The following is a 72,089-nucleotide window of genomic DNA, read 5'->3' as shown; positions in this document are numbered from 1 at the left end:
GAAACGTGTGTCTATGCCAAACTGCATGCAGCTTCGTGCCTTGTGCCCACTGCGCTGGCAGCCTGCTTTGGACATCACAGTCTCACAGCTGGTAGAAAGAAGAGATTCCTATTCATCATCAGTCTGGGCTGGATTTGTACTCAGGTCCCAGAGGTATTGCTTCATTCCTCTTTACTACGTATGTCAGCCTTCAAGTGAACAGCTGTTCTTTACCCACGTGGATCATGTACATGATCCCAGGGTTTTATTCACATTAACTTTTCACATCATGCTAAATTCCACCCATATTAACTCTAATGAACCTGTTTTCAAGATCTGTGTTCGAGGTCAAGGGAACATCTGCTCTAGTTCACTTAAGTCAGCCGGGAGCTGGTTTGGCAAATTACGAATCATGAACCTTTGAGCAGTCTGTTATTTTATTGTCATGGTCAAACAACTCACTTCTGGACAGATGACTCCATCCCTGGAATCACAAGGAGAAATGTTAACATCACTCACTGGTTCAGGACGACCATGGGATCAACTGGATTGCCACTTTTACATCCTGTCCATAGAATGTGCTGGACAGTCGGATTGAAGGATCAACGCTGCATCGTTCCCAGTAATATTGCAGGTTAGATTAAAATAGCACAGAATGAGGCCACTTGGCCCATTGTGCCTGTGCTAGCCCATAGAAAGGTCCATTGGTCCCACTCCCTAGCTCTTCATTGGATTCTGGATCATTACAACCCACGATATATCCTTTAGTAGATTATGACTGCAAATCCTCTCTATATTTATTAACCTGGCTGTGCTTAACATTAATATTTTATGTTTGTCCAGTGCTTTGATCACCCATTGTTTATACAACAAAAAAGATGATCCTGAAATTCCATGGGATTTTCTAACTGAATGGCGGAGCAGACTTGATGGGCTGAATGGTCTAAATCTGCTCCTATATCTTATGGTCTTATGGTTTTCTCTGTAATTCTGGTGGAGGCCTCAGGGAAGTGGCTCTATGAGGTCTATTGGATAGCCCCTGAAATCAGCACCCGATGCCTGACCACCGAACACCCCTTCTAACTGGTGCAGCTGCCATCAGTTCCAGTGTGAAACCTGTTGCTGGGTCTGCACGCCTCAGCAAGGGGACCAGCGTTCGTGCAAGGCTAATGCCATTCATGGCTCAGCTGCACCACTTAAAGCCAGACTCCTCGTAAAAGCTGGGACTGAAACTGCAAGACTTGGAGACCAGGAGGAAGGAGCAGAAGTGGTGCAATCGGTCAGAGAGCCCTCGTTTCCGCCTGCCAGCCAGCCAGCCTAGGCTGTTGCTGCTCATGGTAAGGTAGTGCACTTCACAGCCTGGCTCTCAAATCAGGGAGCTATGTCATCTGTAGTCTTGTCCCAGTGGAAGTCAACAACCTTCGACCAGCCATGCTGCAACCACTGGGAGGCACTGCATCAGAATACTGAGTCAGCTAAAGGCAACAGAGGCACTAAGAGGATGACTAAGGGTCATTATTTGAATGTTGTGTGTAGTATTGGATCTATTGTTGGGTAAAGTTGTTCTGTGGTGTCTTTTATTTCAAGGTTTCGGTGAAGGTGACAATGTGGCGTCAGTAACTGAGGGATGGTAGGTGGGGAAGCATTGAACAGCAGGGGAACGAGAACCTGGTGACAGGCTCATGATGTGGAGATGCCGGCGTTGGACTGGGGTAAACACAGTAAGAAGTTTAACAACACCAGGTTAAAGTCCAACAGGTTTATTTGGTAGCAAAAGCCACACAAGCTTTCGAAGCTCTAAGCCCCTTCTTCAGGTGAGTGGGAATTCTGTTCACAAACAGAGCTTATAAAGACACAGACTCAATTTACATGAATAATGGTTGGAATGCGAATACTTACAACTAATCAAGTCTTTAAGAAACAAAACAATGGGAGTGGAGAGAGCATCAAGACAGGCTAAAAAGATGTGTATTGTCTCCAGACAAGACAGCCAGTGAAACTCTGCAGGTCCACGCAACTGTGGGAGTTACAAATAGTGTGACATGAACCCAATATCCCGGTTGAGGCCGTCCTCGTGTGTGCGGAACTTGGCTATCAGTTTCTGCTCAGCGACTCTGCGCTGTCGTGTGTCGCGAAGGCCGCCTTGGAGAACGCTTACCCGAATATCAGAGGCCGAATGCCCGTGACCGCTGAAGTGCTCCCCAACAGGAAGAGAACAGTCTTGCCTGGTGATTGTCGAGCGGTGTTCATTCATCCGTTGTCGCAGCGTCTGCATAGTTTCCCCAATGTACCATGCCTCGGGACATCCTTTCTTGCAGCGTATCAGGTAGACAACGTTGGCCGAGTTGCAAGAGTATGTACCGTGTACCTGGTGGATGGTGTTCTCACGTGAGACGACGGCATCCGTGTCGATGATCCGGCACGTCTTGCAGAGGTTGCTGTGGCAGGGTTATGTGGTGTCTTGGTCACTGTTCTCCTGAAGGCTGGGTAGTTTGCTGCGGACAATGGTCTGTTTGAGGTTGTGCGGTTGTTTGAAGGCAAGAAGTGGGGGTGTGGGGATGGCCTTGGCGAGATGTTCGTCTTCATCAATGACATGTTGAAGGCTCCGGAGGAGATGCCGTAGCTTCTCCGCTCCGGGTTCTCATGGAGGCTCATGGACAGCCCTTCTGCATTATGTTAGGTCCCTTCTTCTTTCCCCTCTTCCACTTACTCCCTCTCATCTTCCTCCGTCTATTGAGCTGCTCATTAAAACAAGGGTTGAAATGATGCCCAGTTTGAGAAGAATGCAACGGACCACCACAAATCAGAATGCCCTTTCCGGTGAGTGATGCTGGGCTCTTCCAGAGCGCTCCAGGCAGTTGGGATGTTGTCTCAATGCTTGGATGATCTGCTAAGTGATGTTCCTCGTGGCGGCGTGGCTCTCATTATTGGAGCACTGGTCAGGTGTGGTGGTGTCATTGGCCCAGATAACCCTCCTCACCGAACAATCACCCTGGGGTCCCACGTGGTGCCTATAAAATCACTGGAAAATTGAACAGGATGAAAGCATCATGACTGCTGCCAGGGATAGAGGGCATTCACCAGCATGAGTTGCTGTGTGTGGGTGTATGCCAGCCCCACACTGAGTGAGTGCTACCATTTGCATTTGCAGTATATTTCAGGATTGAGGTGTGGCACATGCTATGACTTTCTGCGCCATGGTGAAGCCCTCTATCCTGTCAAAGCCACATGCCCACTCCTCCTGTTCCTCCCTGTTTAGAAAGGCAGCAACAGAGTTCCCTCTCCTGATGATACTGGTCTTCTGTGGCCTCCCGGATGCAGTAACAGGTGACAAGCTGTGTCACTTATTTCAGGTTGCAAGGATTCACTGGCAGAATTTCAGGGCTGTAGTTAGCTTGACTGGCACTGGCAGTGCCATTGTTGCCCTGCTCTGAGGCTGAAGTTCTGGTTCCAAGAGGCGGCACTGCCTTTGAACATTGCCTTGGTTAGTTGCAGCTCCTGGTTTTGGTGCAGATAGAAATGCTCCCTGAGGGCCCAAGATCTCCTGCTGAGAGCCCTCCTCCCTTTTTGTAAGTGAGCAGCTTGCCTGTGTTTCAATACCACCTTCCATTTTGTCATTTCATCACCCTTACCTTCTACCCTATCACAGAAACCCGAAGACCTTTTATAAACACATCAATAGGAGTATTATCGACCTGACTTGGGAATGCAGGGCATAATGTCAACATTTCCAGAGAACAAAACTTGGAAGCGCTGAGCAGGGTAGCAGCAGACTTCAGGAAGACATGGAATCACTGGTTAAATGGGCAGATGAAATGTAACACAGAGAAGAAGCGCTGAGGGTAGTAAGGACACATAATATACTCTGGGTGGGGGACTTCATTGTACATCTCCAAGTATGGCTTGGTAGCACCAATACTGACAGAGCTCGCCGGGTCCTAAAGGACATATCTATGAGGCTGGGTCTACGGCAGGTGGTGAAGGGAAAAACCTACTTGACCTGTCCTCATCAATCTAGCTGATGCAGATTCATCTGTCCATCACTGTATCGGTAGGGATGACCACCACATGTGGAGATGAAGTCCAATCTTCACATTGACAGTACCCTCATGCCATCATGTTGTGTGGCATGACCATCATGCTGGATGGAATAGATTGAGAAATTGGGCAAACTGGGCATTCACGACACATTGCAGTCCATCAGGAACAGCAGATCCGTATATAACCACAATCTGTAACCTCTTGGCCTGGCATATCCCCCATTCTACTATTATCATCAGGCCAGGGGATCAACCCTGGTTCAATTAAGAGTGCAGGAGGGCATGCCAGGAGCAACACCAGGCATAACTAAAAATAGTGTATCAGCCTGGTGAATCTACAACACAGGACTACTTGCGGACCAAACAACATAAGCAGTATGTAATAGACAGCATGCCAATGGATCAGATCTAAGCTCTGCAGTCCTGCTACACCCAGACGTAAATGGTGGTGGACAATTAAACAACTCACTGGAGGAGGAAGCTCCACAAGTATCCCCATCATTAATGATGGAAGAGGCCAACACATCGGTGCAAGAGCTAAGGTTGCAGTATTTGTCGTCATCTTCAACCAGAACTGTATCGCCATTCATTCACTGATGCTGGGAAGTGCTCGGGCAGCACCCGGGTAGTACCGGGGGGTGGTGTCCAGGGAGTGCCGGAGGGTGAGTGTTCTAGGGTTAACTGATTTAGTTGCTGCTTTCTGGGGCAGCCTTTAAAAATGCCACCTGAGTTGCTGAAAGGACGGGTGAATCAGAGGCTGCCCTGCCAGCGATATCTCGTGGGACCCATTCCTTGAGGTTTTTTGTTCAAAGTGCTGCACTATACGGTGGAGAAAGCTGCCATTGGTGGCTTCAACATCCGCCTGCCATCGGACTTTGCTGATTTTCAGGAAATTCTCACCCATTGTGAAATTGGCTGTATAGATCAGAGAGGAACAGTTGTCACTCAAACACTGCTCAGGGGCATAAAGAGCACATGAAAAGGATGAAAAGAAAATCATAGAATCCCCACAGTGCAGAAGGAGGCCATTCAGCCCATCAAGTCTGCACCAACAACAAGCCCACCAGGCCCTATTCCCATAACCCCAAAATCAAAGTGCCCACATTCTCCACTTTGATTTTGGGGTTATGGGAATAGGGCCTGGGTGGAATTGTGGTCAATGCAGACACGATGGGCCAAATGGCCTCCTTCTGCACTGTCGAGATGCTATGATTCTATGATGACCTTTGGAACTCAACTTTTAAAACGACCCCTCATGAAGACTAGAGTTTGTGATCCCCTGGGTTGGGGGGTGGGGCGGGAGGGCGGGGGGGGGGGTGGGGGGGGGGGGATCACGACTGTTCAAAAACCTTGCCCAATGCCATACAAATTGAGAGGAGTAGAAAGCGGCTATCTCTACAATGGAGGCTGCCAGGTCGAGAGTGCTAGGTGTGAGCCTTTTAGAGGAAGCAACCCACACCCTGAAAAGGCACTTCAGGAAAAGATCCAGAACTGTAGAATCATAGAATCCTTCCAGTGCAGAAGGAAGCCATTAGGCCCATTGGGTCCACATTGACCCTTCGACAGAGCAGCTTACCCTGGTCGTCCCGCCCCCCCCCTCCCCCCCGCTACCCCCCTCAGTATTTATTCTGCCAATCCACCTAACCTAGACAGCTCGGGACATTGAGGGGCAATTTATCATGGCCAATCTGCCTAACCTGCACATCTTTGGAAGGTGGGACAAAACCGGAGCACCCGGAGGAAACCCACACAGACACTGGGAGAACGTGCAAACTCCACACAGACAGTCACTAAAGACTGGAATCGAATCCGTGTGCCTGGCACTGAGAGGCAGCAGTGCTAACCACTGTGCCACTGAGCTGCCCAGCGTCTGGATGCACCCTCCATTTTCAAAAAGCTTCTGAGTCATCCCGACTTGGTGAAAATGCAGCCCAGTGTCTGAAATGGTGGTGGAGGCAGATTCAGCAGTATTGGATAGATACTTGAAGGGAAATCATTACAGTGCAATGGGGAATGAGCAGGGGAGTGGAACTAATCAGATAGGTCAACAAAGAGCCAGCACGGATGCCATGTGCTGAATTGCCTCCTTCTTTGCCGTATCATTCTATGTAGCTCTTGTGTAACTCAGGGAACAGATCAAATGAGTATCTGATTGCAACAAGTGTCAAACATTCTCTGCCTCTGACTTACACTTTCTACTGCAACAAAATGTCTTTACTTATCTTGGAACAGTGCAACCTGATTGATGTGAGGAGCCCACTGCTTAGGAAAAACCTGTACCCTTCCATTTATTGGCATAGCATCGCTGTGCACCAACACATCAGGCTGCCTGCAAACAAACTTGTTCCTGATTTAGTCAAATTTCTCAACTAAGAAATAATAGTCTCAAATATATGTACAGGTTTGGACACAATCCACTGTCTTCTTTCAGCTGCCTGCATGTGTCTCTTATTGAATAGGAACATGTACCTTCACCACTCTCTCACCTCCAAGGTGGGTAGTGCCCGGGCAGTGTTCGGGCACTACCCACTAAGAAGTCTCACAACACCAGGTTAAAGTCCAACAGGTTTATTTGGTAGAAAAAGCCACTCGCTTTTGGAGCGTTGCTCCTTCGTCAGGTAAGTGGGAGTTCTGTTCACAAACAGGGCGTATAAAGACACATGTTCTCCAAGGCGGCCTTCACAATACATGACAACGCAGAGTCGCTGAGCAGAAAGTTCCGCACACATGAGGACGGCCTCAACCGGGATCTTGGGTTCATGTCACACTATCTGTAACCCCCACGACTTGCCTGGGCTTGCAAAATCTCACAAACTGTCCTGTCTGGAGATGATACACATCTCTTTAACCTGTGCTTAACGCCTTGGAGAACATGTGTCTTTATATGCCATGTTTGTGAACAGAACTCCCACTCACCTGACGAAGGAGCAGCGCTCCGAAAGCTAGTGGCTTTTGCTACCAAATAATCCTGTTGGACTTTAACCTGGTGTTGTGAGACTTCTTACTGTGTTTACCCCAGTCCAACGCCGGCATCTCCACATCATGACTACCCACTAACACATGCATTATGTGTTTTGGATAATCTAGGGCATTATGTCTTTCTAACGGCTCCACAATCAACTCAAGGGAGTCTGCCTTCCCCCACTGCTGTATTCTGTCAGGAGATGTGTTCAATCAGTTAGCATGGGACCAATGAACGTTCAGCTTCTTTGTCCACTGATTAATAAACAGATCTTTGAATAGAAGCGAAAAAGCAATAAAATAATGCAGAGTAAAGATAACAGCGCAGTTATTGTGTAATTTTATGTTTTGACCTTTTAAGCTCTCAATTGTCATTTCTCTTCCCTCAATACAAACCAAATGTGGTGATGTAATATCCTGTGCATTAAAAAAATCTAAAAACTAATGGAAACAATTTGTACAAGGTAAGATTCAGATGCTGAGAATACTGCCTGCAGTCAGAGTAGGCAGTAACTGGGTGGAATTTATCCAGACAGTAAATATTATTAAATGCATAATCTGGGCACAATGAATCGACAGAACAGGAATGTGCAGCCAGAAAAAAATCCACTTACAATAAATTCAAGCTCTGGAGATAGCAGATATTCAATTTTTCATTTCGAACATCAAACGGAGCCACTTAAAGCACAATGAGTGTAAACTAGCCCAGCAGTGGAACAGCAGCCGGATCAACACTGACATCAGGTTCTGTACATCTAAAGCACTTAGGCAATGATGTCAGGTTGTTTAACAAGACTTGACAGGTGCAGAGACATCTGCTGCAATATTTGGCATTTTTTCGGAAACATCAAATGATTGCGATACAGCAAACTGACCCTGCTTTTCTGGCCTGTTGCAGGCAGCAATTCCAAACAGACTGGGAAACGAGGAATTGCTGCAGGGCAAGCATATCTCTGATTGTCTACCTATCTTCTGATCTGTCTACCCATCTTTTCAATTTGTCTGTCTATCTGCCACTCTGTCGAGCAATCTGTCGCTTTTCTTTATAGCGTGTCTCTCCTTATATCTGTTCCAGCTTTCAAACTACTCAATCAGCTTTTTATACTTGTTGGTCCACAGCGTTGATCAATCTGATTACACCTTAGCGTTAACGTTCCTTCAGGCAGGTAAGGGTAAAAGTAAGTATGCATTGTGCTCAATTCCAGGAATAAACTGGGTGCAAAGCACACTAAGTAAGCTGTGCGGCAACCTTTCCCAAATCTGTACAAGCATTGGTCACTTGTTAAATGTAAGGAGGGCTATTTTTAGGTTTCCTGGGTGTTAGGCTCCTTAAATGTATAAATTAAGGAATAAGCGATGGCACAGTGGTTAGAGACCTGGGTTCAATTCCAGCCTTGGGTGACTGTCTGTGTGGAGTTTGCACATTCTCCCCATATCTACGTGGGCTTCCTCCAGATGTTCTGGTTTCCTCCAACAGTCCAAAGATGTGTGGGTTAGGTGGATTGACCATGTTAAATTGACCCTTCGTGTCAGGGGGAATTAACAGGGTAAATACATAGGGTTACCGGGATAGGGCCTGGTTGGGATTTTTTTTTGTTTATATCCAATTCAATCCAATCAAATCCAATCAAGTGAGACATTCCCGATCCAAGCTGACAAGCCAGGCCGGCCGCTTCCTGTCCTGGGCTTGATCTACATGATCCAAGCTGATTGGAGCAGGCATTGCACCTCCTCCAAGGCTTGATCTCATTTGCATCTTAGCCAAAAGGCCGAGATGCCGCTTAAAAAAATTGCTTCAAATGAAGCCTCGGTGTAACCTCATGACTTCAACCAAGTGCAGGATGCCAAAACTGCACTTGATCTTAACCAAAAGGCCAAGAAGCGATAGGACCTGGTTGGGATTTTTTTTGTTTATATCCAATTCAATCCAATCAAAATCCAATTCAAAGTCTCAGCAAGTGAGACATTCCCGATCCAAGCTGACAAGACAGGGCTCTCACCTCCTGTCTTGGACTTGATCTACATGATCCAATCTGATTGGAGTAGGCATAGCTCCTCCTGCAAGGCTTGATATCATTTGCATCTTAGCCAAAAGGCCAAGATGCCGCTTTTAAAAATTGCTTCAAATGAAGCTAAAATGTAACCTAATGACTTCAACCATTAAGATCAAGTGTCGATACTACACTTGATCTTAGCCAAAAGGCCTAGCCTGGTTGGGATTGTTGTTGGTGCAGGCTTGATGGGCTGAATGGCCTCTTTCTGCACTGTAGCGATTCAATGAAATGCCTGCTGAAGGACCCCCTTTTAGATTTGTGTTGTCAATGAGCTCGGTAGGTGTTGGGCCTGGCCTGAGCAGGGTGCTTCGGCAGTAGCGCAGAGTAAAGGGTTAACATCAGAAGCTTACAGTACATGATGCCGATGTGATAGTGATTTCAGATCACATGACTGAGAAGTCACAAAGATCTAGAAGAAGAAGTTCCAACCTCATGCAGAAATCCAAATGTGTAAATACTTGCTGTAAGTAAAGAGTAATGGTTAAAAAGACTACTGAACAGCATATTATGGGACAATGGACAATCCCACACGTACCTGTCTGGACCCCGACCCAACCTGGTTGGATACACTGAGGGAGAATTTAGCATGGACAATGCACCTAACCAGCACGTCTTTCAGACTGTGGGAGGAAACCAGAGCACCCAGACACGGTGGGTCTGCGTCCAACTTCTTAGAGGGACAAGTGGAGTACAGCCACACGAGATTGAGCATGGACAGTGACCCAAGCTGGGAATCGAACCCAGGTCCATGTCGCTGTGAGGCAGCAGTGCTAACCACTAATCCATCATAATGCTTTGATTCACTTTGATGGATGGCGCAGTTTTCTCTGTCAGGCAGTGAAACAACAGGTCTACCTCCTTCGGTTGCATTTGTCTTGTATCAGTGGCAGCTCAGCTGGTAGCACTCTCACCTCTGAGTCACAAGTTTGTGGGTACAAGTCCCACTCAAGGACATGAGCATGAAAACCTAGGCTGAAAATTCATTACAGTATTGAGGGAGTGCTACGTTGTTGGAGGTGCAATCTTTCAGGTGAACTGTGAAATCGAGGCTCTGTCTAGCCCCTCAAGTGGATGTAAAAGATTCCGTGGCAGTTTTTGAAGAAGAGTGGGAAGTTCTCCCCTGTGTCCTGTCCGATAATTATCCCTCAATCAACATCCCAAAGACAGATTGTCTGGCTGTTATCACATTGCTGTTTGCGGAGTTTACTGTGTGTAAATTGGCTGCCTCATTTCCTACACTAGTAATGAGTACACTGAAAAAAAACATCTTGACTGTGAAGTGCTTTGAGACATCTGGTGGTTGTGGCAATGTATAAGTTTTTATTTCTTCTGCATGCAACCATTTTCCTTATGAGAAGGTAATCTAGTTATGAAGGAATCTGAGCAGCAATTACATTTCTCTCCCCCTAAGCATTTGCATCTGTTCTATAATTGTAACAGGAGCAAGCCCCATAGCCTCTTTCCTTCAAAATGTATGAAGCCCTCCATCTGGAAGGTATTGTGAGTTCCCAGATTGGTCTTGAGTTAACATGATATATTATTGCTTCTGGAGGCTTACCTGCGAACAGGTCAATTGTATTGTCACTCAGATGATGGGCTACTAGGGATAAGGAGATGCAACATCTCGTTTTCATTTCTACAGCTGTGGTATGGGAAACAATGGGAGCTCGCATCTTGACCAACCTTGTAAAGTCATTGAACCTCTTTCTGCACTGAATGGCAGCTTGTGAAGGTTGTATTCATTGCCTCAGACCTCTCTTCACAAACCACTAACTTATTGGGATTCACATTCATAGACATCTTTCTTATTTCTTCAAGAAGGACATCAGCTGATCCAACAGGAAATCTGCGAGCTACTCCCACTGAGAGACACTTTCGCTTGCACATGTTGAAACATTCTTGCATCATGCTGTTGTTCCCTGTGAAAATAAACTGGACCATTTTAATCATGTGCTGTGTTTTAAGAGGTGGAGATGCCGGCGTTGGACTGGGGTAAACACAGTAAGAGTTTTAACAACACCAGGTTAAAGTCCAACAGGTTTATTTGGTAGCAAACGCCATTAGTTTTCGGAGCGCTGCTCCTTCGTCAGATGGAGTGGATATCTGCTCTCAAACAGGGCAGAGTCGCTGAGCAGAAACTGATAGCCAAGTTCCGCACACATGAGGACGGCCTAAACCGGGATCTTGGGTTTATGTCACACTATCAGTAACCCCCACAGCTTGCCTCCTGGACTTGCAGAATCTCACTGGCTGTCCTGTCTGGAGACAATACACATCTCTTTAACCTGTGCTTAAGGCTCCCTCCACTCACATTGTCTGTATCTTTAAGACCTGGTTGGCTGTAGAGATTTGCATTCTAATCAGTATTCTGTAACTTGATTTTGTGTCTCTGTATGCCCTGTTTGAGAGCAGATATCCACTCCATCTGCCGAAGGAGCAGTGCTCCGAAAGCTAATGGAGCTTTCTAATGCTGGCAAAGCAATAAGTGCCAATATAAAACTTTCCCACATACCCAATGGAATATTAGCCGGCTGCTGAGGGGTTCATGTGGACATACAAAGGACGTGCCCTGCCATGAACTCATTCTTCAAAGAAAAATTCACTCTCAAAAGCATCAATTGCCTGTTGCCAACTGGGAGATATATTTTGCACGTTGCCCTTCACCTGATGGACTTCCAGGAAAAAAGAATTGTTTCTGAGAGACAGAAGACTGTGGCTACATTCCTGACATCAAAGAACATAACCCTTAGGCGGAGCATACCAAGAAGCTGCTGAGGAGACACTCTGCATTAAAAAGGGATGGGAGATGGTGAGGCTGGTGAACTGCAAAGTTGGTGATACCTTGGCATGAATGTAAAACACCAGGTTCACTGAAAAATCTCCTCACACCCACTGGGTATTCTAAACATTTTCCTTATTGCATCCATGTAATTATTTTATTTGTGAGAAAATACTATTGATTTCAGCCTGTACACATTCTCTTGTTTGATATATTGTTATTAAGAGGTATGTTGTTCTTTATACAGCACAGGGAGCAGGTTTTTGAATTATTAGAGTTTAATCTATTTGCAGAAACATTCTTTCTCCCATGAGCACAGGTAAAGGTGGTGGGATCAAAACTAAATTGTCAACTCGGGATACTAAAAATGTTTCCAATAATTTCTTACTTCTCCAACAAATTCAAATTCTCCGCTAAGAGGAATGCTGAACACTTGTGTTACTGTAATAAGATTCCCATGTGTACTTAAATAAATCCAGCATTTATTTCGAATCAATAAATATTATCAGTGTTGTGTACTTTATTTATAGAATCTGATTCTGAAACATAGTCCTAGATGTTAACCGGGATTGTGAAGGAATTGAGTTTTGGATGGGAAAAATCCTGATTTCCCCATGTTTTGTGGAGTCTCAACTCCACCTTATATGTCTTTTCAGCCTGCCATGTTCCCCACCCGACAGACAGCCCGAAGAACAGGCTTGGCTGTCAGCCGGGATGGGAGAACTCCAGAGCAGGCTACAGGACCATGTAGGTCCCATCATGTCCTTAGGATGGGCTTTGATTCATGACCCTAAGGGCAGGGTCAGGTAGATAAATCATTGCGTATGGTTACACATATTGTCCAATATATATATGCAGCATGTGTTATTCATATTGAGAGCATCAGTAATAAAATGCAGTGTTAGATCGTGCCCACCCTACAGGTGATCCCACCACAATAAATAAACAAAGCAGAAAGGACAAACTTTACTTCATCAATGTTGCTAATTTGACAGTAAAATATCCCATTAGCTATTTATAACACTGTGTAGGCAATAATACTGCTTTCAGTAACTGCCCCAGCCCCTATTAACATCACTGCATAGTGTACCACAGTGACAGTAAGTTCATGTTCATTCTCCCAGTTGTTGTTGCTGCTTCTGCTGACCTTTGGGCAGCTTCATGGTTTTTTGGCAGACTTTTCAAGAACAATTGGAACCACCAAACTGCCTGAAGGTCAGCAGCAGCAGCAACTGACCTGAAAGACTGGCTTTAAAGAAATTGAAACTCTCAGTCTCATGGCTACAATGAAAGAAAAAGCCAGTCTTCCATGTCTGCAGCTCTGCCTCTGGCTGCGGGACAAGAAGAAACTGTTGACAACATCGAGGCCATCTCCCCCCCAGCCCTTGGTCCTGTTGCTTGGCACGGTCTGCACCCCCTTCTGCCAGGAAAGCCTGAGGGAAGGGTCAGATGGGAGGAAATCTGATCCATGGTCCTGACTTGGGTTGGTTTGAAGGTGGCACTTGTTGGGTGAGGCTTAGATGACTGGGGTGGGGATGGGGAGGCGTCGGAAGGAAGCCTTTCTGCTTCTAAGCAGTGCTGTGATGACACTCCCTGAAGCTGCTGGTTCTCCCAAGGCCCGGGAATCTGACTGTCCACCGTAAAAGCAGCAAAAGCTACCAACCTCATTAACATAATAAAATGCCCGTTAACCTCCTGGGAGAGCACACCCCTTGACCTGCTTCAGTAAAATTTGAAAACTGGTATGTTGAATCCAGATTCCCACACAGTCAAGATTTTGTCCTCAATTTTATCAAGCTGCAGCCACGTTACAATTCCCCTCATGCTGAGGGAGGAGAAGATTAAGCTTTTAAAGAGTTGTGAGAAGTGAGTTCAGAGACTCATGGAGAAAAGCAAGTGGACAGGCAAAAAAGGTAATGAGGAAGTTTCGGAAATGATACCAGACCATCCAATTTGGTAGCAAAAATAGGAAGGCAGATTATTACTTGAATGGGTGCAAATTGAGAGAGGTGGATACTCAATGACACCTGGGTGTCCTCGTGCATCAGTCACTGAAAGTAAACACCCAGGTACAGCAGGCAGTAAAGAAGGCAATTGGTATGTTAGCATATGTTGAAAGTGAGAGGGGGAATGTTTAAACGAGATGTAAGGGGCATGTTTTTCACACAGAGGATGGTGAATGCCTGGAACGTGCTGCCAGGTGAGGTGGTGTGAAGATGGGAATGGGTTAATGAACTTTGTAATACTTTGGGATTTGTGAGAGGCATTGTAGAACTTGTTTTCGTGTCTGTAGAGCTTGTTTTCGTGTATCCAAACAGATAAGAGAAGTAGTTGCTGTGTACAACCTCATGATTTTTCCCAGCTAATTGTGTTCAGGAATGTGGCTAACCCAGCTAGTAGAAGCTGGGCTAGAATCCATTTTGTGTTCTTTTATATTATGTACTTTGCTGTTTAACATGGTGGAGCTTACATGCATGCCTTTTGTGATCGTATAATGATAGATTCATATATATTCATTATATACTATTCATCCTTGCCGATATAAATTGTTATATAGGCCCCTGTATTTCAGTCTAACTTGTTTGTGCAAACTTATAATCTAAACAAACCACAGGTGTCCACATAGAGGCGACAAAACAGACAGCCTTGAGATGGCCACGATTACACGGACTACACGAAGGATGGAATAGCTGAGGCAGCAATAATCGTGAGAAAATGCGGACGTGACCAGGGGCGAAAATATATGTATAAATATTTGTTCTTAACCTGTATTCGGGGAGAAGTCTGGAGACCGTGTTAGGAATCGGACTTCTCCCACAAGCTTGTGAAAATAAACCACTGTACTTTGACTCACGACTAGTCTCAGAGGTATTATTTACCTACAACATGGTGGAAGCAGATTCTATAACAACGTTTAAGAGGCATCTGGATAGATACATGAATAGGCAGGGAATAGAGGAATATGGACCACGTAGAGGCAAGAAAATATTAGATTAGAGAGGCATCTGTGTCGACACAGACTTGGTAGGCCAAAGGGCCTATTCCTGTGCTGTACTATTCTTTGTTCTTTGTTCATAGTAACAGGATTTAAGTATAGGAATAGGAATGTTTTACTGCAATTGTACAAGGTGTTGGCAAGGCCACACCTGGAGTATTGTGTGCAGTTTTGGCGTCCTTATCTGTGGAAGGATGTCCTTGCTATAGAGGGAGTGCAGCGAACGTTTACCAGGCTGATTCCTGGGATGGCAGGTATGTCATATGAGGAGAGATAAGTCAATTAGGATTGTATTGTTTGGAGTTTAGAAGAGCGAGAGGGGATCTCATAGAAACATATAAAATTCTAACAGGATTAGACAAGGTAGATTAAGAAAGAATGTTCCCGATGGTGGGGGAATCCAGAACAAGGGGTCATAGTTTGAGGATAAGGGGTAAACCTTTTAGGACTGAGGTGAGGCAAAATTTCTTCACCCAGAGGGTGGTGAATGTGTGGAATTCACTACCACAGAAAGTAGTTGAGGCCAAAACATTTTGTGATTTCAAGAAGAAATTAGATATAACTCTTGGGGCTAAAGGGATCAAGGGATATGGGGGGATGGGGGGGGGTCAGAATATAGATTTTGATGATCAAAATGAATGGCGGAGAAGGCTCGAAGGGCTGAACGGCCTACTCCTGCTTCTATTTTCTATGTTTCTATTGTAGTTTAATTGATGCGATCAGAAATACCCAAAGGAGCTATGAGGGAAGAGATCTCAAGTTTGAGGCAGGACCTCATTCTGCTCAGTTTCCGCTCTATGCTAAGTGGGGAGACAATTCTAGCCCCTGATGCCCAAATGTTTAGGAAAGAGGCCAGCCTCATTTCCTCTGAGCTCAGTGCAAAGTACACCTACTTGATTCAGCCATATTTAGTCACCAGGATATCATCCTCATGGAAGAAGGACCCAGACTGCCAATTTCCGAATGACATTTGATTGAACATAGGCCCCTTTTATGCAAACTATCACATTCCCGGGATTTGGAATGGAGTTGAGGCTGGGAAGACTAGATGGCGGGAGGTTCCCTCCCACCTTCACTTCCCACCCTACTACACATACAGTGTTGGAGTGGGCCTCCAGGAACTTCAGGCCAAATATATTTATATTCAATGGATGGTTGAGTGGGGGTGGTAGAAGTTTACAAGCTACTCCCCTCACTGACAAGAGTATTGTTCTTTTCATTGGAAGTTTGTGGCTGAATAACTTCACACCTTGCATTATGAGTGATGAGCAATTACTGTCAACCTGGACTGTATTGATGTGCCATAGCTAACAGTGCCTACTGTTATTACCTCAAAATGACTCAATGTTGTTTTCCTAATAAGACATAAGATCTAACTCCTCTTCAAGCTCTCAGTAGGTATCTGATGCTGATGACTCAGTGCACACTGACAGTTACTTCAGGAAAGTCTCTTTTTTATAACAGACCTGAATCATTTACCTAGTCAAACTGGAACTTTCATTATGAGAAGGCTACATGGGTGTACACCGCATGTTTTGAAGAGATCAGCAAGACGGAGGGTTGAGTGACAAATTGCTCAATAATAAGACTACACAGTGAAGTTAATGAACTTCAGGAGTCATGAATATTGAATCTGCTGAAGATAATGAGAAGATTGTTCTCAAGTCTTGTTTCAGTTCCTGCCTCCTGTGACTCCTGAATTTTGACTGGTTGACATCATCATATTTAAAAGTAGGTTTTCCCATTTTCTTTTTTAGCCAAGCCATGTCAGACCTATTGCCCATTATCAAGAGGGCTTTAGATCCAGAATTATAAACGAGACACTCAGAGGATGGGTTTCATATAGATGCAGCCATTCCATGGCCAGTTCTTGATATGTATGGGCATTGGGATCACTGTTAAATTGCAGCAGTGCTTATTTCAATATGGAAATCAGTCTATTTTCCACCTAATTTCCTAAACTTGGTTAGATTGGCTCTAGTTGACACTGCCCAGGCTCCGAGTAATATTTACAGATCCGAACGCTAACCAGCATTCCCTAAAGGATGCTGCCCAAAATATAGGCCACTGAGAAATTATGTCTTGTGGAGTTAGAAGGAGAAGAGCAACTTCTGGACCATCGCTGGTTTACCCTCACCCTCATACCTTCCTCCCCATACCAGGTCTCTCCTTTCTTCAGGAGACTTACCTGTGTGCCTCGGCTGGTCAAAATTTGCTGGGCCTCAATTGGTGAGCTGCATGAGGGTATGTGATTCATGCCTGCAGCTCACCAGAATTATGATGCTGTGGCCTGAAGAGCAATCTAGGCCAGACTTGGATTTTTCTTCCGGCATCCCTTTACTCTGTGCCACTGGAATCAAAACTAGTTTTGAATCCTGTCCAATTTCTAAACTGCCTAGTCCTCCTTGATCCCTTAGATTAGTTGCACTGCGAGCACATTCGCTAGACTGCCTGACCAATGTATAGATATCTCTGATGCCCATAAACAATTGGTAATCCTTATAGGCCTAGGATTTCGAAACAGTTCTATTCATTTTCCCATTTGACAGGAGCTAAGTATGGGATTCAAATATGGACGTTGTATTGTTTAGTAATGGTGTCTCATCTCTGGATACGGCTAGCTAAGAAAGAATTTTACACATTGTGTGGGGTGGTGGGGGAGGAGCGGGAGGGGTGGGTTGGGTGGGGGGGGATGAAATGTACCCTCCTCATTGACCTGCCGCAACAGGTGGGGGGAACGTTAGCACGATTAAATCAGTAAACATTTTAAACTTGATTCTAAACTACCGCAAATGTGCCTATGTCCAGTTTAACTGCAGTGTGTTTGGAATCGGCCGTGTAGCCCACTCTGGACAGGCCAATGGTTATAGTATTTGTCACAGGCTCTGTGGCTTCTTGCTGTGGTTCAAATTTTTGGAGCAATTTAATTTTAGTGATTTATAACTGTAAGTCCCAGGCCTTGGGTAACCTAACATCAGAAAGGAGGCTAGAGCTGGCATATGAGTGCTTTTCTAGCACTGCTTAAAGGCCAGGAACAGTCAATATGCTTCCTTCAGTCCCCCTATCACATTATCTACTACAATCTTTCTTTCAATCTGGATGGCTGACTGCACATTCTGTGATCTTCAGACCCCCCCCCCCCCGGTGGTCTCTCCCTTCCCATGATCCAACCCTTCCCGCAACCTCTTCCTGCCCACAATCTCTCCCACTGTTGGGATCTCTCCATCCCTCCTCCTCTCTGTCAAACCTCCGAGCCCCCTCACTCTCACCAACACCTGGTCTTCACTGATTGCCAGGGAACTATCCCCAATGGCCTTGTACAGAGATTTTCCACCCGGCTGTCTCTATCTGGCCTGTCACTGCCGGAAAATGAAATTTTAAAAATTCTAATGAGGTAGAATCATAGAATTTCTACAGTGCAGAAGGAGGCCATTCGGCCCGTCGAGTCTGCACTGACCACAATTCCACCCAGGCCCTATCCCCGTAACACCATGCATTTACCCTAGCTAGTCTCCCTGACACTAAGGGGCAATTTATCATGGCCAATCCACCTAACTTGCACATCTTTGGACTGTGGGAGGAAACCGGAGCACCTGGAGGAAACCCACGCAGACACGGGGAGAATGTGCAAACTCCAAACAGACTGTGACCCAAGCCGGGAATCGAACCCGGGTCCCTGGCGCTGTGAGGCAGCAGTGCTAACCATCGTGCAAGTTGCCAGGATCATAGATCATGAGGACTTCTGTGTTCTTCATATTTCCAGGCTACCTCTACCCTCCCTCCCACCTCCCCGTAGTGTCTGTGAGCAGGTTATTAAACTGAATTTCTGCTGGGATGCAAGTACAATGTTCAAATGCATCAGGCAAGCTTGGAAGAATATCTCCCAGAAGTAACAGAGAATAGATTGCCATCAATAATAAAGATTGGGATGTTAATTAAAGAGAAGCTAGTTAAGTGAGCATCTGAATTGAAAGGGCAAACAGAAAATTACAGTAATCACACCGACTGCAGCACAAATTGGTTGAAATCTTTTGTGGAGATCACATTGTCCCATTATTTCAATGTCAAGTCCGATTACCAGTTAAGCTCATCACCACAGAACTGTGCGTCACTATTGAAAGATTAATATGAAGCCTGTCTGGTGTCATGGTCAATATTCACTCCTCCACCAGCAGATCAACAGGTCAGTCACACAGTTACCGTTTGTGGAATCCTGGTGTGTCTGAATTGACTATTGGGTTTCCTTATACATTAAACATACAATTTCAAACCAATTCATTGCACCTTAAACATTTCTCAGATGTAATGGGGGATAGGTAAATACCTTTCTTGCGATACACTTACTATACACGTTCTCTCTGTACGACCATATATAAAAATAGTTTCTTCATCATAAACCACAACTTTCAATACTTTGTGGTGCTCGAACAAAAAAGCATTCAACAGCTATTCAGCTGCTCTATTGAAGAAGTGCTTCTGGTAATATCATCGTGGCAAAATAAAAGAGGAAAGCAGAGAGATTTTCCAGGTAAAACGCTGGATTTGGATGATATGCGTGTGGTTCATCACACATTTTAAACTGAGGAGCTGGAGGACTGCATCTTCATCAAATTTACAGGATCACTTAGTTCCCAATCTAAACACTTTCCATCATTCAGCTGACTTCCATTTGAATTCTGCTTTTCAGGCCAACACTATTAAGGAAGGGGAGGTTAATTTCTGATTGTAATATCCATTGGAACAGGTTGAACCGTCTTTGGTGACTGCGCCTTTGGTGGTCGAGGCCATAAGCTCCAGAATTCACTCTTAAACTTCACATTTCCACTTTTCTTTCCTCCTTTAAGAGATTCCTTTATACCTACCTATTTGAGATAAATTGAGAAGCGTTTGTAACAATCTTCAGCCAGCAGTGCCCAGTGGATGATCCATCTCTGTTTCCTCCTGAGATCCCCACCATCAGAGATTTAGTCTTCAGCCAATTCAATTCACTCCATGTCAGATCAACAAATCAAGGCAATGGACACTGCAAAATCTATTGTGCCCGAAAACATTCTGGTAATGGTACAGAAGACTTGTGCTCCAGATCTAGGTTATCAAGCTGTTTCAGTACATCTACAATATTGGCATCTAGGGAAAATTTGCCAAGTTTATCTTATTCACAGAAGCAGGACAAATCTATCCTGGCCAATTTCATTCCATCTGTCCACTCTTGTTGGAAGGGTTGTCAATATTGTTATCAAGTGGCATTTACTTAGCGATAACCTGCGCACTGATGCTCAGTTTGAGTTCCGCCAGAGCAACTCAGCTCCAAACCTCATTGCAGCCTTGGTTCAAACATGGACAAAGAGTTGAGCTCCACAGATGAGGTATCAGAGTGACTGCCCTTGATATCAAGGCAGCATTTGACATAATGTGGCACCCAGGAGCCCTAGCAAACTGAATTCAATGGTAATCAAGGGTAAAACTCTCCATTGGTTGGAGTCATACCTGGCACAAAGGAAGATGGTTGCAGGACATCACTGCAGGAATCCCTCGGAATGGTGTCCTAGGCCCAACTATCTTCAGCTGCTTCATCAATGACCTTCATTCCATCATAAGGTCAGAAGCGGGGATGTTCACTGATGGCTGTGCAATATTCAGCACTATTTGCAACTCATTAGATACCAAAGCAGTTCATGTCCATATGCAGCAAGGCCCGGACAATATTCAGGCTTGGGCTCATAAGTGGCAAGTAACATTCATGTCACACAAGTCATAGAATCATAGAAACCCTACAGTACAGAAAGAGGCCATTCGGCCCATCGAGTCTGCACTGACCACAATCCCACCCAGGCCCTATCCCCATATCCCTACATATTAACCCGCTAATCCCTCTAACCTACACATCTCAGGACACTAAGGGCAATTTTTAGCATAGCCAATCAACCTAACCGCACATCTTGGGACTGTGGGAGGAAACCGGAGCACCCGGAGGAAACCCACGCAGACACGAGGAGAATGTGCAAACTCCACACAGACAGTGACCTGAGGCCGGAATTGAACCTGGGTCCCTGGAGCTGTGAAGCAGCAGTGCTAACCACTGTGCCACCGTGCCGCCCCGTGATAGGCAATGGCTATTTCCAGCAAAATAGAACCTAAACAGCTCATTGAATTGACATTCAATGGCATCACCATTCCTGAATCCCCCACTATCAACATGCTTGGTGTTACCATTGATCAGAAACAGAACCAGAGTAACCATACAAATACTGTGGCTACCAGAGCTGGTCAGACACTGGGAACTTTGTAGAGAGTAACTCATATGTTGACTCCTCGAAGCCTGCCACCATCGACAAGACACAAGGCAGAATGTGATGGAATACTCTCTACTTGGCTGGATCAGTGCAGCTCCAATAGCACTAAGGAAGATTGACACCATCTGGAACAAACCAGCCCACTTGATTAGCACCCCATTCACCACCTTGAACATTCATGTCCTTCTCCACTGACACAGAGTGGTAGCAATCTGTACTATCTACAAGATGTACTGCAGTAACATTCCAAAGATTCTTTGACAATACCATCCAAGCCCACAATGTCTACGACCTAGAAGAATAAGGGTAGCATATGCATGCAAATTGCACCACCTGTAAGTTTCCCTCCAAGCCACACAGCAACCTGACTTGGAACGATATTGCCATTCATTTAATTGACAAAAGTCGGCACACTGCTACAACAATTGGTGGAGCATTCACTAGAAGTATCATTTCGACAGATCTACTCACCATCCTGACTTCAAACTACATTGCAGTTCATTCACTGTCACTGGGTCAAAATTCTGGAACTCCCTTCCTAACAGCACTGTGGGTGCAACTTTGCCACATGGACTGCAGCGATTCAGGAAGGCAGCTCACCATCACCTTCTCAAGGGCAACTAGGGATGGGCAATAAATATTGGTCTAGCCAGTGACACCCATAATCCACGAACAAGTTAGTTTTTTAAATATTTCATTTGCTTGCTTTGATGTCCTTTTCTTTGGCTTGGCGCCCATTTTTGTATTTTTACACAACTTTGAAACACTGGTTTTACTATGTTAAATGTTCTACAAACATGCATATTGTTGTTGTAAGTTGACCTGAGTTGATCTTTCTCACATTAAGGAGACTCTTCCCACCATCTGTCACAATGAAGCGGTATGGCCCATCTCTATGTTTTCTGTGTTGCAGTCAGTTAGCTATCCAGTCTGCTATTTGCACACTCTATCTTTAGTCATTAGTCTAGCATGGTATCTTATTGAAGGCCTTTTGCAAACTAGATATATTCACTATGATCCCCTTATGTACTCTTTCACCTTTTTAAATAATTCAATCAGGTTGGAAAGTAAGAACTTTCCTCTTGAAATCCACTTTGAGTCTTCATTCATCCTTTGGATTCTAGAAGCTTTTCCATTTTCTCCTTTAGGTGTGATTCTGTTATTTTTCCTACATTAAGCTAACTGATCTACCATTCCCTGGACATGCTCCAGCTTTCACTGAAATAGCGGCATGATGTTCGCTATCCATCAAGGCCCTGTCACTACACCTTTATCTAATGAATTATTAAATATGTGTACCAGTGCCTCTGCCATCCTTTGCTTAGATTTTTTTTAAATGTGCAGCTGCAAACCATTTGTTTACTGTTTAAGCTTGATCAGTTAATTTATTATTTTAAATATATTTATGTCATTCCTAATTTCATCTTCCAATGCCATGTCCACCTGATAATTCTGTCTGATATTTAAGCAAAATGATTATTTATGGCTTCCACCATTTGGCTATTGCTGCCTGTGATTTTATCCCATCCATCCCTTTGTGACCCTTTCCCATCCTGACTTTCCCCTTGGTTGGGGAATCTAGAACCAGGAGGTACAATTTCAAAATACTTAGGACTGAGGTGAGGAGAAATTTCTTTAGACAGAGGGTTGTGAACCTTTGGAATTCTCTACCCCAGAGGGCTGTGGAAGCTCAGTGATTGAGTGTGTCTAAAGCAGAGATTGATAGATTTCTCATGAACAATAGCGTAAAGGATTATGGGGATAATGGGTGTAAAAGGCACAGAAATGTCTGATCAACCATGATCGTATTGAATGGTGGAGCAGGAACGATGGGCTGAATGGCCTACTCCTGTAAGTTATAATACTTACTATTTATGTGCTTGTAGAATATTTTATTATTTTGCTTTATGTTCATTGATGATTAATGCCATAGATCCTCATTGTCTTCCTCATTTTTATTTACTTCTCCCAATCTCTTCGTATTCAACCCTTGCAATGCTCTCATGAACAAAGAGTAGATCCTTTTCTTTAACATCAGTTTTGCCGACATGTCTTTATTCCGCCATTGTATCTCATTAGTATTTAATGTGATCTTTTGTTTCCTGAAATATATTTTTCTGGACATTTTTGGAGAGCATTTGAAAAGATTCTCACTGATGTTCAGTGTTATTGTTTCCAATAATGTTGCCCAGATTGTTGTTAATTAAGTGGTTGAAGTGAAAGGGTTAACAGGAACAGAGCAAGCACATGGGATTAGAACCACTGCCTCATGTGGGTGAATAACAACATGGCTGAATGGCCCAGTGCACTGTATAAAGCTGTGATCTTCCGTTAGAACTGCATTTGGTTTCCTATTGCTTTAATATATATAAGACATGAGAAATATACACTAGATGTCATTTAAAAATTGAATTGCTGAATTTATTCATAAGTGTCAGAGCTTAGGCTCATTGAAGCATGCATTCATTTAGTTGGTGAGAATTGACACACTGTCACAATAGTTGGTGGAGCATTCAGCAGAAGTACAGTTTTGACAGAGACACAGTAATAAGAGGGGACAGGGATCAGAAAGCGGTATCACAGGATTTAGTAGATAGATAAAAGCAGCAATCGTAATGGGGGAGAAGATGCCCCATTTTTATTTGTGATTTGGCTGAGAAGTCACAGTTATCACGTATAGACTATAGCAGGAATCTCACAGAATGTAAGCAACAACTGATATTAGAATAGCAACATCAGTTCACTTATGCAATTTATCTAATTAATTGTGCATTTAAAAAGTCACACTCAGCTGACAAATGCTTTTTTCAATGCCTGTCTTACGCTGGTTTTCACTTTCTCCCTGGTGGATATTACCACTTAATATTTTCCCTTTTTATAGGTCCCAACTGGTTTTCCCTCCACTAGCAGCAGAGTAAGTGAGCAATTCCGACTCACCTCTAGCTGAGTACCAATGCCTTGTGGTCTTGTGGTGTCTGGTCCCTTTAAGGCAAAATTGAAAATGGAGTTTAACCCTGATAAATGTGACGTGATTCATTTTGGTAGGACTAATTTAAATGTGGATTACAGGGTCAAAGGTAGGGTTCTGAAGACTGTGGAGGAACAGAGAGATCTTGGAGTTCATATCCACAGATCTCTAAAGGTTGCCACTCAAGTGGATAGAGCTGTGAAGAAGGTCTATAGTGTGTTAGCTTTTATTAACAGGGGGTTGGAGTTTAAGAGCCGTGGGGTTATGCTGCAACTGTACAGGACCTTGGTGAGATCACATTTGGAATATTGTGTGCAGTTCTGGTCACCTCAATATAAGAAGGATGTGGAAGCGCTGGAAAGAGTGCAGAGGAGATTTACCAGGATGCTGCCTGGTTTGGAGGATAGGTCTTATGAGGAAAGGTTGAGAGAGCCAGGGCTGTTCTCTCTGGAGCGGAGGAGGCTGAGGGGAGACTTAATAGAGGTTTATAAAATGATGAAGGGGATAGATAGAGTGAACGTTCAAAGACTATTTCCTCGGGTGGATGGAGCTATTACAAGGGGGCATAACTATAGGGTTCGTGGTGGGAGATATAGGAAGGATATCAGAGGTAGGTTCTTTACGCAGAGAGTGGTTGGGGTGTGGAATGGACTGCCTGCAGTGATAGTGGAGTCAGATACTTTAGGAACATTTAAGCGGTTATTGGATAGGCACATGGAGCACACCAGGATGATAGGGAGTGGGATAGCTTGATCTTGGTTTCAGATAAAGCTCGGCACAACATCGTGGGCCGAAGGGCCTGTTCTGTGCTGTACTGTTCTATGTTCTATATTTCTATAAAATATTTTGAAAGGGTCACATGACCTGGGCCGACCAATTGGGAACCAAGTTAGGGCTTCAGTCCAACTTTCCTGGGCTTGTTCCAGCAATTAGATCCCAGAGTCATGGGTGGAAGCATTGAATCTGCATTACTCTGTAAATCGTTGTTGTTCATTAATAAACATCTATAGTTTGTTCTGAACTGGTGAAGCCAAGTTACTACATTTGGCAATGAGGTAAAAGGCAGCAAGTGTGATTACAAAATCATCAGCACAGAACCTGGGCCCAGTCGAAGTCAAGCTTGCAAATTAGAACAGAGCTGCAGAGATGCCTGTATTTGGTAGAGTGGGCCCCTTCACGGAAGAATGGGTACAGAATGTTGAGCGATTAGAAAATTTCCTCAAAGCAAACAGAATAGAGGAAAAGAGGAAACCAATATTATTAAGCGCATGTAGGACCCAAACCTATAAGTTGATCCATAGTCTAACGTCTCCAAACACGCCCAACGCAAGTGTGGTGAACATCGTTGGTTCCCACTGGATAGTACTGAGCCAGGGCTGGCCAGTACTACAAGGATGTACATATGTTACTGTTGGATTGTTCTATTGTTGCTGTTGGGTTAGGGTGGGGTTGTTACACCTGTGTTTGTTACTGTTGTGGCACATCCCAGTCGGGCTCCGCCTCCTGGGAGAGGTATAAGAGTCCCTGCTCTGGCCGGGACCCCTTCAGTCTGGGATAGTGTACTTAAGTTCTGATAGCTTCATTAATAGTAAATAAAAGCCTTCATTTACTGAAGCCTCGAGCCTCGTGTCTAAATTGATGTGCATCAATTTTATTTACTATTATTAAACTCTCGACGGAAGAAAAAAAAGAAAGCAGAGTATGGAGCAAATTCTCAAGCCAGAACGTCTGACGCTAGATCCACGTGCGGTGGGCGCTTCTAACACCTTCGACCACTGGCTGAAGTGTTTCGAAGATTACCTAGCAGCCTCCGCAGCGGTCACTACAGATGATAACAGACTCCGGGTCCTCCATGCGAGGGTAAGCGACACAGTCTACCTCGCGATCCGTGCGGCCACTAATTACCCTAAGGCCCTCGAGCTTCTAAAGAAGCGCTATACAAAACCGCCTAACGAGATACACGCTCGTTACCTCCTCGCTACACGACGTCGGCAGTTGGGCGAAACCATGGAGGACTATGCCAATGAGCTCTTACAGCTAGCCAGGGGCTGTGACTGCAAAGCTGTGTCGGCTGAGCAGAGCATGTACGACCTCGCCCGAGATGCGTTTGTGGCCGGGGTCGGGTCATCATACATCCGTCTCAAACTGCTAGAAAAGGGTAATCTCAACCTTACCCAGGCCATCGAATTAGCTGAAATGCTCGAGTCGGCTTCAAAGAGCTTAGTCTTATATCCAGAGTACCACGTGGAGACAACGTGGCAGGAGCAGTCGCAAATCCCTCCTCGCCCCTCGGGCTCGAAGTGCTGTGTTATGGCGTGCTCCCATTTGGGCCAGACGACGGCTGCAGCCCCATGCGGCCCGCGGTGCTATTTCTGCGGAGGAGCAAAACATACCCGACAAAAGTGTCCCGCTAAAGCGGTAATCTGCACCGCATGCGGTAAAAAAGGTCATTATGCAAAGGTGTGCAGATCGAAACCCAGGAACGGCAGTGCGGCCTGCGATTCTTCGGAGCTTGGATCATCACCATCATCGTCGAAGTCGTCGCAGGGTTCGTCCACGTGCGAGTCCAGGACGACGCCATTACTGTCGACGGAGTCGGAGGAGTATGACCACCAGGGGTCGCTGAGTTTGGCGCCCTCACCCACGTGCGATTCATGGGGGCGGCCATGTTGGTCGACAATGACCACGAGCGACCAACAGGGGTCCTCAGCATCGACTTCAGCTGCCTGCAGTGGCGTTCATGAACCAACGGTGGCGTCGATCATCCTGGACCAGGCTAAGCCTCATAGGCTCGATCGTTCAATGATGGATATCCAGGTAAACCATCATGTGCTTTATTGTCTGTTTGACAGCGGGAGCACTGAGAGCTTTATCCATCCTAACACTGTGAAGAGGTGTGGACTCCAGATTCAACCTGCCAAACAGACAATATCTATGGCATCAAGGTCCTGGTCTGTTGCCGTGCTAGGGAGTTGCGTGGTAACCTTGAAAGTACAAGGCACAGTTTACGAGCGCTTCAAGCTCCTTGTGTTGCCGTATCTTTGCGCGCCAATACTTCTCGGACTAAACTTCATGGTCCACTTGAGGAGTGTAATCCTACAGTACGGTGGGCCACTCCCTTCGCTGGCAGTGGGAGAACAGCTGCAGTCTCCAAATTGCCCAACGTGCCCCGCCTGCAATCTCTCTACGTTAAAGATCACCACACCCTCTTTATTTCAGAATCTGGTACCAGGCTGCAAGCCCATCGCTACTAAAAGTAGGCGTTACAGCACTGAGGATCGGATCTTCATCAGATCTGAGGTTCAGCAACTCCTCAAAGAAGGGATCATACAGCCCAGTGTTAGTCCGTGGAGAGCACAGGTTGTGGTGGTCAAGAGCGGGAACAAACCCCGGATGGTCATTGATTACAGTCAGACCATTAACCAATATACACAGCTGGATGCGTATCCTGTCCCGCGCATATCTGATATGGTCAATCAGATTGCGCAGTACCAGGTGTTCTCCACCATAGACCTCAAGTCCGCCTACCACCAACTCCCCATTCGCCCAGAGGACCGACAATACACGGCTTTTGAGGCGGATGGTCGCTTGTATCATTTTCTTAGGGTTCCCTTTGGTGTCACCAATGGGGTCTCAGTCTTCCAGCGTGCTATGGACCGAATGGTGGACCAGAACAGGCTGCGGGCTACCTTCCCGTATCTGGATAATGTCACCATCTGCGGCCATGATCAGCAGGACCATGACACAAACCTCCAAAACTTCTTACGCACTGCATCTCGCCTGAACTTGACCTACAACAGGGAGAAGTGTGTGTTCCGTACATGCCGTTTAGCCATCCTGGGATACGTGGTGGAAAACGGGGTCATTGGCCCTGATCCAGACCGTATGCGCCCCCTTGCTGAACTTCCCTTGCCCGCTAGCGCAAAAGCACTGAGAAGATGCCTAGGCTTCTTCTCCTATTATGCGCAGTGGGTCCCCAACTACGCTGACAAAGCCCGTCCGCTTATTAAGTCCACGACTTTTCCCCTCACGCCAGAGGCCCAATTGGCCTTCAAGAAATTGAAAGACGACATCGCGAAAGCCACGATGCACGCGGTAGACGAATCCATCCCCTTTCAGGTGGAAAGCGATGCATCTGATTTCGCCCTGGCCGCCACACTTAACCAGGCGGGCAGGCCCGTCGCATTTTTTTCCCGCACCCTCCAAGGCCCCGAAATTCGGCATTCAGCGGTGGAAAAGGAGGCCCAGGCCATTGTGGAGGCCGTCAGACACTGGCGCCATTACCTGGCGGGAAAACGGTTCACCCTGATCACGGACCAGCGGTCCGTGGCATTCATGTTTAACAACACGCAGAGGGGCAAGATCAAGAATGACAAGATCTTGCGGTGGAGAATTGAACTCTCCACCTATAACTACGATATCATGTATCGTCCAGGGAAACTCAATGAGCCCTCGGATGACCTCTCGCGCGGAACATGCGCTAGTATTCAGGAGGATCGTTTGAACGCCCTCCATAATGATCTGTGCCATCCTGGGGTCACTCGGCTCTACCACTTTGTAAAAGCCCGCAACCTGCCTTACTCGGTGGAGGACGTCAGGTCGGTAACAAGGAGCTGTCGGATTTGCGCGGAATGCAAACCGCACTTTTACCGACCTGACCGGGCACATTTGGTCAAGGCCACTCGTCCCTTCGAGAGGCTGAGTGTTGATTTTAAGGGCCCCCTTCCCTCAACAGATCGGAACGTGTACTTTCTAAACATAATCGATGAATACTCCCGGTTCCCGTTTGTTGTCCCCTGCTCGGATACATCCGCTGCCACGGTGATCAAGGCATTCCGTGATCTTTTTACCCTGTTCGGGTACCCCAGCTATATCCATAGCGACAGGGGCTCGTCGTTCATGAGCGATGACTTGAGGCAATTCCTGCTCTCATACGGGATTGCCTCTAGTAGGACCACGAGTTACAACCCTAGGGGTAATGGACAGGTGGAACGAGAGAATGCTACAGTCTGGAAGGCTGTCCTACTGGCGTTGAAATCCAAAGGTCTTCCAGTCTCCTGTTGGCAGGAGGTCCTCCCTGATGCGCTTCACTCTATTCGCTCCCTCCTGTGTACGGCAACCAATGCTACTCCCCACGAGAGGATGTTCTCATTCCCTCGGAAGTCTTCCTCGGGGATATCTTTACCAGCTTGGTTGACGTACCCAGGACCCGTCCTCCTGCGGCGACATGTAAGGGCCCGCAAGTCCGACCCCTTGGTCGAACAGGTCCACCTCCTCCACGCCAACCCTCAGTATGCCTTTGTGGCATATCCTGACGGGCGAGAGGACACGGTCTCGATCCGAGACCTGGCGCCTGCAGGGGACGTAGCAACTCCTGTCGCTCCCATACCCCCAGTAACAAATCCATTATCTCTCATTTCTTCCCCGGACACGGCGCGGGCAGCATCGGGACCAATGCTTAACAATTTTACTCCAATGCACAGCTTGCCTGAGCCCCGAAGATGGTCGCCACCGCAGGGCGTGTCAGGATCCCCTGCACTACCGTCTCATCAGGGTCAACCGGCCTGTGAGTCCGTGGAAGAACAGCTGGACGCCGTTTTGGGGAGAACGCCACCGCAAGTGCCTACTCCGGTGTCACCGCCGGTATTGAGGAGGTCACAACGACGGTGCGATCCCCCAGACCGTCTGAACTTATAGACTGCTGACACTTTATTCTGTTTTTGTACCCCGCCGGCCTTTGTTCTCAAAGGAGGGGTGAATGTAGTGAACCATCGTTGGTTCCCATTGGATAGTACTGAGCCAGGGCTGGCCAGTACTACAAGGATGTACATATGTTACTGTTGGATTGTTCTACTGTTGCTGTTGGGTTAGGGTGGGGTTGTTACACCTGTGTTTGTTACTGTTGTGGCACATCCCAGTCGGGCTCCGCCTCCTGGGAGAGGTATAAGAGTCCCTGCTCTGGCCGGGACCCCTTCAGTCTGGGATAGTGTACTTAAGTTCTGATAGCTTCATTAATAGTAAATAAAAGCCTTCATTTACTGAAGCCTCGAGCCTCGTGTCTAAATTGATGTGCATCAGCAAGCTCATTTGCAGAGGTTGTGGATTTGGTAAAAGGGCACTACCACCCAAAACCCTCAGTGATTTTGCAATGATTTAAATTCCACAGGAAGGGCTCCAGAGGAGACCATTGCAACTAACATAGCAAGGCTTAGGCAAATTGCAGAGCATTGTGACTTTGGGACAACACTAAATGACAATGGAGAATGCAGAGAAGGACACTTCAGAGTATGCTGACTAGCACGGACCACCAGTTAGGGCGGGAAGCTGCAGGCAGCAGTGGCGCCGAAAGTGAGGATACCAGTTTAAACCGGGGAACAAACACAGAAACTGTTAAAGTTAGAAGATTCAGGAGAGTGAATCAACAGCCTAGGGTCGTTACAGCATGTTAGGGGTATGGGGGAAATCACTCTCCAGAGATTTGCAGATTCAAGAAGGCAGAGTGTTTCATGTGCTGCAGGAAGGGCCATTTGAGGCAGATGCAGGAGTAAGCAGAACCTGCCTAGTGGCAGTAGAGTGAACAGCTCGGCACCAGTACATAATGATTTTCTGTGGATGAGCAGACTGTCCTGTCATTAATGAATGTAAAAGCAAGTAAGGTAGCCCTCATCACAGTGGTGCTACTAGCCAATGGGAGAGACCATTGAGAATGGAAATTGACACGGGAGCCTCTGCTGCTGTGGTAGGGAAGCGCATCTACAGATATCTGTAAATAGGAGTCCAGTCTCTGAAATTAAAGAACATCTCAACAGAACTGGCAACCTATATGGGGGAAGTTATTAAGGTTATGGGTACAACCAAAACCCCCGTGAGCTAAGAGCAGCAATCTACCCAACGTCCACTGATAATGGTGTCTGGGCAAGGACCAAGACGACAGGGCTGCAACTGGCTCCAAGAAATTAAACTCAACTGGTTGGAAATTTTCAGAATTAAGGAAAGAGACCTGCATGAAGGAATCCAGAAGTACTGAGACATCTTTCAAGATGCACTTGGGAAGATTAAAGGCTTGAAGGCAAAATTCACGTAGATAAGCAAGCAACCCCAAATTTTTTCAGAGCTAGACCTGTGTCCTACACTTTGTTGGAGAAAGTTGAAACCAAGCTAACAAGGTTAGAAGATCTGGTACCCATCCAGCCAGTCCAGTTTACACGATGTGTACCATCTATAGTGCCTGCGGTAAAACCAGATAAAACAGCCTGCATCTGTGGAGACTATAAAGTAACAGTAAACCAGGCAGCAAATATCTTATTCCAAAGATAAAGGCTTTATGTGCAAGACTGGCTGGAGGATAATCATCTACCAAATTAGATTTGAGTTATGTTCATCAACAGTTGGAGTTGGATGATGCTTCCAGAATCTACATGACTATTAACACCCTAAAAGGATCATATCATATACATGCTTACCCTTTGGCATTTCATCAGCTTGCGCCATGTTTACAGAGAACCATGGAGAGCCTAATGCAGGGCTTGCCGTGTGTTGTATATTTGGATGACGTATTGATTACTGGTGCAACTGAAGATGAACACTTGGCTAATCTAGAGGAGGAACTGAGAAGATTTCAGAAGTCTGGAGTTCACCTAAAAAGAGCCTCCCCACCCGCCACTGCCCTGTGTGCAGGTGGCCAGCTCAGTGGAGGTGGCCTGCCTGGGTCATCAGAGCTGAAAGCCCCAAGCCCAATGACAGCACCATGGGCAGGAAAGGCTGCACTCATGGTCAAAGTTATTATGCCAGAGGGGTGCTCCTCTTACTTGCACCCCATCCCCAGGCCCCCCACCCTCCAAAGCGTCCACAGGGGCCTAACAACCTGATAACATTTTGTTTGCATCTTCCATGTTGAGGTGCCTTTGCAGTTCTGACCTACTTCCGCAATGTATGGGGTATACCAACGAGACTGCTGAGGGTCTGCAGTCTTCTGACTGGGCCGGCAGCCTCAGGATCCCGCTTTGAAAGGACGGTGAGCTTGGAAGCAACCATTTAGGAGGCAGCTCCTTGAAGAGTGTGCTGCCCGTCTCACTGCCAGCAAGTGTAGGCTTGGGATTTGATTCCAAAGCCTGTGGGAGACTCCTGCTGTCTGATTCAATGGTTCAGTGACAATATACATCCAAGACAGCATGGTGTGTGACACAAGAGCGATTTGAAAGATGTGGAATACCCATGCACCTGTCCATCCACCTAACCCTAACCAGCCCTCGGTAGATATAACAGGTGCCGTTGAAAAACCTTCGCGAGGACATCTCACAGATAGGACACACTACAGCCATAGTGAAGGATACCTAGCTTGGTGGATGTTGCTGTTTAACACATTCTCCCTGTTTCCTGTGGTATGATTATCAGTCTGTGCTTTCACTCTCATCCACTCCCCCACGCTTACTCATGCCAGCCCATAAATGAGTAGATTTATTAAATCCAAAATTTGAATGCACAACCATCTGACTTCTAGCCCAGTACCTGACCCAGTTCCAGCACGATTCTCATTGGTTGCCCATCCATTATTCCCTTTGTGTCCTCTTTGAAAATAGAATTCAGGGAATCATTGAAACGTTTCAGGTCAACTGTCCAAAATGATTATGTTGTAGAATCAACTCCAGTGACAGTAAAATGAAGGGCATTTTGCTCCTTTTTTAAAAATTCCTTTGTGGAATGTGAGTGCCCCTGGCAAGGCCAACATTTGTTACTCATCCCTAATTGCCCTTGAGAAGGTGGTGGTGAGCCGACTCCTTGAACCGCTGCAGTCCATGTATTGTAGAAACACTCGCGGTTTTGTTACTGAAGGAGTTCCATGATTGTGACCGAGTGACAGTGATATAGTTCCAAGTCAAGATGCTTTGTGACAGCCCTATTGATGCAAATCATTTATTTCCTCCTCCATTAGGAGAATCTGCCTCTCAAGTCGAGAAGTGTCAAAACTCTTGCTAACTTATATGTTGATAATATTTTTGCATCTTTTGACTCTCTGGGCCCGATTTTACGGGTGCGAAAATGTGGTAAAGTCGGGTGAGAGGCCATTATCGCGATCTGCATCCGCGCAGATCGCCACTTTACCGAAACCCAGGAATGGCGGCGATCCGCTTCGTGCCCAAAACGGGCGCAACGGCAATTTAAATGCATTTGCATGCATTTAACTTGAATTAATGAACTGCCTGCCAAACCGTATCAGCATTTCCTCCTCTACCACCGGGTTTGCTAATCCAGAACCGTGCCGAAATGGACCTGCTAAATAAAAGTCTGAATCGGGCGCTCCAGCTTCCGAAGAGCGCGTTCAGAGCTTCCAACGGCTCCCTGACTCAGATCAGTGGTGGTTGGGGGGGGGGGGGTGGTGGGGAGGAGAGAGGCGGGTCAGATCATTCTCTGGCTGTAGTGGGGGGGAGGGAAGTGAGGCTAGATCGTTGTCTGGTTGGGGGGGGGAGGAGGAGGAGGCGGGTCAGATGTATCTCTGGTGGGAAGGGGAGGTGGGGAGGGCCGATCGTTGACTTGTGGTGGGGGGGAGGGCTGATCGTAGTCTGGTGGGGAGGGAGGAGGAGGCGGGTCAGATGTTCCTCTGGGGGAGGGGGGGGAGTGAGGCCAGACCATTCTCTGGGGGGAGGGCGGAATGAGTGAGGCCAGATCGTTGTCTGGAGGTTGGGGGGGGGGGGGGGGTGGGGGGTGGGTGAGTGAGGCCAGATCATTGTCTGGAGTGGGGGGGTGAGTGAGGCCAGATCGTTGTCTGGAGGTGGGGGCAGGGGAGGCCCGATCGCTCACTGGTAGGGGGAGGAGGCAGATGGACCTCTCGTGGGGGGGGGAGCAGATGGATCTCTGGTGGGGGGGGGGGCAGATGGATCTCTGGTGGGGAGGGGGCAGATGGATCTCCGGTGAAGGCGCGGGGGGCACAGGGGGGTCCACTGACACGCTGCGGGCGATCGGTGGAGGGGGAGGGTGCAGGGGTGGTGATTGGTCTGGGTAGTGTGGGGGTGGGTGGATAAGGGGGACAGCGATGTGTGTGGGTAGTGGGGGCGGTGGATAAGGGGGACAGTGATGTGTGGGGGGGGTGGATAAGGGGGACAGTGATGTGTGTGGGTAGTGGGGGGGGGTGGATAAGGGGGACAGTGATGTGTGTGGGTAGTGGGGGCGGTGGATAAGGGGGACAGTGATGTGTGGGGGCGGTGGATAAGGGGGACAGTGATGTGTGGGGGCGGTGGATAAGGGGGACAGTGATGTGTGGGGGGGGGTGGATAAGGGGGACAGTGATGTCTGTGGGGCCCATCGCTCCCGCTTTTCGCTCCAGGACTGCTGTCTCCGCTTTCTGTGGCCCGGGAACGATCTGACACGGGTGCGTTTTTTCAAATTATTTCTAACTGTGCATGCGCAGTTCAGAGCTCCGATTGTTTCGGCTGCACTAAGCCCCGCCCACAGCGCGAATGGGACCCGCGATTTTTTTTTCAGGCTGAGATTTCCAAGTCGGATCTGCATTATGCCCAGATTCAGCACTTAGAATGAAAATGGTAAAATCGGGCCCTTTGTCTCAGACGTATGATCTGTCCTGCACACACTTCTTTCACTACTTACAAATGAGAGATTTTGCACGCAAAATAATCACTCAGTTTCTTTTACTGCCTCCTACATCACTGATTGATATTATATTAGAACTAAATCCCTCTGTTGCAAGGTTAACTTTCAAATTATATTCTCTAATCTTTTCACAGTAATGCCCTTTGCTTTCTACATTAAAAACATTCTGGGAGCAAGATTTTGATTCAGATTTATCAGAAGGTAATCAGAAGTCTATTCTCTCTCCGTACATTCCTCATCTGCATGTGCAAGACATGGCTTGCTACAATTTAAAATTTTACATCATTTTGATCTACCCGAAGTTAAATTATCTAAGACTTGTCCAAATTTTGACCTAGGCTGTGACAAATGTCATAATGCCCCAGCCTTTCTAGTTCATATGTACTGCTTGTGTTCTAAAGTGGCTTTGTTTTGAACTATATTTTTTATATCACTCACGTTTTTAGCAGCAACATTGAACCTGCTCCTATTACGGCACTCTTTGGAATGGAGCCAAGTGGCATCCCTCTTACAAAAATTCAGATTGATGCACTGGCCTTTTCAACATTATTGACTAGACGCATTATTCTATTAAACTGGAAGCAGTCTGCCCCACCCTATCCTACTAACTGAATACTTCATCTTACGCAGAATGCCAAACTTAAAGTACACCATAAGAGGCTCCGATGATAGATTTTATGTAGCTTGGCAACCTCTCCTAGATTATTTTGAGGAACTACAGCTCTCTATTTTCATATAACTGACCATAATGATGTTACATCATGTGAAATTATATCTGTCCTATGATTATTGTCAATTTTCTTATTTTTTATTCTTTTGGGGCTAAGGAGGGGTTTTTAAAATCTTTTTTTCTCTTTTTTTCCCTTTTTCTTCTTCTTCCTCCTACTTCCCTTTTCCTCTCCCAAAATACTGAAAAAAAGATGGTGTGCGACTTGGAGGGGGGGTTTGCGGGTGGTGGTATTCCCATGCTTCTGCTGCCCTTGTCCAAGATGATAGAGGTCGTGGGTTTGGAAGATATTGTCAAGAGAGACTTGGTGAGTCACTACAGAGCACTTTGTGTGTGGCACACACTGCTGCCGCTGTGCATGGGTGGTAGATGGGTTGCCAATCAAGTGGGCTGCTTTTTTTACTGATGGTTTCAAATTACTTGCGAGTTGTTAGAGCTGCACTCATCCAGGCAAGTTGAGAATATCCAACACATTCCTGACTTGTGCTTTGTAGATGGTGGACAGGTTTTGGGGAGTCAGGAGATGAGTTACTTGCTGCAGAGTTCCTAGCATCTCACCCGCTGTTGTAGCCACAATATGTATATGGCTTGTCCAGTTAAGTTTCTGGTAAATGGGAACTGACAAGATGTTAATAGGAGGAGATTCAGTGATGATAATGCTGTTGAATGTCAAGAGGAGAAGATCAGATTCTCTCTTGTTGGAGATAGCTATTGCCTGTCACTTCTGTGGTACACATGTTACATGCCACTTATCAGTTCAAGCTGCATATGGTCTTGCTGCATATGGGCACAGACTGTTTCAGTATCTAAGTTGCAAATGGTACTGAACATTGTACAATCATCAGTAAACATGCCTACTTTTTTCTTTATAATGGATGGAAGGTCATTGATAAAGCAGCTGAAGGTGGTTGGGTCGAGAAAACTACCCTGAGGAACTCCTGCAGTGATGACGATTGACCTTCAAGCATCACAACCATTTTCCTTTATGCCAGGTATGACTCCAACCAGTAGCGAGGTTTCCCCCGATTCCAGTTTTGCTAGGGCTCTTTGATACTACACTCAGTCAAATGTTGCCAAAGGCTGTCACTCTCACCTCACCTCTGGAGTTCAGCTCTTTTATCCATGTTTGGTTAGCAGCTGAGTGGCCCTATCAGAACCCAAATGGAGCATCAGGTTATTGCCGAGTAAGTGCTGCTTGATAGTGCTATCAATGACCCCTTCCATAACTTAGCTGATGGTTGAGTTGCTGATGACTGATGGGGCATTATGGGGCTGAGTTGGATTTGTCATGTTTTTTCTTGACAGGACAGACCTCAGAAATGACCATGGCAATAATGCACAATGCTTCACAGCTTCATCATTTATCCATCTTCAATCCCTCGTGATCAGGCCGTCCGAATGCTTCACCTCAAACTCACACACATTCAAGAAACCTCATACCCATATCTTACAGCTTTCACATGCCTCCAGCTATTCAGCTATGGCAGTCACATTACACAAGCACGTTACAATACTTCTATTACCACTCTTCCCTCTCTCTGTAAGGTGACCCACAACATGAGGAAAAGTAACAAACCAGTGGGAAACTGACATAGCTACATGTCCTCACATCCCTGGAGGAGAGTCTCATGTTGTGGGTCACCTTACAGAGAGAGGGAAAAGTGGTACTGGAAGTATTGTAACGTGCTTGTGTAATGTGACTGCCATAGCTGAATAGCTGGAGGCATGTGAAAGCTGTAAGATGTGGATATGAGGTTTCTTGAATGTGTGTGAGTTTGAGGTGAAGCATTCGGACGGCCTGATCACGAGGGATTGAAGATGGGTGAATGATGAAGATGTGAAGCATTGTGCACTGTGTAAGATTAGATTCACAGAATCCCGACAGAGCAGAAGAAGGTCATTCAGCCCATCGAGTCTACACTGACTCTCTGACAGAGCATCTTACCCGCGCAGCAAGTGGCAGGAAAACCAACGATGGCATGAGGTTTTTTTAAAAAGTACAGCAAGAGAGGATGATGGCGGTAGATACAATTGGGGCTTTCAAAAGGAAATTGGATAATTAAAGAGAAAGATAATTGTGGGAATCCAGGAAAAGGGTAGCAGAGTGGGATTAACTAAATTGCTCTTGCAGATAGCTGGTACCAATAATGGGCCAAATGGCCTCCTCAGTGCTGTAAGTGTTCAATGATTCTATATTCTATGCATTTGATGAATAGGTTGTCGTCATTGTGAATGATTGGTAGCAAGATTCTCCCAGTCCTCCCTGCAAGAGTGCTCATTCCATCCAGCTCCCTATTCGGTCTACACAGTTACTTTACAGCGGACCTTTGCTCTGTCCTCAGCTGTTCTGTTTAATTTACCGTAAGCTGTGCAACATGTTCCCAGGATAAATCATAGTTTTCAGGGAATAAAAACCTGTCCCAGAAAGTGCTGTCATGGCTTTATTAATTGATGTGTCAGTGATACACAAATTCAAATATTTTTTCAAGTGGATATACCGTTGCTAGTCAGTCCAGCTTATGAGCGTGTATTAATTCAGGCAAGATCTGTCATACTCCATTGGGTACTTTTCAGTGAGTTACCATCTCAGTGTAATGACAGATTAGAAGGTAACATTAAAACAAAATATTTTCTAACCCGCATTCTGCCTTCAGCAATTTCAAAATACACACATCACGGATATTGATGGAACTGAAATAAATTGAAACATCTTCCGAGTGAGGACACCTCTCACACATCGCTGATGTCTCATATCTCACTTTTTTGCAACATTACTAAAACAAAAAAGAAAGGAATGGAAGTTTTTTCTGATCCTGCAGCAGATAGACATCAATGACAATTTGTCATCCTAATGGTGTGGGATTTTCTGACATAAGGAATCTGAGATTTTCCTTTTTGCAGCTCTTCATGTTGTGTGGGCTACAAAAGAAACTCAAGGTAAGATCATAGAAACATAGAAAAACTACAGCACAAAAACCGGCCCTTCGGCCCCACAAGTTGTGCCGAACATATCCCTACCTTTTAGGCCTACCTGTAACCCTCCATCCTATTAAGTCCCATGTACTCATCCAGGAGTCTCTTAAAAGACCCTATTGAGTTTGCCTCCACCACCACTGACGGCAGCCGATTCCACTCGCCCACCACCCTCTGTGTGAAAAACTTCCCCCTAATATTTCCCCTGTACCTACCCCCCAGCACCTTAAACCTGTGTCCTCTCGTAGCAGCCATTTCCACCCTGGGAAAAAGCCTCTGAGAGTCCACCCGATCTATGCCTCTCAACATCTTATACACCTCTATCAGGTCTCCTCTCATCCTACGTCTCTCCAAGGAGAAAAGACCGAGCTCCCTCAGCCTATCCTCATAAGGCATGCCACTCAATCCAGGCAACATCCTTGTAAATCGCCTCTGCACCCTTTCAATCTTTTCCACATCCTTCCTGTAATGAGGCGACCAGAACTGAGCACAGTACTCCAAGTGGGGTCTGACGAGGGTCTTATATAGCTGCATCATTATCCCCGGACTCCTAAACTCAATCCCTCGATTGATAAAGGCCAGCACACCATACGCCTTCTTAACCACCTCCTCCACCTGCGGGGCTGATTTTAGAGTCCTATGGACCCAGACCCCAAGGTCCTTCTGATCCTCTACAGTACTAAGAGTCTTTTCCTTTATATTGTACTCCTTCATCCCATTTGACCTGCCAAAATGGACCACTACGTATTTATCTGGGTTGAAGTCCATCTGCCACTTCTCCGCCCAGTCTTGCATCCTATCTATGTCCCTCTGTAACTTCTGACATCCCTCCAGACTATCCACAACCCCACCAACCTTCGTGTCGTCGGCAAACTTACCAATCCATCCCTCCACTTCCTCATCCAGCTCATTTATGAAAATGACAAACAGCAAGGGTTCCAGATCAGATCCCTCCATTTAGAAAAAGACCCATCTATACCCACTCTCTGCCTCCTTTGGGCAAGCCAGTTCTGGATCCACAGGGCAGCAGCCCCTTGGATCCCTTGCTCTCTCACTTTTTCTAGAAGCCTTGCATGGGGGACCTTATCGAACGCCTTGCTAAAATCCATATAAACCACATCTACCGCTTTCCCTTCGTCAATGTGTTTAGTCACATTTTCGAAGAACTCCACCAGGCTCGTAAGGCATGATCTGCCTTTGACAAAGCCATGCTGAGTATTCTTGAGCATACTAAACCTCTCTAAATGCTCATAAATCTTGTCCCTCAGGATCTTCTCCATCAGCTTACCAACCACTGAGGTTAGACTCACTTGTCGGTAATTTCCTGGGCTATCCCTATTCTCCTTCTTGAAAATAGGAACCACATCCGCAATCCTCCAATCCTCCGGCACCTCTCCCGTCTCCATCGACGACACAAAGATCATCGCCAGAGGCTCTGCAATCTCTTCCCTCGCCTCCCACAGTAACCTGGGGTACATCCCATCCAGACCCGGCGACTTATCTACCTTGATGCCATTCAAAGATTCCAGCACAACCTCTTTGTTAAAGTCCACATACTCAATCTTTTCAGTCCACCGCAGGCCCGCAGTACATCCACCCAGGTCCTTCTCCTCTGTGAAAACCGAGGCAAAATACTCATTAAGCACCTCTGTCATTTCTACTGGTTCCGTACAGATTTTCCCGCCTTCACCTTTTATAGGCCCTATTCCTTCACGTCTCATCCTTTTACTCTTCACATATTTATAGAACGCCTTAGGGTTTTCCTTAATCCTACCTGCTAAGGCCTTCTCGTGACCCCTTCTGGCTCTCCTAATTTCCTTCTTTAGTCCCTTCCTACAAGTCGTATACTCATCTAGATCCCTATCTTCACCAAGCTCTCTGAACCTTTTGTACACTTTCCTTTTCTTCCCGACTAGGTCACGCACAGCTTTCGTGCAACACGGTTGCTTTAACCTACCAACACCTCCCTGTCTGCTCGGAACGTTGTCCTGTAGAACTCTAGACAGACATTCCTTGAAAAACTGCCACCCCTCTTCAGTACATTTCCCCGAGAATACCTCCTTCCAATTTACTCCTCTAATTTGCTGCCTTATGTCTTCATATTTCCCCTTACTCCATATAAACGCTTTCCTAGCTTGCCTGATCCTCTCTTTTTCCAATGCAAGCATAAAGGAGATAGAGTTATGATCGCTATCCCCAAGATGCTCTCCCACTGAGAGATCTGACACCTGTCCAGGTTCATTGGTCAGTATCAGATCAAGTACAGCCTCTCCTCTTGTAGGCTTCTCCACATGGGAAACCCTCCTGAACACACCTAACAAACTCCTCCCCATCCAATCCCCTTACCCTAGGGAGATTCCAATCTGTGTTTGGGAAATTAAAGTCTCCCATCACAACAACTCTGCTATTATTGCAACTCTCCAGGATCTGTTTCCCTATCTGCTCCTCTACCTCCTTGTTACTATTGGGCGGCCTATAGAAAACTCCCAGCAAAGTGATCGACCCCTTCCCACTCTGAACTTCCACCCACAGAGACTCTGTAGACAATCCCTCCACAGCATACACCTTCTCTACAGCTGTGACACTATACCTGATCAGCAGTGCCACTCCACCCCCTCTCTTGCCTCCCTCCCTGTCCTTCCTGAAACATCTGAATCCCGGCACCTGGAGTATCTAGTCCTGTCCCTGAGACATCCAAGTCTCCGTAATGGCCACCACATCACACTTCCAGGCATCGATCCCCTTTATTCACTATACTCCTGGCATTAAAGTAAACACATCTCAATCCTTTGGTCTGAGCTCTCCCCTTCTCTATCCCCCATCCATCCTCCCTCTTGCACTGTCTATAACCCTTCTCTGTTTGCGAGCTAACTTCCTCGCTCCCAGTCACCTCGTCTCAATCCCCTCCCCCCAACCTATCGAGTTTAAACTCTCCCCAGTAGCCTTAGCCAACCTTCCCGCCAGGATATTGGTCCCCCTGGGATTCAAGTGCCACCCGTTTTTTGTGTACAGGTCACACCTGCCCCTAAAGAGGTCCCAATGGTCCAGGAACCTGAATCCCTGCCCCCTGCACCAGTCCCTCAGCCACACATTCATCCTCCACCTCACTCCATTCCTGCCCTCACCTTCCCATGGCACAGGCAGCAATCCTGAGATTACTACCTTTGCTTTCCACCTTCTCAGCTGTCTCCCTAATTTTCTATACTCTCTTTTCATGACCCCTTCCCCCTTCCTTCCCACATCAGCGGTGCCAATATGTACCGCTACCTCTGGCTCCTCTCCCTCCCCCCTCAGGATTTCTGGGACTCGACCAGTGACATCCTGGATCCCGGCCCCAGGGAGGCAGACCACCATCCGAGACTCCCGCCTGCCTCCGCAAAAACGTCTGTCTGACCCCCTTACTGTCGAGTCCCCGATTAACACTGCCTTCCTCCTCTTTTCCTTAGCCCTCTGAGTTACAGGGCCGGACTCCACTCCGGAGACACGGCCACTGCTGCTTCCCCCAGGCGGGCTGTCCCCCCCAGCAGTACTCAGGCAGGAGTACTTGTTGTGTAGGGGCACATCCACTAGGGTGCTCTCAATCACCCGAGCTTTACCTTTCCTGGCTGTCACCCCTTGGCCTCCACCCATAGCCCTGGTGTGCCCACCTGATGATAGCTCTTGTCTATCACCTCCTCATTCTCCCTTAACAGCCTAAGATCCTCCTGTGGTGAACCATTGTTGGTTACCACCAGGAGTGCTGAGCCATGGTCTGGCCAGTACTATGAGTCTGTAGATATGTTACTGTTGGGGTTAGGGTTGGGCTGTTCTACCTGTTAATATAGCCCTATGGTAAACCCCAGTTGGCTCCGCCTCCTGGGAGAGGTATAAAGGTCACTGCTCTGCCTGGTGACCCTTTAGTCTGGGATTGTATATTGTATATAGTAGCTCCGTTATTGTTGGCAATAAAAGCCTTTATTTCCCGGGTACATCCTGCCTCCCGTGTGATTTATCGCGCATCAATTTTATTGCCAACAAGTAAATTCTTTTTTGAAAAAAAAACAAAAGAAAACATGGAGCAAATGCTGAAACCCGAACGGCTTACGTTGGACCCACGTGCGGCGGGAGCATCGAACACTTTCGACCACTGGTTGAAGTGTTTCCAAGATTACCTCGACGCCTCCACAGCGGTCACCGACGACGCCGACAGACTCCGGGTCCTCCACGCGAGGGTAAGCGACGCTGTATACTTAGCGATCCGTGAGGCCCCAGACTACAAAGGGGCCCTCGAGCTTCTCAAAAAGCCTTACAACAAACCGCCGAATGAGATCCATGCTCGACACCTTCTAGCCACTCGACGGCGGCAGCCCGGCGAAACGACGGAACAGTACGTGTGTGAACTTCAGCAGCTAGCCAGAGCCTGCAACTGCAAGTCAGTGTCGACAGCCCAGTACATGAGCGACTTAGTTTGAGATGCGTTCGTGGCAGGAATCGGCTCGTCGTACATCCGCTTTCGGCTGCTGGAGCAAGGTAACCTCGATCTCATTAAAACCATAGAGTTAGCTGACGCTCTAGAAACGGCCTCCAAAAGTTTGGAGATGTACCCCGACGACCGCGTGGGGACATTGTGGCAGGGGCAGCCGCAGACTCCACTTTATTCAGCGGGACCGAAAAACTGCGCGATTGCGTTTCCAGCCTCGGACCTGACGACGGCAGCAGCTCCAGGTGGCCCGCGGTGTTACTTCTGTGGGGGGGTGAAACACCCTCGGCAGCGATGTCCAGCTAAAGCAGTGTTGTGCTCCGCCTGCGGCAAGAAGGGACATTATTCCAAAGTATGCCGGACCAAACCTCCATCCAAAAACAGCAGTGCGGCGTGTGACTCCCCGGAGCCGGCCTCCTTGTCTTCTGCGTCTTCAAGGACTTCCACCACGTGCGATTCCAGGACGTCGCCATTCCGAACGACGGAGTCGCAAGACACGTGCGACCTGCAGGGGCTGCAGGTTTTGGCGCCATCGTCCACGTGCGACCTATGGGGACAGCCATTTTGGTTGGCACCGACCGCGAATGACCAGCAGGGGCCATCATCAACCATCTCAGCTGCCTGCAGTTGCACCCACGAACCAACGGTGGCGTCAATCATCCTGGACCAGGCCAAGCCTCACAGACTCGACAAGTCCATGATGGACATACAGGTAAACAGACGCCAGATTTATTGTTTGTTTGACAGCGGGAGCACGGAGAGCTTCATTCACCCTGACACCGTGAAGCGGTGTGGTCTCCAGATTCGGACTGTCAAGCAGACAATTTTGATGGCGTCAAGGTAACGGTCTGTCACTGTGCTAGGGAGCTGCGTGGTCAATCTGACGGTGCAGGGCACGGTTTACGAGAACTTCAGGCTCCTTGTGTTACCGCACCTTTGCGCGCCGATACTCCTAGGACTAGATTTTATGGTCCACCTGAAGAGTGTAACCCTGCAGTACGATGAGCCACTCCCTCCGCTTTCAGTGGGAGATCCGCAGCCTCTAAATTGCCCAACGCGCTTCACATGTAGTCTCTCAACGCTCAAGATTACCACACCCTCCCTATTCCAGAATCTCGTGCCAGGCTGCAAGCCCATCACAACAAAGAGCAGGCGTTAAAGCGCTGAAGATCGGATCTTCATTCGATCTGAAGTTCAGCGGCTCCTCAAGGAAGGGATCATCCAACCTAGCGCTAGTCCTTGGAGAGCGCAAGTCGTGGTGGTTAAGAATGGGAACAAACCCCGGATGGTCATAGACTATAGTCAGACCATTAACAGATTCACGCAGCTGGATGCGTATCCCCTCCCGCGCATATCTGACATGGTCAACCAGATTGCGCAGTACCGGGTGTTCTCCACCATCGACTTAAAATCTGCTTACCACCAGTTCCCCATTCGCCCAGAGGACCGACAATACACGGCCTTTGAGGCGGATGGTCGCCTGTACCATTTTTTAAGGGTTCCTTTTGGTGTCACGAATGGGGTCTCGGTCTTCCAGCGTGCTATGGACCGAATGGTGGACCAGAACGGGCTGCGGGCTACCTTCCCGTACCTGGATAACGTCACCATCTGCGGCCATGACCAGCAGGACCACGATGCCAACCTTCTTAGATTCTTACGCACTGCATCTCGCCTGAATCTGACCTACAACAGGGAGAAGTGTGTATTTCGCACGCGCCGCCTAGCTATCCTCGGATACCTGGTGGGAAACGGGGTCCTTGGCCCTGATCCAGACTGTATGCATCCCCTCCTCGAACTCCCCCTGCCCACTAGCATCAAAGCACTGAGAAGATGTTTAGGCTTCTTCTCATACTATGCACAGTGGGTTCCCAATTACGCGGACAAAGCTCGTCCGCTCATCAAGTCTACCTCCTTTCCCCTAACAACAGAGGCTCGCTTAGCCTTTGCAGGGATAAAAGCCGACATCGCGAAAGCCACGATGCACGCTATCGATGAGTCCATCCCCTTCCAGGTGGAGAGTGATGCATCTGATTTCGCCCTGGCCGCCACACTTAACCAGGCGGGCAGGCCCGTCGCCTTTTTCTCTCGCACCCTCCAAGGCCCTGAAATTCGACATTCGGCGGTGGAAAAGGAGGCCCAGGCCATTGTGGAGGCCGTTCAGCATTGGCGCCATTACTTGGCGGGAAAACGGTTCACTCTGCTCACGGACCAGCGGTCCGTGGCGTTCATGTTCAACAACACGTTACGGGGTAAGATCAAGAATGATAAAATTTTGAGGTGGAGAATCGAACTCTCCACCTACAATTATGATATCATGTACCGTCCAGGGAAGCTGAACGAGCCCTCAGACGCCCTGTTGCGTGGAACATGCGCTAGTGTGCAGGAGAATTGATTACAGGCTCTCCACAATGACCTCTGCCATCTGGGGGTCACTCGGCTCTTCCACTTCATAAAGGCCCAGAATCTACCCTACTCGGTGGAGGATGTCAGGTCCATAACCAGAAGCTGCCGGGGATGCGCGGAAGGCAAACCGCACTTCTACCGACCTGACAGGGCTCACCTCATTAAGGCCACTCGTCCTTTCGAAAGACTGAGTGTGGACTTTAACGGCCCCCTTCCCTCGACAGATCGGAACGTGTACTTCCTCAATGTGATTGATGAGTACTCACGATTCCCTTTTGTCATTCCCTGTTCTGATATGACCGCTGCCACGGTTATCAAGGCATTACGTGATCTTTTCACCCTGTTCGGTTACCCCTGTTATATCCACAGCGATAGGGGCTCGTCGTTCATGAGCGACGACTTGAGGCAATACCTGCTCTCATATGGGATTGCCTCTAGTAGAACCACGAGCTACAACCCAAGGGGTAACGGACAGGTTGAACGAGAGAATGCTACAGTCTGGAAGGCTGTCTTACTGGCGTTGAGGTCTAAAGGTCTTCCAGTCTCCCGTTGGCAAGAGGTACTCCCTGATGCGCTCCACTCCATACGCTCACTCCTGTGTACGGCAACCAACGCTACACCTCATGAGGGAATGTTTTCATTCCCTAGGAAGTCTTCCTCTGGGACCTCATTACCGTCTTGGTTGACGTACTCAGGACCTGTCCTCCTGCGGCGGCATGTTAGGACCCGCAAGTCCAACCCTTTGGTTGAACAGGTCCATCTCCTCCACACCAACCCTCAGTATGCCTATGTGGCATATCCTGACGGGCGAGAGGACACGGTCTGGCGCCAGCAGGGGGCTTGGAAACCCCTGTCACTCCCACACCCCCAGTTAGGGACCCCCCAACCATTATTTCCCCTCCTGACACGGCGCGGGCAGTATCGGGACCACCACTTAACCCTCTTACTCCCGTGTACAGCTTGCCTGAGTCCAGGAGATTGTCGCCACTTCGAGGCGTGCCCGAGTCCAGCGGATTGTCACCACCTCATGGTCTACCGGCCCGTGAGGCACTGGAGGAGTCGCTGGACACCGCCTTGGAGAGAACGTCACCGCGATTGCCTGAACCGGTGCCATCGCCGGTGTTGAGGAGGTCACAGCGACGGTGCGGTCCCCCAGACCGTTTGAACTTATAGACAGATGAACAATTGTTCTGTGTTTTGTACCCCGCCAGCCTTTGTTTTCAAAGGAGGGGTGAATGTGGTGAACCATTGTTGGTTACCACCAGGACTGCTGAGCCATGGTCTGGCCAGTACTATGAGTCTGTAGATATGTTACTGTTGGGGTTAGGGTTGGGCTGTTCTACCTGTTAATATAGTCCTATGGTAAACCCCAGTTGGCTCCGCCTCCTGGGAGAGGTATAAAGGTCACTGCTCTGCCTGGTGACCCTTTAGTCTGGGATTGTATATTGTATATAGTAGCTCCGTTATTGTTGGCAATAAAAGCCTTTATTTCCCGGGTACATCCTGCCTCCCGTGTGATTTATCGTGCATCACCTCCTTAACACGATCCCTCAGGAACCGCAGCTCGACACACCCCTCACAGATGTGGATGTCCGGGAGGCCAGGTGCCTCCCGGACATCCACATAGAATGATACAACACCGAAGGAGGACATTCAGCCCATTGGCCCTTTGTTGGCTCTTCCAAATAGCTATCCAATTAGTCCCACTCTTCTGCTATTTCACCCTCAACTGTTTTCCTTTTCAGGTACTTTCCCACTTTCTTTTGAATCTGTTTTCACCATCCTTTCAGATTATGCATTCCAGGTCATGTTTCCATATTAAAAAAGGTTAGACAGAATGGGCTTGTTTCCACTGGAGTGGAAGGGCGGCACAGTGGCACCCTGCTGCCTCACAGTGCCAGTGATCTGAGTTCAATTCCAGCCTTGGGTGACTGTGTGGAGTTTGCACATTCTCCCCATGTCAGCATGTCTCCGGGTGCTCCGATTTCCTCCCACACTCCAAAGATGTACAGGTTAGGTTGATTGGCCATGCTAAATTACCCCTTGTTGTCATGGTAAATATATGGGAATAGGGCAGGCATTTTGTTGATGCAGGCTCGATGGGCCGAATGGCCTCCTTCTGCACTTTAGGGATTCTATGAGTTTCAAAGGGTGAGGGGTGACTAGATTGAAGCAGATAAGATCCTGAACAGTCTTGCCAAGATGGAAATGGAAAGGGTGTTTCCTCTTGTGGGTGAGTCCAGAACCAAGGACTACTGTTTTAAAATTAAGGGTCGCCCAGAGATGAGGAGAATTTCTTTCTCTCAGAGGATTGTGTGAATTTGGAACTCTCCACCTCAGAAGGCAGTGAAGGCGGGAGTCACTGAATATTTTTAAGACAGACGTCGATAGATTCTTGTTAGGGATCCAAAGGTAATCGGGGATAGATGGGAACGTGGAATTTGAGACATTAACAGATCAGCCATGATCTTATTGAATAATGGAGCAGGCTCGAGGGGACGAATAGTCTATTTTTTGCTTCTTTTTCATATGTCCATATTGTAACTCACTGTGTAAACAAAAATCTCCAAATTTCCTTCTGGTTACTTTGCCATTTACATTAAATCAGTGTCCTCTGATTACTAACCCTCTTTTTACAAGAAACTGTTTCATCTTATATACTCTCCAAAGCTCTAATTAAAATATGTGATGTTACTGAAAAGAGAGTCATGTTGCTGAAGTTTTTGATCTTTAACTTATCAGGAAAAATGCAAGTGCACCTGGGTGTGCAAGTCCACAGATCTTTGAAGGTGACGTCACAGGTGGAGAAGGTGGTGAAGAAGGCATATGGCATGCTTGCCTTTATAGGACGGGGCATAGAGTATAAGAGTTGGGGTCTGATGTTGCAGATGTATAGAACGTTGGTTCGGCCGCACTTGGAATACTGCGTCCAGTTCTGGTCGCCACACTACCAGAAGGACGTGGAGGCTTTGGAGAGAGTACAGAGGAGGTTTACCAGGATGTTGCCTGGTATGGAGAGGCTTGGTTATGAGGAGAGATTGGGGAAACTGGGGTTGTTCTCCTTGGAAAGACGGAGGATGAGGGGAGACTTAATAGAGGTGTATAAAATTATGAAAGGCATAGATAGGGTGAACGGTGGGAAGCTTTTCCCCGGGTCGGTGGTGACGTTCACGAGGGGTCATAGGTTCAAGGTGAAGGGGGGGGGGTTTAACACAGATATCAGAAGGACATATTTTACACAGAGGGTCGTGGGGGCCTGGAATGTGTTGCCGGGCAAGATGGTGGAGGCGGACACACTGGGAACGTTTAAGACTTATCTAGACAGCTATATGAACGGAGTGGGAATGGAGGGATACAAAAGAGTGGTCTAGTTTGGACCAGGGAGCAGCGCGGGCTAATTGTTCTTTGTTTCTCGTTTCAAGGCTTCATTCTATGATCATCTTGCTGGTGCCAGTATAGAGCGAGACTGCGGATAGTTGGGAACCTGTCTCGGGGGCAGGGAATTCATATGGTGTTCGTGGAAGTGGAAATGACTAGGGTTGGGAAGCATTTTCCGATCAGGGCCAGTGTGATCTCCTGGACTCGTTTCGATCGCCTCAGGGGGTCGGAGAGGAATTTCCCAGATTTTTTTTCCCCATATTGGCCCTGGGGTTTTCACTCTGGGTTTTTGCCTCTCCCTGGAGATCACATGGTCTGAAATGGGGGGGTGGGGGTGAGTTAATAGGTTGTGATGAACAAAGCATCGTAACTGTGAGGGACAGCTCGGTGGATAGGATGTTAGTATGTAGATAGGCTGGAAAATTGGGCGGGGATCCTGGATTCAGGAATCAATCCTGGACCGGGGAGCGGCGCGGGCTTGGAGGGCCGAAGGGCCTGTTCCTGTGCTGTATTGTTCTTTGTTCTTTGTTCCAAATTTCAAATGATATCTCAGAGTTGATCCTTATTGTGCATCAGTCTCAGGTACACAAAGAGTTTTTTGGTTGTACAGAGTTTGATTCTTGCTGAAAATTTTCATCTTGCATTACTCGGGACAAATGCAGAAATGCCAAATTTCAAACAATATCTGGAATTTGCTTCAAGTATCCTATCGAAAGTGGAAAGACTTTTGTCGGATGGAGTCATAAGAAGGAGCCCACTTCAACATATGGGTGCACCTGAGTAGCTCCTTGCATTTGCAAAGCAGTGTACTGCCTGACAGTCAGCCTTCCCGGGCAATAGACTGATGCAGTTATGAGGAATTTCTAGCAGAATCCAACAGTGAGGTACTTCCAACTTGATAAGTAGCTGTACCTCTACAATGGACTTAACCCTAGCTTCATGAAAGGGATCTCGACTGTTGGTGATTGTTATTTTGATTCTCACACCAGTCACCAGTATAGCGTCATTGAACAACAGCCTGTTCACTGTGATGAGCTACAGGCAGTTCTGTTTTGTGAACTCACTTGTCCTGTCAACTATATTCAAGTTGATTTAACTCAATTCACTTCGGGGAGACATTCATCCCATTGGCTAGAGCAGGCTTCAAATCCGATTACTCGGAAAATGAAAAGGTATGATTTCAGTAGGGAATTATGAGCACGCTACCCTGGTTTTTCATCTAATAGTATTAATAATAATGAAATAATTAATGGATTTGCCAATGTGCACTCTCCCATGAATGAAATTGGTCATTTTGATTTGCTCCCACTACCTAATCCTTTCCCTCCAGATCTCTACTTCAGCCAAGTTTCTTGTGTTTGTCTTTGTTCGTGTTACATTGTGCGAAAGGAGATTCTGCCTCACTCCTTCCTTCAAGGTTTGTGAGTAAACCTTTTCAGAATGTTTCTTTTACCTCCTGGAGTTATTTTTAGCTTTCATGTTTGCATTGAATAGAACTACGCGGCTCACTATCAGTTTCCCAATTAGTGGGAGTATTCTGCAATATGAGCTACTGCTGCCTAATGCCTCAGTGTTTACGTCTGTTTAGAGTGTTTGTGATTTACTCATCTTGGATTAGGTGCCAAGGATGCTCTTTTGTGCAGGCTCTCTGGAGACAGATGTCTCCGGTTGTTGGATTTTAATGACATTTTTACACTGGCAGTTGTGTGTTGTGGGAAGAAATATATATAAATAATGGCTTCTGTGTGCAGCCCTCTTCAATTTAATTTCTGATCTGCTGCTGCTCTTGAGATTCCACACAAAGAACAGCAGAGGATTCAGAGGAAAGATGTGATTCCTGAATTTTGAGGGCTGAGTTATGAGAAAATATTGCTTACTTTGGGGCTTCGCTCTGTGATTAGGGAGACTTTGACAGATGTCTTTTAAGATTATTATGCAGAGGGAGAATTCAGATCGGGGGTAATTTCCTCTGCCAGTGACATGATAAGGTATAGAAACTGAGACTCAATGTTGTCAAAAAGAAAACACATGTAGGCAATTTTATTTTTCAGTAGAAGAGCAGTAGAAATAAAGAAATCACCAGAGAGGAAGGAGAACAGAAACACAGGTGTCATAGAAACATAGAAACCCTACAGTGCAGAAGGAGGCCATTCGGCCCATCGAGTCTGCACCGACCACAATCCCACCCAGGCCCTACCCCCACATACGGAGAAACAAATGAAAAATCTTAAGTGAAGAACACAGAGTCTGCTCAGTTGAGTTGTTTATTTGAGTTAAATAGGAGTGACAAAACTAGGGGAAGTGATTATAAGCAATATTTAGAGCAAATGTTAGAGACTGTTTCTTTTCACAGAGAACCATTGCTCCCAGGAGCAGATTACTGTAACCCGGTGTGAGTACCTGCAGTCCTGCAAAGTGGAGAGCACCATGAATCAGAAAGAGAATGTTTCCAAAATGGTGGCTTGCAGATTGCAACAAGTTTGATTTCTCTCTCTCAGCTGATGGGATGACTGAAGTGGCGGAGTATTGAGGGTGGGTGGCTCCCATGGTGCACAAGGCATCGTGTCCACATCGGGTGGGCTGTTTGATGAATCAGCTGCTCATTTCCAATCCTTCTATTTCATCTGTTTTTGAGTAAATCTTTGCCAAGTTTTTACAAAAAGGCTGCGTGAATCTCAGTTATGAGAGACTATTGTTTCCAGCATCACAGTCAGGATCCAGATGGTAGATTTGAACAAAGAACAAAGAACAATACAGCACAGGAACAGGCCCTTCGGCCCTCCAAGCCCGCGCCGCTCCCCGGTCCAGGATTGAATCCTGAATCCAGGATCCCCGCCCAATTTTCCAGCCTATCTACATCCTAATATCCTATCCACCGAGCTGTCCCTCACAGCTACGATGCTTTGTTCATCACAACCTATTAACTCACCCCCACCCCCCCATTCCAGACCATGTGATCTCCAGGGAGAGGCGAAAACCCAGAGTGAAAACCCCAGGGCCAATATGGGGAAAAGAAATCTGGGGAATTCCTCTCCGACCCCCTGAGGCGATCGAAACGAGTCCAGGAGATCACACTGGCCCTGGAAGGATGAGCTCAATGGGCCAACATCCTCCTGACTAAAACAGTGCTATGTGCATGCTCAAATACAGGACGAAAAATATATTGTCTGAGAAACCCTACAGTGCAGAAGGAGGCCATTTGGCCCATCGAGTCTGCACCGACAACAATCCCACCTCGGCCCTATCTCCGTAACCCCACATATTTACCCTGTTAATCCCTCTAACCCAAACTTCCCAGGACACTAAGGGGCAATTTCGCATGGCCAATGCACCTAACCCGCACAGCTTTTGATTGTGGGAGGAAACCGGAGCACCCGAGGGAAACCCATGCAGACACGAGCAGAATGTGCAAACTCCACACAGACAGTGACCCAGCCGGGAATCGAACCCAGGTCCCTGGAGCTGTGAGGCAGCAGTGCTAACTATTGTGCCACCGTGCCGCCAGTGATACACCACATTCCATTCTCAGAAAGGATAAAATAATGATGTAACATAATCACCAAACAGTAAGGCCATTCAGAACAAAATATTTGATAAAGGAGCAGTGAAGGTTGATCAAGGGAACACAGTGGATGTTGTCCATATGGTTTTTAAGAAGGTGTTTGACAAGGTACCACATAAAAGACTGGTTAATAATATTGAGGCTTATGGAATAAGAGGGTTGGTATCCACTTGGTTAAAAAACTGTCTAAAAGGCAAAAAGCTGCAAGTGATAGTAGAGGGTTGTTTCTCAGACCGAAGGGTGGGAGAGAAGGTTATTCCCCAAGGGTCAGTTCCAAGAACACTGCTTTTTTGCAATGTATAAATGACTTGGATCTTTGAATGTGGAGAATATTTCAAAATTTACCAATGATAACATACTTGGAGGAATGGCAAACAGTGAGGATGATACTAATCGTCTGCAACAGGACATAGGGTAGGATAGCAGGATGGATAGACAAGTGGCAAATGAAAGTTAATACAGAGAATTGTGAGTTGATGCATTTTGCAGAAGGGATAGAAAGAGGCAATGTAGATTCAGTGGCACAATTCTAAACAATGCATAGATAGGCTTCTGGGAGCATGTGTATCGATCCTTGAAGGTGGCAGGACATATTGAAAGAATAGTTAGCAAAGCTAAAGGACCTTGACTTACATAAATAGTAGTATTGAGTACAAAGACAGGGAAGTTATGCTGGACATTTATAAAGTTCTGGCTAGGCCTCAGCTGGCAGTTTACATCTAGTCCGGGTCAACACTCTTTAGAAAAGATGTGAGAGGGTGTGGAGTAAATTTACCAGATTGGTTCCAGTGGTGGGGGAGGTTAGTTACAAGGTTGGGTTGGAAAGGCCAAGGTTAAGTATTCTGCAAAGGAGATTGAGGGGAGATTTAATAGAAAGTTATGACAAGCTTAAATACGATAGAATGGGAAAAACTCCTATTAGTTGATGATGTAGGGATGGGGGTGGGGCAGGGCGGGGGGGGGGGCAGAGAGTTATGGTTTTGGGCAAGAGATGGAGGGAGAATATGTGAGGAAGAACTTTTTTACACAGTGAGTAGGCAGTATGATGGCACAGTGGTTAACACTGCTGCCTCACAGCGTCAGGGACCTCAGTTGCATTCCTGGCTTGGGTCACTGTCTGTGCTGAGTCTGCACTTTCTCCTTGTGTTTGCGTGGGTTTCCTTCGGGTGCTCCGGTTTCCTCCCACAGTCCGAAAGACTGGTTAGGTGGATTGACCATGCTAAATTCTCCCTCAATGTAACCGAACAGGCGCCGGCATGTGGCGACTCGGGGATTTTCACAGTAACTTCACAGCAGTGTTAATGTAAGCATACTTGTGACACTAATAAATAAACTTTACTTTATTTTATGACCTGGAACTTGCTGCCCATCAGGGTGGTGGAAGTGGGAACAATCAATGGTTTCAAAGAGATATATGGTGGACACTTGAAGGAAATAAACTTGCAGGACTGCATGGATTGAATGGGGGAGTAGGGCTGATTCAGTTGTCTGCAAGGAGCTGGTGTGCCACCAATAAATGACTCTATGCACTATTGTTAAAACACAGATACACAAGAATGACGATTCATATGCTTACTAAATAGAATGACATAGAACTTGTAGCACAAAAACTGTTCATATGACCCAACTGTTAGTCTTTATGCTCCACATGAGCTTCCTCCCACCCTACATCACTGAATCACATCAGCGGCTTCTTATAGGTTTCCAAAACAATTGGATCTCCTGTAGTTGCCACCCTGGTACCTGGGAAAGCCAGGGAAGGCAGAGAAACCCACGTCTGTTGTTAATACCAGTCTCTCAGAATAATAATAAAGATAATTACTTCCTAAAGATCTATCTGAGGCTATTCATGTGGTTGTTAACTGTCTCTACTATCTGCAGATAGTGCAGAATTGAAGCTGATGCTGTTTCAATAGTTAGGCTCAATGATATATTTTCCATAATTGACAGAAAAGGATTTTCTGTCTGAAATAGATCAGAATTGATACTTGGAAGATAAATAAAAGGCCAACATTTTGCTTTTCTGAGTCCATACAGGGAAAAATCAATTCCAATCTCAGAGCAAGGCACAAGTCACAAATTTAAATAAAGTCCGTCATCTCCAGCAAGCCCTGGGACACGGAAACTACACGGATTGCAATGGTGCAGTTAAGGAAAATATAGCTTAAAGTTCATTTATTAGTGTCATGAGTTGGTTTACATTAATACTGCAATGAGGTTACTGTGAAAATCCCCTAGTCGCCACACTCTGGCACCTGTTCGGGTACCCTGAGGGAGAATTTAGCATGGCCAATGCACACCTAACCAGCATGTCTTTCGGATTGTGGGAAGAAACAGGAGCACCCGGAGGAATCCCATGCAGACACAAGGAGAACGTGCAGACTCTGCACAGACAGCGACCCAAGCTGGGAATCGAACCCAGGTCCCTGGCGCTGTGAGGCAGCACTGCTAACCACTGTGCCACCATGCCACCCATGTGCTACTGTGCCAACCATATGATATTAAAATGAAGAATTAGTAACTGGCTGGATATGGACCGATTCTACCTTTCAAAGCTAAATATCAAGCCCAGAAAAGAAGGTTGCTAATATTAAGAGTACAAGTTGCATAAAATTTCACAGTATGTCATCTTATTGAAAATGTTTTAACCCACCTAAAAAATAATACATCGGCTGGAATTCTCCAGCCTCACCCGTGGCTGGAATTCTCTGGTCCCACTGCAGTGGATGGAGTTTTGGCTGAGCGCCAAATTCTCCGGGACATACGAGACTGGGGAATCCCGCCCATCATCTCACAATATAAACAACAATCACTTTGAGATTTATGCAGGTCTAATTAAAATAATTAGCCTAATTAGAATAATAAATTAGTAAATAATAAATTAGTCTAATTAAAATAATTAAAATGCAGTGGTGAGTTTACAATTGGTGGGGCGCAGTGCTTATTTTCATTTGCAGGCCTGACCTGAAGGCCAAAGCGAAGGAAATATGCAGTTTGACCAGTTCTTCTTCGCTTTTTGAAACATGCCTGTTTGAATAATTGCCTTGTTGAAATCTAATTTTATTTCTTGTCTGAATACAAGTGTAATAGCTGGCCCCTTTAAGAGGCGTGCGTCAGAAGGGTCATGTGACGTGATCACCCAATGGGGAATGAGTGCAGGGACCTCGGGCTTTTGCAGCAAGATTGACCCTGGAGTTGAGAATGAACAAATCGATTGGAGCACTCTATATAGTTGTAAATAGTAATAAACCTATTGTTTTTGTTAGCCAACTGGTGGTCGCCAGTTATTCCATTTACTGCAACAACAACAGCAGAAAATGCTGGAAAATCTCAGCAGGTCTGACAGTATCTGTGGGGAGAGAATAAAGCCAATGTTTCGCGTCTGGATGACCCTTCGTCAGAACCAAGAGAATCAGTGGAAATTTATACTACGCAGGTGGGGGAGGGTGGGATGGGACTATGGGAATGGAAGTGAGGATACAGAAGGCTGAGAAGGTGCTAAAAGTGTCCATTACGTGATCAGAATGCGTGGATGGCAGAACAGAGGTACAGATTGTTAAAGGACTGCCTGAGGAATGTGGCAGTTGCCCTGAAGGGTGGGGCGGGAGGAGGGAGGGGAGCGGTGGGGGGTGGGGGGGGGGGGGTGCAAGGAGAAGAGCTGGAATGGAAAGTGGAAAAATGGAGGTGAGGAAGAACGATGTTAAAATGGATGAACTAGATGAAACAAAATGAAATGAAATAAATAGAAATGGGTTGAAGGTGGAGGAGAGAGTTCATCCTCTGAAGTTGTTGAACTCAATGTTCAGTCCAGAAGGCTGTAAAGTGTCCAATCGGAAGATGAGATGCTGTTCCTCCAGTTTGCGTTGGGGTTCGCTAGAACATTGCAAAAGGCCAAGGACGGACATGTGGAGAGCAGGGTGGTACGCTGAAGTGACAAGCGACAGGAAGGTCTGGGTCCTGCTTGCACAGATCGAAGGTGTCCAGCAAAGTGGTCACCCTGTCTATGTTTGGTCTCTCCGATGTGGAGTGGACCGCATTGGGAACAGCGAATGCAATAGACCAGATTGAAGGCGATGCATGTGAAGCGCCGCTTCACCTGATGGGGGTGTTTGGGATTTGGGACAGTGAGCAGGGAGGAGGTAAAGGGGCAGGTGTTGCACCTTCTATGATTGCATGGGAAGGTGCTGTGAGCAGAGGGTGAGGTGTTGGGTGTGATGGAGGAGTGGACCAGGGTATCCCGGAGAGAGTGGTCCTTGTAGAATGCAAATGCTGTCAGACCTGCTGAGATTTTCCAGCATTTTCTGTTTTTGTTTCAGATTCCAGCATCCGCAGTATTTTGCTTTTATTCCATATACTACGGCAAGATTGTAAATATTGTGACATAAGGCAAGCAAACATGCAACTCAGGCTTCCTTAAAAGTGATAACGCAGGGCTCTCCATGGATCTCCAGTCAGCTTCGCCTCCATTAAATACCATCTACTAACTGGTTCTCTCAACATGGATGCTGCCTGAACTGAATATGTCCAATATTTTCTGATTTACTAAACCTGAGCACATGTCGGTAAAGTGTTCATGAAAATCCATATAGCAACATTGAAGTCACATGGAGGGAGGGGCAGGGGGAGTGGGAAGAGAAACGTAACAGGGCTACTAAGAATATATTGGAAACAGCATCTGTAAAACACTTTGAATAAAATTATCCCTCACAACCAGAAAAGGAGTAAGACTGCAGAAAATGTGTGTGTGTGTGTCTGTGTGTGTGTGTGTCTGTATGTGTGCGTGTCTGTGTGTGTGTGTGTTTGTGTGTGTGCGTGTCTGAGTGTGTGCATGTCTGTGTGTGTGTGTGTCTATGTGTGTGCGCGTCTGTGTGTGTGTGTGTCTATGTGGTCTTATTTGTTGTTACAGGTTGTGTGGTTTTATTCTCTCCCATTCACTAACCACATAAATGCTTTCCAGTTTTAAAAAAAATACTGTATTCTACTAACACCACCATTTTATCCATTTGCAAAACATTCCAATTACCAAACAGGAGGCAGATTTCCCAAATGCAAACACATGTGGAATGTTGTAACTGTGAGTGAATACCTGAACTGCTGCACAGGGGTATGGCCACTCTGTAAGACGTGCTGGGAATGGAACCATCAGTGCGCTCCAATGTTCCACCTCTCTGTTCTACAGCACAAAGGCGAGCCTCAGGCAGACCCACTCGCTCAGCCTCTCGTCTAATCAGATCGCAAACAGCCAAAAGTCAAACAGGACAATCCAATGAGAAAGAAATGAAAGCGGAACTGGATTACTTGTGCTTCATACACAGATTGCCAAGCTTTCTGTCCACAGCCAAAGCCACAGCCGCATGGTGGCACAGTGGTTAGCACTACAGCGTCAGGGACCGGAGTTCGATTCTTGGCTTGGGTCACTGTCTGTGCAGAGTTTGCACCTTTTCCCCATGTCTGCGTGGGTTTCCTCCGGGTGCTCTGGTTTCCTCCCACAGTCTGAAAGACGTGCTGGTTAGGCGCATTGGCCATGCTAAATTCTCCCTCAGTGTACCCAAACAGGAGTGTGACAACTGGGGGATTTTCACAGTAACTTCATTGCAGTGTTAATGCGACTCTAATAAATAAATAAACTTTAAACCAGGTACCTCCAGAAAATGCATTATGCCCATTTGTGCCTTCATTCCCTCCCCTCTCTCTTGGCCCCTGCACCGCTCCAAACCACAAATTATCCCCAGTCTCAGGTTACCCTTTCTTGCACCTTCCCTACATTTGCAACTAGACGTAGTCTAATTCTCTTTACTGTTGAATTCTTCTTTAGTCAGAACTTTAACATCTTCCCTGCAGTTTTCATCAGCCTTGCAAGGCCACAACTCTCCATACTTTTCCCTGTCTCCATACTTTTCCCTGATTGAGACCTGCACCCTCTGCAAGTGTTAGGTCAGCTTGATACTCATTCAAACTGTGGGTGTCAGTCAACAGCTGGTGCAGCTCAACTAGTTTCTACTTTTATGTGTGTTCAATATGCCACATCATCACAAGATGTCCACATACAAAAGAAATTCCATTGTCAGCATGAATGAGGTGCCCTCAATCTTCCTGTACCATTTCCCTTCTACACGATACTCACTTTATAGGGGATGTCAGTTTACTAGCATCTCTGTTAACATTCTACACCTTTGATTCACGCTGACAATCAGTACTGGCATAGTTATTTGTTTCAATAAAAACAAGCAAATAACATTAGGGGCAGATTGACAATGAAACGCACCATGCCCTGTGAAGGAAGGGGGCAAGGAGAAGGCGAAGGAGGGGTGATGGGGATAAAGGTGGTGGGATGGTAGTGAAGAAGTGGGGATGAGGGTAAAAGAGGGAGATAAGAGTGGAGGAGAGGGGATAGGGTGAAGAAGGGGGAATGGGGTGAAAAAGGAGAGATGGGGTATCAAGGCGGGAGGATGGGGTGAAGAAGGGGAGATGGGGGAGTGAAAGGGGGGGTTTTACAGGTGCACACCTCCAATTCCAACCCCTCCCATGTGACAGCCACTCCCGTTTGTACTCTCTCAGATTCAAACTGCTGAATGCTGGGTACCAACCATCGCTATGTTCCCACCAGGCGCTGCAGGCTGGCTCTTCCCTGATTCCATACTGATGCTCCTCACTGCATAGGCACTCAACCACATGCAACATGGCCAATGTAGTTCCAAACGGATGAATGAATATCTCTGTGGGCAGGATGGCAACATATGTCGGCACCTAATTGGCTCTGAGAAGTATCAATCAGAGGGCCTGCATTTTGGTGACCCCTGCCTTTGGGGTCCCCATGCCAGGGCACAGTGTGTTTGTTGCAAATCTGTCCCTGAAGTCTTGAGACATTGGTGGGAAATCCTTGACAGGAGGCAACTGTATGATCAGCATACCTATGGGCACTGCTTTGCTGTTCCTCTACTCCACGACTATATGTAGATGGGGTGTACAATCTATGTTATCACCTTTCCTGGATCATGCCAAGCTGACGCAACAATGGACAGGGATTCAAAACAAACTGAATAAATATCTGAAGGAGAAAAAAGTTGCGAAGAGTTGGTGAAAGAGTCGGGTAATGAGACTAATTGTTTGCTCATTGGAAGAACAGGCTTGGACTCGAAGGGCCAGTTGGCAGCCTCTTGTGCTGTACCATTCTATAATTCTGTATCACAATCCATTAATTTCATAGAAATACATAAAAAGGAATTAAAATGTGGGAAAGACGAAACTAAAGCACATGTTCCAGGAATGCTAATTGCTTAAAATAAGACAGATGTTTAACAGACGACCAGTAGTGATAAAGCACAACTGTACTGAAGTAGCACTGGCATGTTATAGAAGCAGAATTTTTCATTTTTGGTCCCTTTGAGGGGCAATTTTGAGCCCGCACTCTCTGTCGGTGGGAATTGGGGAACATGTGTTCAAAAAAGAGAGCGCGATTTGCACTGGCGAGTTTCCCAGTTCTGAACTTGTCAGCCGCCCACCAGCAGAATAGCGTGAAACACACCACGGGACCATAGAAAATGATCATTAGCACTCATTCCGGGACTTCCTCCCCTCACCAGATATTCAGCCGGCGCCAGCGTGACGCTATGCCAGCACCATTTACAACAGCTCTACCTCCGAGGAGGCTTTTCAGAGGTGAGTGCTCAAGCACCCTCCATGGTGTCTACCACTCACAGGGCACCGGGGAGGACTCAGAGACACGGATAAGTTCAGCTCCAGGCTAGGGATGGGGGTCCCAGAATCAGCATTTCGGGGAGAAGGGTCAGGTGATCACTTGCAGGCTTCACCTTCCCCTCATGTCAGGGAGCCCCTTTCTCTAAAGGGGTTGTGAAGACTGGTATGCAGGCAGTGCTTCCCATGTCCTCTTTCCTGGGTTCCTGTCCATATCGCAGCTGAGGGAGTGCCCTTCCTTAGTGGGGGCTGACAAGAAGGTGGGAGGGACAGAGCACTGCCATTCTCACACTCCACAGGGTTGAGGCACCGGTTGAGCACGGCGGTATGCCCAAGATTGGTGGCACGAACAGATAGGGTGGGGACTCGGTGGGTGAATGAAGTGAAATTTATTGCCGAACATTCAAAACAAAATGGTGACCTATCTACATCAATGTCTACATTCACCCATGCTCGCTAAGTACCTACAGTTTCTTAATCTTCCTGACCCTCCCACTACATCTCGGTGTATCGCCAGGATCCACAGCTAAGGTTGAGGCGGCCTGCTGGCTTCCATACCCTTTGGCCTGAGATGACCTTGGGGGGCATTCCCTGGGGGGCTGGGACCTTGAGGGTCCAGGCTTGCTTTTGGGTAGCACAGACGTTTGACTGCTTCCCTCCTTGGGGGCTGGGGTTGTGTTGCTCTCAGGGAGGGAAGGTGTCAGATGGGCTGGAGATGCCCAGGGTCCTCTGGCTGGAGGGCCCCTGGCTGTACTCCTGCCAAAGCTCTTCCCTTTGGGTTCCTAGGGGCTCCTGCACTCCTCCATGAGATGGAGGGGCAGCTGGAGTGAGATCCAGAAGCCCCGCCATCCTCTGGCACTGACACTTGTGGGTTCCCACCAGTGCCTGTGCCATGCAGTGGAAGCCCTGCACCATGAAATTCACACCCTCAGACATGGAAGTCATGAGCTGAGCCATGGTATGGACATCTCCTGCCATAGAGTGCATGTCCTATGCCAAGGTCTCCACTGCGGATGCCACCCTCACAGTGTTGGCCTCGGTGCGCTGCAGTGACGGCACCATCTCCTTGGATAGAAGGCAATGGTACTCCTCCAATTGGCCTGGCACTCTGAGGAAGGCTGCTGTCACCCCTTCCTGATACTCATCATTCTGGTTTGCAACTCCAGCAGCTGTGGGACGACTGGGCCCTGGGATGTCCCTGCCTCTGCCTGCTATGTATCTTCATCTGTGAGGTGCTTACCAATGAGTGAACCAGTAGCCTGCCTACTTAGTGATCACACCAAGGTGTGAGTATCTGCTCTGGTGCCGGGTGTGGATGACAGATGTGATGCATCTTCCATGGTGGGATTGGAGAAGTCCCGCTCTGAGCTGCTGGAGTCCGGTGGTTTCAGGGGTGTGAGGATGGTCCGGCCTCTTCCGTTGGCCAGCCTACAAGAGAAAGGAGATGCATTGCAGGGAGTACGGAGGGAGCATTGATTACTCACTTGAGACTTGAGGAATGACAGCACATAGAACATAGAACAGTACAGCACAGAACAGGCCCTTTGGCCCACGATGTTGTGCCGAGCTTTATCTGAAACCAAGATCAAGCTATCCCACTCCCTATCATCCTGGTGTGCTCCATGTGCCTATCCAATAACCGCTTAAATGTTCCTAAAGCGTCTGACTCCACTATCACTGCAGGCAGTCCATTCCACACCCCAACCACTCTCTGCGTAAAGAACCTACCTCTGATATCCTTCCTATATCTCCCACCATGAACCCTATAGTTATGCCCCCTTGTAATAGCTCCATCCACCCGAGGAAATAGTCTTTGAACGTTCACTCTATCTATCCCCTTCATCATTTTATAAACCTCTATTAAGTCTCCCCTCAGCCTCCTGCGCTCCAGAGAGAACAGCCCGAGCTCCCTCAACCTTTCCTCATAAAACCAGGCAGCATCCTGGTAAATCTCCTCTGCACTCTTTCCAGTGCTTCCACATCCTTCTTATAGTGAGGTGACCAGAACTGCACACAATATTCCAAATGTGGTCTCACCAAGGTCCTGTACAGTTGCAGCATAACCCCACGGCTCTTAAACTCCAACCCCCTGTTAATAAAAGCTAACACACTATATAGGCCTTCTTCACAGCTCTATCCACTTGAGTGGCAACCTTTAGAGATCTGTGGATATGGACCCCAAGATCTCTCTGTTCCTCCACAGTCTTCAGAACCCTACCTTTGACCCTGTAATCCACATTTAAATTAGTCCTACCAAAATGAATCACCTCACATTTATCAGGGTTAAACTCCATTTGCCATTTTTCAGCCCAGCTTTGCATCCTATCTATATCTCTTTGCAGCGTACAACAGCCCTCCACCTCATCCACTACTCCACCAATCTTGGTGTCATCAGCAAATTTACTGATCCACCCTTCAGCCCCCTCCTCTAAGTCATTAATAAAAATCACAAAAAGCAGAGGACCAAGCACTGATCCCTGTGGCACTCCGCTAGCAACCTGCCTCCAGTCCAAAAATTTTCCATCCACCACCAGCCTCTGTCTTCGATCAGATATGATGTGGAGATGCCGGCGTTGGACTGGGGTGAACACAGTAAGAAGTCTCACAACACCAGGTTAAAGTCCAACAGGTTTATTTGGTAGCCGAAAGCTTATGGTATTTGCTACCAAATAAACCTGTTGGACTTTAACCTGGTGTTGTGAGACTTCTTACTTCGATCAAATAGCCAGTTACCTATCCAATCGGCCAACTTTCCCTCTATCCCACACCTCCTTACTTTCATTATAAGCCGACCATGGGGGACCTTATCAAATGCCTTACTAAAATCCATGTATATGACATCAACTGCCCTACCTTCATCAACACACTACCTCCTCAAAAGATTCTATCAAATTTGTGAGGCACGACTTGCCCTTCACGAATCCGTGCTGACTATCCCGGATTAATCCGCATCTTTCTAAATGGTCGTAAATCCCATCCCTGAGGATGTGCTGAGGATTCTCACGTTTCCCTGCTGTCCCCAGCGCAGGCACATTTTTCCTCCTCCCCGGCCAGCTCGAGGGCTTGCTCCTCAAAACCTGAGCGTTTGGGCCTCAGGTATGGCTCCAGCTAGCTGCGCTCACTCACACGTGTTGTGGTTGAGTTTGTCCTGCAATGACACAGAAAGGGAGAGTGTAGGTGGGAGTGTTGACACATAAAATGGTGATGAGGTGCGACAGATGTGGGGCTTAGGTGGAAGCTGGAGTGTGAGGAGCAAAGCAACTACTGGGGGAACATGGTGATTTTGGGAGGTGGGGGAACCTGGTGCCTGGTGTTGGCAAAGGCCACAGTGGCTGAGTAAGAAAAAGGGTTTGGGTGTGAGGGGTGTGCGAGGGGGTCTAGTGGGAAACTGGGGGTGGTTCACTTACCCTGGCTGAGCGAAGAAGGTCATTCACCTCCTTCCCACACTGCTGCCCTGTCTGCTTCTGGAGTGCACTTGCAAGGCTGCGGGTGGTCACCCTGCTGAGTGGCTGTCTCCTGGAGTGGGGATAGAGTGTGTCCCATCTCTACTCCACTCCGTCCAGCATCCTAGTGAGGGCCCCCTCCAAAAAGCACAGCACTGCTTTCTTGGCTGCCATCCCCTGCAGTCATTGTGGAACAAGTGCTTGGGAGCTGTTTATATGGAGTTCATGATGTGGAGATGCCGGCGTTGGACTGGGGTAAACACAGTAAGAAGTCTCACAACACCAGGTTAAAGTCCAACAGATTTAATTGGTAGCAAATACCATAAGCTTTCGGAGCACTGCTCCTTCATCAGATGGAATGGAAATGTGCTCTCAAACAGTGCACAGACACAGAAATCAAGTTACAGAATACTAATTGGAATGCAAATCTCTACGCCAGCCAGGTCTTAAAGGTACAGACAATGTGGGTGGAGGGAGCATTCAACACAGGTTAAAGAGATGTGTATTGTCTCCAGACAGAACAGCTAGTGAGATTCTGCAAGACCAGGGGCAAGCTGTGGGGGTTACTGATAATGTGACATAAATCCAACATCCCGGTTTAGGCCGTCCTCTAGCCAAGTTCCGCACACATGAGGACGGCCTAAACCGGGATGTTGGATTTATGTCACATTATCAGTAACCCCCACAGCTTGCCCCTGGTCTTGCAGAATCTCACTAGCTGTTCTGTCTGGAGACAATACACATCTCTTTAACCTGTGTTGAATGCTCCCTCCACCCACATTGTCTGTACCTTTAAGACCTGGCTGGCTGTAGAGATTTGCATTCTAATTAGTATTCTGTAACTTGATTTCTGTGTCTGTGCCCTGTTTGAGAGCACATTTCCACTCCACCTGACGAAGGAGCAGCGCTCCGAAAGCTTATGGTATTTGCTACCAAATAAATCTGTTGGACTTTAACCTGGTGTTGTGAGACTTCTTACTGTATATGGAGTTCCCCAGTGCTTGCAGCAGTTATGTCATTAAGGGGTGGGCGAATCAGAGGGAATGCATCGCTGGAGTTGCGCGAAACATGTGGGCATAAAAATTATTGCTAACGAGATGTAAGATGCAGCCCAAAAACACACCAACGCCAAAGGCTGGAAACACTTGTTTTTCGCACAGGAAACGATACTGCCATTTTTTGGTAAGATTTCATTTTTCACCAGTGAACAATATTGATTGATTAGCAAGGGGGTGAAAGGCTATTAAGGATAGGCAGAAATGTGTGGCTGAGGTTATATCTTATTGAATGACAGAGCAGGCATGAGGAGTTGAATGGCCTCATTTGTGTGCTTGTATGTTCGTACTGTAATAATCTCTTACCATTTCTGTTTGTATTTCAAACCCCTACCTGCCTGTCTGCCTATGCTTCTTTGTCAATCTGAAAACTCTTGCCAAAGCTTGTTTAGCTCTCCAACTCATTTCTCCGCTATGGGCCTACGACTTTCAGACTTAGATCCAGTTGATTGGATGGCCCTAACAATAAATTAAAAAGCTAATAATGGTGGTCAGCTTAAACATCCTCCTACGTTTGTCTCTTTGTCATATCAAAATCGTCTGTCATAAAATGTGAAATCATAAAATTATAAATCCAGAACAAATTTGTTCCATTCAGCTTGTCTGGCAAATAAAAGAAATCTTTGGTTTAATAGCTTAAAATGTGGCAGCAACATGCTGGGAAATATTTGCTTTGTTCCCCCATCAAACTCCCAAAGATAAAAGCTCAAAATGAGTGTGGGCAACAAACTGGCAGGTGATAGGCAAGTGAGTTCATAAGGGCTACTTCTGGCTATTGTGGCAAATTTGAAACTCTGCCCCAAGGGTGACTGTGCTGGCCTTTCATTAGTCGATTTATTTTTTTAAATTGCATCTGTCATGCACAAAACTGCATCTGTCATGCACAAAAGCTAACCTATAGCCTGAGCATAGGTCTCAATTAAATTAAGGAACACAAAATGAGAGAAGAATCAAATCATATTTTTAATATTCTAGTCCAAATCAATAGTAATCATTAATCTAGATCACAGTATGGCCGAAACCTATGAGGGTCATTGACTTCTATTCAAAAACCTTAGGTACAAAAGCTTGATTATCCTGACAGGGTTCAAGAGATGGAATGCAAATCTCTTTAAATGCTCACTTCTATGTGTGTTTAGGGAGGAAGAATCATTACACAGTATCTGTGATTTCATTGTATTAAAAAATGCTTCATAGAATCATAGAATCCCTACAGTGCAGAAAGAGGCCATTCGGCCTATTGAACCTGCACTGACAACAATCCCACCCAGGCCCTATCCCCGTAATCCCATGTAATTAACCCGCTAATCCCCCTGATGCTAAGGGGCAATTTAGCATGGCCAATCATCCTTGTTTGAACAATTTGTCCTCTGCTCCAGTGCATTTCCTGTGTAGAGTACATTCCCTGTAAGAGTCTGTAACATGTGCGCATCGTGTATGAGGCTAGTGGAAACCCAGAATTCGCCTCCCCAAAAAGTTGTTGCAGCCACGCCAATTGACAATTTCAAAACTGAGATTAATATATTTTTATTTGACAGAGATTAAAGGTTCGAGAGCTAAGGCGAAGTAGACGCAGTTAGGATCCAGATCAGCAATTACAGTAACTAATTGAATGGCGGAACAGGCTTGAGCAGCTAAATGGTCTGCTGCTGTACTTAAGTTGTTATGTGTACTAGAGGCTTACCCTGTTTCCCTTTCTGGTACACCTGAAATGGTTGAAAAATAACCATCTACATCTCCATCAGCAACACAGATTGTTTTGCTAATGAGTATCATTCCTCTGCTGCAATTTGACCAATTAATAGCCTATACAAACAAGCACTGAGATTGATGTGCAAGAAAAATGTGCAATACCAATATAATTAGATAGCTATCTGGTGCCTACTGTATATGAATAGAAATTAACTGTGAGTTGCATAGACTGTAAAATACCAAATCTGATTAACTATACTGTGCCAAAAAATTTGCTGGCACTAACACTATTTTCTAACACTATTAAGAGCACTATTTTCTAAGAAGATTAATAGATGCGATTCCATAAATGGAACAGAATAATTTTCAGAGGTGTTTGTCCTTATTACAAAGCTTGAATCATGTGTCACATTGGTTGGACAACCTATATCCCCTATGAGAGATAGCAACACTATCAAAGTGCAATTGGCAGTACATGGTTTACCCTCAGTTACTACTGTACTCATAGCCAGGAGAGAGCTTTGTGCACATTTACTTACATGCACATGCAGACCTCTGCTTGTGTATTGCAAGTATAAACAGCAATGTCTGTGCTAAAAATCTTTAAATAAGCTCTGTCTCAGCTTGTGACATATCTAGGTAGCTCAAGTGACCCCCTAAGCACACTTCAAACTGTGTGTCACACTATGATGGAGTTACACCACTGCACGCAAAAGTCAGAATACAGCCCAACACTAGAATGATACTGTATAATTGTGTTGCTGCTGACTGCAAGCTACAAAGCAGAAACTACTTTGCAGAAAATACAGAAATAGAGGGACACTGCATCTTAAAGTCACCTGATGTACTGCCTTTAGTAATTTACAGCAAGTAATCCTCATTTCAAGCACATGCCCAAGAGGATATACCAACCTTATGAAACTGATTCTGGTTTATGTGATGTAAATGCAGAATCATCATTCTTACAATGGTGATGAATCTAGGACTTCTCCTAACACATTGCATGGAAGAGTTGAATTTTACAAAGAAAGTAAAATAGTCTCAATAATGGTTATGTAACAAGAAGATATTTTTCTCTCAAAATAATGGTCTTACAGGAAATTAAGCATATAACATTAATGAAACCAATTCCGTCATTTCAAACTAACTACATTAAGTGAAACAGAATGACGTCCTCTAAATGAGTTGTCCCTGGATTTGCATGTATTACCCCCTTTCCTCCCACAAATCCTTGCAGCAATTGATTGATAGACTAACTACGTGGCTCACTTGAGTAGTGCTGGGGCATCCTTCTTTCTTGGGTTCGTTTTTCTTCCCTCACTCCCACCTTCCTTCCGTGTGTTGGTTTCAGGAGAGGTCCAAGTTCGGATATAAACCAGTATTGGAACTTAAAATGTGGGTTCCTATTTCAAGGGGTGAATTTTCCCATTCTGCCCTCCATGGGAATCGTAGTGGGCAAGGAGCAGACCATGGAAAGGTTTGTTGACCTCAGGTGGGATTTTTTGGGTTTGGGACAAATGCGGCTGGAAAATCCCACCCCTAGAGTCCAATGGGACAAACATATTTAACAATGAATCAAAAACAGCAAATGCTGGAAAATCTCAGCAGGTCTGACAGCATCTGTGGGGAGAGAATAGAGCCAACATTTTGAGTCGACCCTTTGTCAGAGTCCCCTTGCCAGAGGTCATCTTGACTCAAAACGTTGGCTCTATTCTCTCCCCACTGATGCTGTCAGACTTGCTGAGATTTTCCAGCATTTTCTGCTTTTGTTTCAGATTCCAGCATCCACAGTATTTTGCTTTGAAGCAATGAGTTTCAGCTTTTTACCCATTTGAAACTGGGGTATAATTCAAGTATGGAGTTACCTGAATATATTCTGGCCACTGGGCTTTTGAAATTTAAATTCTAAATTTTTCAGTATTATCAAAACCTTTTACTGGCTCCAAGCAGGGTCACTCTCAAATGGACTCTCACAACTTAAGGTGACCTCAAGACTCCTGAGCTGCTATGACAGGTTGCAAGCTAAATTAAAGAGTGGCTATTAATGAGGATGTAGAACATTTTTATTTCTGTCTTAGTTTATGTGCAAAAAAATCTTGATGTGGAGATGCCGGCGTTGGACTGGGGTAAACACAGTAAGAAGTTTAACAACACCAGGTTAAAGTCCAACAGGTTTATTTGGTAGCAAAAGCCACACAAGCTTTCGAGGCTCTGAGCCCCTTCTTCAGGTGAGTGGGAATTCTGTTCACAAACAGAACTTATAAGACACAGACTCAATTTACATGAATAATGGTTGGAATGCGAATACTTACAACTAATCCAGTCTTTAAGAAACAAAACAATGGGAGTGGAGAGAGCATCAAGACAGGCTAAAAAGATGTGTATTGTCTCCAGACAAGACAGCCAGTGAAACTCTGCAGGTCCACGCAACTGTGGGAGTTACAAATAGTGTGACATAAATTCTGATTCTAGGATCGCATGATAAAGACTCAGGAGGAAAAAAGCAGAAATATTTATGTGAAATAGTGTGACATAAACCCAATATCCCGGTTGAGGCCGTCCTTGTGTGTGCGGAACCTGGCTATCAGTTTCTGCTCCGCGACTCTGCGCTGTCGTGTGTCGCGAAGGCCGCCTTGGAGAACGCTTACCCGAATATCAGAGGCCGAATGCCCGTGACCGCTGAAGTGCTCCCCAACAGGAAGAGAACAGTCTTGCCTGGTGATTGTCGAGCGGTGTTCATTCATCCGTTGTCGCAGCGTCTGCCTGGATGAATGAACACCGCTCGACAATCACCAGGCAAGACTGTTCTCTTCCTGTTGGGGAGCACTTCAGCGGTCACGGGCATTCGGCCTCTGATATTCGGGTAAGCGTTCTCCAAGGCGGCCTTCGCGACACACGACAGCGCAGAGTCGCGGAGCAGAAACTGATAGCCAGGTTCCGCACACACAAGGACGGCCTCAACCGGGATATTGGGTTTATGTCACACTATTTCACATAAATATTTCTGCTTTTTTCCTCCTGAGTCTTTATCATGCGATCCTAGAATCAGAATTTATGTCACACTATTTGTAACTCCCACAGTTGCGTGGACCTGCAGAGTTTCACTGGCTGTCTTGTCTGGAGACAATACACATCTTTTTAGCCTGTCTTGATGCTCTCTCCACTCCCATTGTTTTGTTTCTTAAAGACTGGATTAGTTGTAAGTATTCGCATTCCAACCATTATTCATGTAAATTGAGTCTGTGTCTTATAAGTTCTGTTTGTGAACAGAATTCCCACTCACCTGAAGAAGGGGCTCAGAGCCTCGAAAGCTTGTGTGGCTTTTGCTACCAAATAAACCTGTTGGACTTTAACCTGGTGTTGTTAAACTTCTTACCAAAAAAATCTTGACAGATATCTTATTGAATATTTTGCAGCCTCAGTTAATGATTGAATCCCTACCACACTCCCAATCCTATAAGTTCGCCAATGGATGACACAGGTAGAATCTGGTTTTTTTTACTGGTCTTTTACTTATGGAAAAATATCAGAATTTATTTTCAGCAACACTCCCTCAGGCAGCCATTGTTATCGAAGTTCCATCAACTAAAAACTGAACTGCTTGGCCCTATTGATGTTTCCTGCAGGAATGATAAGCCTTGAAGAAGGAGATGATTAAAGCTGTCTGGGCTAAAACACTTTCCTGGTACCTGCATCCTGATACTCAAAAGCATCTAACACCAGTAAATTGACCATTCGGCCCATTGAGTCTGCTCCGCCATTCAATGAGATCATGGCCAATCTGAAATAATCCTCAACTCCTCTTTCCCACTTAATCCCCATAATTCTCGATTCCCTTACAGATTAAAAATCTGTCTATCCCAGCATTGAGCATCCTTAACGACTCAACCTCTACAGCTCTCTGCAGTAAAGAATTCCACAGATTCACTACCCTCTGAGAGAAGAAATTCCTCCTCATTTCAGCTTTAAATGGTTGACCTCTTATTCTGAGGTTATACCCTCTGGTCCTAGACTCCCCCACATGGGGAAATGACCTCACAGCATCTTGAGTTAGAGACTTCAGTGCAGTACCGAGGGAATGCTGTATTGCTGGAGGTGTTGTCTTGTGGATAATTTAATAGGCGTGTGCTCCATCTGCTCATCAAGATGGACATAAAAGAAAGCATGGACTTTTTTGAAGAAACCTTCTGTCTTTGATAACACTACCCCTCCATCATTATCTCCAAAATCAGATTAACTAATTATTTAATCTTTGCACAAATTTGTTGCTGCATTTACCTACATTAACTACACTACATTTCCATGAAAAAAACAATGCTTTGGCTGGGAGGAGCTTTGAACCTCCTGAGGACATGGGAAGCACTATTTATATGCCAGTTCTTTCTTAGCGCAGGTTAATTTGAAGGTGTATGCAAGTTTATTGCACAAATTCACCCATTGCATTAAGATCACACCCTGCAGCCAATTTAAAAGTATTTACAGCTTCAGCCATCTCCTTCATCAGAATTCCCTGGATTCTAAAGTTGGGAGGGATTGGAAGGCAGCATACGTAACCCAAGAAATTCAAGAAAGGAGGCAGAGAGAAAACAGGGAACCATAGGCCAAATAGCCTGACATAAGCAGGAATCTATTAGTAGCAAAGTGATAACAGGACACTTTTTTAGCCTGCCTTCACACACATTTTGGGGAATAGTGGAGTAGTGATGGGAGACGTTGACCTGTGTTATGAGTGCTCCTTCCATGGCCAACAAGCCCTGGCATTGGACTTGAACCAGGAGCTTCTGGTCCAGAGGTAGGAATGCTACCACTGTACCACAAGCCATCCTATAGCACAGTGCCCTTAGAAAATCATAATATGGTTAGATAGAGTTATAACTGATTTATGAAAGGGAAATGTTATTTGATATATCTGTTGGAGTTTATTGAAATTGTAATGAGCAAAGTAGATAAGGAGGAACCAACGATGTAGTGCATTTGGATTTTCAAAAAGCATTGCCACACAAAGAGGTGTCACACAAAGTTAAGGCTCGTGTAATTGGGGGGTTTAGCATGGATTTTAGCACTGTATTTTAGCACAGATTGAGGATTGGTTAAATGTTGGACCACAGAAAGTAGTAATTTTCACCATTCAATACAATCATGGCTGATTACATTATCTGGTCATTCTCACATTATTGTTGATGGGTATTTGTCTGCTGTGTTTCCCACATTACAACAGTGGCCAGGTTTCAAATTGCTTGATTGATTGTAAAGCACTTTGAGATGTCAAGTGGTTATGTAAAGTGCTACATAAGTGCAAATCTTTGTTCTTTACCTCCACTTGCCTACACTATCCTCACATCATATTCCCATTACACACAAAATATGTTGACCTCTACCTTCAATATACTCTACTACTGACCAACCACAGCCCTCTCAGTAGAGAATATCAAAGATGCACAATTCCTCAAGTGAAGAAATTTCTTCTGATCTCGGTTTATGACTACCCCTTTATTTTGAGACTGTGGCCTCTATAGTTTTAGATTCACAAACCAGGAGAAACATTCTCCTAGAATCTAACTTGTTAATTCGTTTAAGAATTTTATATGCTTCAATTACATCATCTCTCATTCTTCTAAACTCTAGGGGATATATGTCTAGGTGACTCAATCTCTCCACCTAAGACAATCCTCCCAACCCAGGAACCGTCTAGTGAATGTTTGCTGCACTCACTGTAAGACAGATATAATCTCTTTAAATATAGAGACCACACGGTACTCCAGGTGAGATCTCACCAAGGTCCTGTATAATTTTAGTAAGGCTTATTTACCCTTGTCCTTTCATTCCATTGTAACAAATGCTGAAATACAAATTGCTTTCCCAATTACTTGCCCTACCACAATACTAACTTTCTGTGGTTCATGTGCAGTGTCCTCCAGGTTCTTCTGAAGATAGGTATCCCCCAATCTCTTACCATTCATTGTCCTGCGCTGAAGTGTCAAAACTGCAATGTGGTCTCTGGCACAGAGATGAGTGTTCTCCCATTCAA

The sequence above is a fragment of the Mustelus asterias genome, chromosome 9 (assembly GCF_964213995.1).
Source record: "Mustelus asterias chromosome 9, sMusAst1.hap1.1, whole genome shotgun sequence".
In the NCBI taxonomy this organism is placed as follows: Eukaryota; Metazoa; Chordata; class Chondrichthyes; order Carcharhiniformes; family Triakidae; genus Mustelus; species Mustelus asterias.
This window is presented reverse-complemented; position numbering follows the sequence as displayed.